Source organism: Callorhinchus milii, unplaced genomic scaffold (assembly GCF_018977255.1).
Source record: "Callorhinchus milii isolate IMCB2004 unplaced genomic scaffold, IMCB_Cmil_1.0 Scaffold14, whole genome shotgun sequence".
Classification (NCBI taxonomy): Eukaryota; Metazoa; Chordata; class Chondrichthyes; order Chimaeriformes; family Callorhinchidae; genus Callorhinchus; species Callorhinchus milii.
The window spans coordinates 15216678-15288766 of record NW_024704755.1 but is presented as its reverse complement, the minus strand read 5'-3'; the positions used below and the strand labels follow the sequence as shown (position 1 = coordinate 15288766).

General features: G+C 39.2%; 3 protein-coding genes across 3 annotated transcripts; all 3 read left to right on the top strand.

The window, feature by feature from the left end:
• Window positions 1–12204: 12204 nt before the first annotated feature.
• Window positions 12205–31510, top strand: LOC121850154 (tyrosine-protein phosphatase non-receptor type substrate 1-like). The gene is made up of 8 exons (XM_042340421.1): window positions 12205–12256; window positions 12420–12740; window positions 13345–13662; window positions 26000–26226; window positions 27450–27681; window positions 29642–29685; window positions 30484–30594; window positions 31331–31510. Exons 1-8 carry the CDS (start codon window positions 12205–12207, stop codon window positions 31493–31495), a joined length of 1470 nt encoding a protein of 489 aa, XP_042196355.1. The 3' UTR covers window positions 31496–31510.
• A 21628-nt stretch (window positions 31511–53138) lies between these two features.
• Window positions 53139–58944, top strand: LOC103185896. Its single transcript, XM_042340420.1, has 6 exons — window positions 53139–53190; window positions 53354–53674; window positions 55752–55865; window positions 56586–56629; window positions 57674–57784; window positions 58520–58944. The coding sequence occupies exons 1-6, from the start codon at window positions 53139–53141 to the stop codon at window positions 58682–58684; spliced, it is 807 nt and encodes a 268-aa protein (XP_042196354.1). The 3' UTR covers window positions 58685–58944.
• Window positions 58945–64138: 5194 nt separating this feature from the next.
• Window positions 64139–65942, top strand: LOC103185952 (tapasin-related protein-like). Its single transcript, XM_007904715.2, has 3 exons — window positions 64139–64193; window positions 64278–64592; window positions 65617–65942. Exons 1-3 carry the CDS (start codon window positions 64139–64141, stop codon window positions 65940–65942), a joined length of 696 nt encoding a protein of 231 aa, XP_007902906.2.
• Window positions 65943–72089: the final 6147 nt, after the last annotated feature.

Here is a 72089-nt window from a genome sequence, read left to right as displayed (position 1 = left end):
TGGATGTGCAGCGGGTGGGTTCGCAGTTAAAAAGTCAACTATTGTGAATTGAACTTTCATAGCGATGTTTCGTTGCTTTGATTCATTAAGTAAATCATCTGAAGCCATTTGAGACAACAATAACGAGTTAATAATAATAATAATCGTTGCTTCCGATCTACAAGTCGCTGTATAAAATGCAAAGATTATTATTATTATTCAGCTGAAGGAAGTTAGAGCTCATCAAGGACTTGATGCCTGACAGCAATCGGGTCGAAGGTGGAGATTGAGTGTGGAGGAAGATGGGAGAGTTGGGTTTCATGGTTGTACATTTGAACATGTAATACATGTCTACAGCGATGTCGCCAAGTGGGAGCATATATAGATAGTGAAGAGCAGAGGATCGAGGATAGAGGAACATCCTGAGGAATATCCATTTTTCGGCAGCAACTGTGACTTGAGGGATGGAACGTGACTGTAGTCCTGGGGAACCTCAGGGGATAGGAAGCGATACCAGAGTCAATAGGAGCCAAGGGTACGGTGAATGGTGGTGAGCGGGTTGTGCAGGGTGGTGATAAAATGCATTATACTGTTTGAATGTGAAACATTTGACGTGAATCACCAAACGTTTTGTTAAACCTAACCACTAGTATCCAGGTGGAAACATCCTAAACCCACATTATTTTCAAAAAATCTTCATTTTAGCACAATGTACTTGATCACAAAATGTCTTTCCATCCCCTCATGTTCCCTCCTTTTATTAATAGCAAGTGAGTATGTTTCATCACTGTGATCAGATGTCAATGGGTACAGCCGAGCTATTTTACAAATCATGGATTTTATTTAGTGGGGGTTTCTCTGAATATCAATTGTCCATTTTGATAACCCATGTGTCACCCTCGTCTGTGTATTAAAATCAAAAACAATCATTAAAATAAAGGTGATCAGTTGTCATTAGCTACACCTATCTTAAGATACAAAATATCAAAGTGTTTTCAGTTTTGATCACCTTGTGATTTTCATTCTGAATTCTATAAAAATACAGACTGAGAATAGATATAATATTTAAACTGGTTATTGTGCTTAATACTTACATTAAAACAGTATTCATCAATTATGCACATCAATGTCTAAAGTTAACAATGCTTTCAAACATGTATATCCCTCCATAGCGCCGTAACCAGAATGTTTATCTAATATTGTATTCTATCCTGAATGCATTAATTGTGATTATCCCAGGTCACTGACAATCCAATGCAATGCGAGGGGACCTGGTTACGGTTCCCGGGCAGGGCGAAACGCTTGGCATCTGTTTACTGAGCGGTAAATAGGAACCAGATGTTAGTCGATTCATGGATTGTTTTTCAAGGGTTAATAATAACTTCAAAACATTTTTTAAAAAATAATAATAATAATTTACTCACTCAATCCACGATTGTTTGTAGGACACTGCTGTGCGCAATTGTGGTGTGAACGGGGAGGTTCTGCTTATATCTCTAATTACAGTGAAATCTCCTGTCTTCTTCAGAACAATCTCCTGCTTGAGGGACGCTATATAAATGCAGGTTGTTGTTGCTCTGAAATGGTGGCAGAATTTCAAATACAATCTCTCCAACATTTTCCAAATCCCGTAAAGCTATTACCTATCTTGCTTTTAAATATCCGACTTAAATCTACATTTAAGGCTCTTTATTTGAGTGGATTCCAAAATTCCACGTGAAGAGAAAGGTTCCACATCACTTCTGAGAGGTTTAGCCACAATGTTCAGGTTATGTCTCACTGATCACAAACTGTTCATTGCCCTAAACTGAAAGCATTATTCCGAATCGAAGACGTGAACACATTGTGAGTGATATGGGTGGGTTGTACCCGGAGATATCAAACTCACTTGGAATAAAGATGGCAGTGAAGTTAAAACGGGGATAAATTGTAATAAAGAAAGAATTCAAAGGGACTTTATGAAGTTTCGAGCTCTGTAGCCACAGAGAAGAGATACCGCCGGGACAGCGCGGGGCTGGTTATTGCTGTCTGACATCTCACGGCACCTCCGGACTCCCGGAGTCGCAGCGACACAGTTTGTAAACCCGACACGGGATTGTATGGCAGGAAACATCTTGTCTTTCTGTCTTTTGTTGTTAAACACCTTGTTACTGGAATTGTATTTACATTTATTTACGCTGCAATTGATAGTCATACAAGTTTCTCGCTGTAAACTCCATGTGTGTATATATCTATATATACAACACAATCAACTATAGATATATAGTCTTTGAATCGAAAAATAGCTCAAACCTGGGGATGTTCTTGTTTTGTTATTATATACTACATATGTCTCCTACAAAATGTTATTTTTTGTCATTTACTAACTTCTAAAGTGCAATAGTGCTGCGGGTTCCACACGCAATTAGGTTTGAAATCAGAAATTGGACTTTTGGATTGATGAATGTTCACAAATAAAACACAAATAATATTCGTTCATTAATCCGTTCCATTTACTCGGGACATTTTGGAGCCAATCTTCTGCTGCTTTTCCTTTATAACAACAATTACTGCACTTAAAATAAAACTCGTTTAGTTGTTTTATAGAGTTTTCCACACAATAGTAGATGTCCAACGCGATGAGTTTGATGACGATGGTGTCCACCTCTCGATGGCTCGGGTCGGTACAGGTGTTAAATCTGGTACATTTGAAGCTGAGCAAACAGTCTCAGGGGAACAGATACCATAACATATATAACCGTACATCTTTAACATCACTAATAAAGTGTTTGCTCGATGACATTCACAACAATTCGCTGCTATTTTCCAATCAATTGAATGCACAGTTTATAATATTCGTCCGTCTCATTGTAGCTTCCAATATCAATTGATGAAGAATGTGTGGATTTTCCCAATACAGTCGTTATTCAGTAAATTGCACGTAAACATTTTACAGTCCGATATTTGTTTTCCAGATTCCAGTCCAATGTTCAACAATATGATGATTTTTCGGTTTATTTTATGTTTCTTGGTAGTGATAGTGTTGACAGTCTTCATTGTTGACCACATTAGAATCAAACCACTTGAACGGTAAGACATTCTTTGTTTCAAAATAATACTGTTTCATTTACAATTATTGTATTGATATCGTAATCCATGAAATTATCAATGAACAGGAAACTAGTTCATGTTGTTCGCTGGTAACCAGGACATAGAATGGTTTAGAAGGGGGAAATTACGTTTTGTTGTGTTGGAGGATTCCGAAGTAATCAATGGTTATATAAATATCTCCTCCAAATTTCCAGGTGTCTGGAATAATATTGAACAATATATTCATGCAATCGCTTCCATATCTGTTACTTGGTTATCATATTAACGTTAATATCGTCATTCATAAGCTCTGCTTCCCTGAGGCTGAATATTCTTGAAGATAAGTTGAAAATATATCCAGTGTTATAATAAATGGATATTGTCTTAGAGACAAATGATGTTAGACAGTCACATGGAATACTTTGACTTCCGTCTCCAGCTCCGGTGCCCAACAAACAGAGCCAAGCGCTTTCAGACGTCCTTCTAACGTGAAAGGCGATCTAACTGCAAATCGTGTTATCTGAATAAGTTTAACAACCGTTTAGAATAAAACTAAACATTTTATGTTTGCAGTCTCGTGGTAAACATTTCAGATTGAAGCATCAATTTGTTTGTGTGAAAATCAGCAATTATTACAATTTATCATAGAATCGAAGGATTGGTGATATTCACAGTTGCACTACTTGTTTTGTTATAGATGAAATAAGGAAGAAAAGATTAGAGGTGATTGAATTGTGCTGATGGAAATAGGAAGAAACAGAAGATTGTAAATTATGAACTGGTATACTGTATCAAACATATTTGAGTGCCTTTGATTTATACCATTAAGGTGTTGGCATATACCTAGAATATCGTCTCTTACTTGTTTTTCACACGTTAAATATTAGCAATTTCAGCTTGGTCGATTTGGCTCCAATTAAATGACAATTACTAATATATCAAACGCAACCAATATAATGTTTTTTAAATAATTGTGGGACATATCATCAAGTCAGTTGTACATCAATAGTAAGTCATGTTTTGATTTTTTTGACCGCTGCTGAAAATGATGTTGATGGTTTCAATAAATCTATGTATCAGAAGCCACAAAACCTTATCCACAAAAGGATCCAGAAAGCACCTGCACTTCGAGCTATATTCCCTTTGCGTGATTTCACTGTTCATTTCACTGTGAACACTTCATATTTTTCAGCATTTTAAAAATAAAATATTTGTCTCTCTTAGCTTAAAGCATCCCGGATTATTATGTTATTTGTTTCCAGATTGGCAAACTTTCAAATTTGGCACCAGAAAACTGAGTCAAGTTTTCATTCTACCCCAAATTTAAAGTTTTTGTTTTTACATTTCGCATTGCGTGTGTGAACGACAGAGACTTGATCGCCAAGTCTCATAAATAACATATTTTATTATGTTAAAATAAAGCTATTGGTGTTCAGCAAGCATGACAGCTATGACTTTGCAACAAATAAAGGTCTTATTGTACTTTTGTGGGATATTTCAAATATCACTCGCCTAAAATCACAAATGAAGTTCATTGTATCGTGTAGTATAATTGAACATAACAGCTTTGATTTCATCATTTTGAATTGCATTAAATAAAGTGTTCAATGAGGTTTAAAGTGGTAATTTAGTCAATCATCGGTTTTCCATGCCTCAGGGGAATGCAATGTCTAGGACAAGGGGATTTCTATTATATGCTTCCAATCTTTGCATTGAGAAATATTTTTAGGTATATTTTCCAATGTACCTTTAATATTGGCAACAACAATTTAAGAAGATAAGAAGTTGCAAGGCGAAAGAAGCCCAAGGTATATCTTCCTTCCACCACCCGAGCATTCCTTGGTATATGTGCCAAATTACAAACTACATATATCCTGAGGTGGTGTTTTCCTGCAGAAATCTATCTAATTTCTGCTTGAAACAAACTATGCTTTCTGCCCCCACTGTCTCCATTAGTAGCCTGTTCCATAAGTTTATCACTCGCTCATCACTTTATCACTTGCTGTACGTAATTGGCTGCCGCGTTTTGCCCACAAATATACGGTTATTCACTTTACAGCATATCCTGTGAAGCGCTTTGAGACATCGAGAAGACGTGAAAAGCGCTATATCAAATGCAAGGATTATTATTATTATTATTATCACTCGCTCAATGAAGTAGTGTTTCTATTGACTTGTTTTGAATTTACCCCCTCCCCACTTCAATCACAGGCTTAGTTCTCTCGTTCTACTGTTCACTATAAGATAAAACAGCTTATCATGGTCTGTATTATCTCGCCCCTTCAGAATCTTAAAGACCGTAATCATATTGCCCCCTCTCGTCTCCAGCGTGAACACACACAGTTTATCTAATTGTCGTCCAGTTCCTCCATCCCCTCAATTATTTTGGTTGCCCTCCTATGGGTCCTATCAATTGCTACAATACTCTTTTTATATTGTGGTGACCAGAACTGCATACAGTATTCCAAGTGCGGTTACACCAGTGACTTATAAAGTGGCAAAATTACCCCACTATTTTGGTTCAATATTGCTCTTTTAATACATTCTGGTTTGCCTTACTCATATTTACCAAACACTATTGTGCCTTACCAGCTTGCATTTATATTGTGACTCAGAGTGTTTGGTACTCCACTTATTTCATTCATTCGAGTTAGATTCGATGATATTGCATAAAGCTAATGTTAAGATGTTGAGAATGTAATTTATTAAACTACTAGTTAAGCTTTTATCTGAATTGAAGTGGCATCCGTTCAGTGACTATTTGTTATATTTGTAGCCATTCATTTTAAAAATACATCCAAATAGCTCAAGTGAGTGCGCTGAGGAGTGCGCTGAGGAATGCGAAGTGAACCATGTGTTGTGTATCAGACTGGCTCATTTGGTAGCACTCCCACCTCTGAGTCAGAAGTTTGTCAATTCAAGCCCAGTGTCGGGACTTAGAAATCATAATCTAAGACTGGGTGGTTCAACCTTTTGGCTGCTGAGCACTGGATAATAATAATAATCCTTGCATTTCATATAGCGCCTCATCACGTCACCAAGATGTCTCAATGCGCTTTGCAGAATACACTCGACACTACTGTCTGGGCACCTGAGCCGGAGGAGGGAACTAAGGGAGGAGGTGGGGAGAGGAAACGATGACCGAAAGCGTATCCAAGATCTCTTGATGTGCCTTGAAAGAGGGGAGGGACTCCGAAAATGGAGATCCTGAGAGCAGCGGCAAATGGCGATGTTGGGGCAGATGGGGTGGAAAGGGAGGGGGAGCTCTGCAAATAGAACAGCCTGGTCAGCAGGTTGAAGTGGTAGGATTGGAAGTGGGATGAAGAACCTAGAGGAGTTTCTCACTGGGGAAAGAGGTAACTTTCTGTGAGGGAACTGCACAGCACGTCATTTGGTGTCTGTCCTCGGTCCCTCCGCAGTGGCCGAGGGAGGCTCACACAATTTCTCTCTCTCTCTTTCAATCACTAATTTTCTTCCCTCTCTCTCCCCTCTTTCTCTCCAAAATCACTCTCTCTCTTTCCCCTCAATCACTCGCGCACACTCTCTCTCCATCACTATCTCTCTTTCCCCCGCTCCCTCCGCTCTCTCTCTCTTTCTTTCTCCTCAGTCACTCTTTCTCTTTCTCTCAATCATCCGCTCAACTCTTTTCATGACTGTTTGTGCATCATTGCTGTTTGCAAATTGGCTGCCATATTCGACGACAAAACACACAGTCACTACCCTTTACAATTTGTCTTGTGATTGAGATGTCCTCCCGACTTGAAAGGCACAATACCACATCTAGCGATTGTTGTTTTTACATTTAAATCATTATTTTATATTTTCTCTAGATCTTGTTAGAATATGATATATCTAATGAAGCACTATGAGGCAGAGCTGCATAAAATTGTAAACGTTAAGTTTTTAATCTTGTTGATATGAATCAAAATGGCAGATAACACGATTTTGTACTCAAACCATCACTCAACATCTGTTAATAACATAAACAAAACACAAAATATTGCAGATGCTGGAAATCTGACACAAAAACAGAGAGAGCTGGGAAAAGTTCGAAATATGACACGACAATCACAATATGGTGTAGCAAGGTTTATTCTGATCAGAGTGAACACAACATGCATTGACAAGTTACTACAAATGTCTAACAAATTATACCACCAGGCTTTGTAGACAGTCACAGAACGTCAGAGATCACCGTCCCTGTAATTCTGAAAGGGACCTCTCCACACTGGTCTCTCTCTCTCTCTGGCCTTCCTGTCTTTTTAACCGTTCTCACCTAGAGGTACAGTAGTTATACCCTTTCTCCAAGTGGCCTTCCTTGGGCCCCTCTAACTACTTCTGATACAGTCACGTACTCAGGTTAATCAATCATTTGGCTTGGTGCCAGCCTGACTGAGTCTCCACGAGGTCTTCCCTTTCTCCTGTCTAAGATAGGAGATTGTTCAGTTTAGGGCTGTATCTGGTGCTTGTTATTTTGATATGTGGGATCATTACTGTCTTCCTTTTAAGTGAATGGTTATTTCTTATCAGTATCCCGGGATGGTACCAAAGGCCTCCAGTTTGAACAACTTGCTCGTTAGTTCGTTATTCTTGAGGGTTGCCTTCTCTCGCTTGGTAGGCCCTGTCAGAATCTAGAGACTTATTGCTAAGCTGAGATACTGTGTCGACCTGTACCTTGGACTGTTACCTCTGTAGGTTTTGTTGTTATTTACTGATAAGTGGTGACCTCCTGCTCTTTCCCAAGGCTGTCTTCAGAAACAGAGAAAAACAGATGTGTCCTACCCCATGACTGTCACTATTTTCTCCATTCTACACTTGTTTAATATTTCATTATTACTAGACTATAACTTCTATATTCTAACATTATATTTGAATAAACTGAGTTAGCCACAAAACTTTATTGTCTGGTCTTTTGACTCGAACACTGGGAGTTGGGATACCAAAAATCTCCCTTCAGTATTTTCAACGTATTATATTGGGCTTTCCTTTAAATTTTCAATTGCATTCATTATGTTGTTACTGTGCAACTATATTCAAATGTACATAGAGACAGTGAGCATATTGTCTCCAGATAAAACAGAGAAACTACTTCTATGGCACTGAAGATTGAGAATTCACACCTACTGGAACAAACCTTTCATGGTTTCATTGTTTTAAAATTACCTTATGATTGGTATACATCTTCACTTCTAAGCCACAGTCTCTTCATTCTGGGATTTGCGTCCATTGTTGCTGGTTTTCCCCAATATCATGCCCAAAGTGGACCTTATTCTTTTGTAAGCACTGGCAATGAGTATCGACATCCTACTGGACTGCATAGGACATCACAAGGTATCTCCTCATCTGGCTGCCATTACCAATTTTTTTTGGTCAGTTAGCCATCATACACATGCAGAATCTCAATTGCATGCTTAGGATATCAAAACTAGACTTGGAGCTCCACCTACACATGGAAATCTCTGCCTGCAATAGAATGCACACTCTCCTCGGCGAGAGGCGTTCTGTTTACTCAGTTCCTGAGAATATTAGGTGCTTTAAGTGCTAGTATGCAAGACTTGTGGACCCCAGAGTGTGCATTTTGCGTTCACCACCTGGGATAGTGAGGGGATAATAAGTCAGGGTGCCTTCTCTTCATCATTACCCACTGACTCTTGCCAAAAAAACTGCATTTGTGTGGTCATCAGAGGCGAAAAATCCCATCAGGTCTCTAAGACCATTTTTATTGTCTCAGAGTGGGATTTGGAAGGTCAGTCTGGTGACAGGGATCCTTCCTATTCGACGACCATTTATTCCTACAAGAGAAAATCCCTAAGTGATAGGATGTTCCTCACTAAACAAACAATATGTAGCTTCCAAACAGCGTTTTCAATGGTACAGAACACAGTGTTAGTTGGTTAAAGTCCTTCATTGCCTCAAATGCATAACCCATGGCTCAGCTCTCATCAACGAGGAACACCATCTTATCTGAATTTAGTCAGTTAAGTCCTGTAGCTCAGTGGAGTCCTGTAGCTCAGTGGTTAAGCACTCGCTTTGCAAGCGAGAGACCTGAGTTCAGTTCCAGGCAGAGGGTGAGACCTTGGGCAAGTTTCCTTACTCCACACAGAGCCTAATAATAATCTCTCCAAAACCAAAAACAATAATAAATTGGTCATTTTCAATCTACGACTGTTTGTGGGACATTGCTGTGCGCAATTGGCTGCGCGTTCGCCCACAAATATACAGTCAATTCACTTTACAGTATATTCTGTGAAGCGCTTTGGGACGTCTTCCCGATGTGAAAAGCGCTATAACAAATGCAAGGATTATTAATATTATTATTAGTAGGCAGCTTATTTATTATTATTATTCTGTTGGTTTACTGCGTAAAACTGACTTACAAATGACGGCTAATTTTAAGAACTTTTCACAATTTTGCTTGATGTACATTAAAAATGTGTTTTCACTCTAATAATAGGTGGGATTTTAGGTCTTGGTCAGTACAGTATCCTGGACAATGCATGTTTATTTCTCTCCCGCACTCCCCCCGATGTTTTGCTGCATTTGTCTGTCAACTTGTATTGGGTTAAACTCGTCATAACTTCAAGGATCACATGTGCTTACAAACTGCCCTCAGACACAAACACAACTTCCTGAACCCTCAAAGACAGGAAGTCAAATGACACAGAAACGTTTTTTGCGGCAAAACATTTGTGCAGCCTTGTTGCAGATCAGCTTGTTACAGACCATCACGGTCAAAACTGCTCAGAATCATGAGAGGGGATGTTATGTTACTGTACCAATCTGTCTTTGTTTTTCTAATACTTATTAGTAATTTTTCGGTCAAAGTAACATTAATCCCAGAATGTGTGATTGCCATCAGAGAGACAAATATCACCTTCCTCTGCATCATTCTTTTTCTTCATCAAACATATTATTTGAGGACAGTTTATTTATACTCTTTGTATTCGGAAAACACCAAGAAGATAACCCCTTCTTCTTTTCTCCAATTGAACAATCCCAGTTTCTCACGCGCTCAAGTTTGATCAGCCTTAAATGCCAAGTAAGTGACCTGTTGCTCAACCCAGGGCTCCATGACTATGACCATTTCCGCTACTAATAGCAACATCAAGGTTGTGCACAATTCATGAAACATAGCCTGTTGAATATTTTGTGTGGAACTTCTAGGATTTAAAGTCTAATCCTCCAAAACATACATATATTTTGCTTTGCTGACCACCACCGAACACTATCCATGAGCATTATCCACAGATAGACTGAGGATGCTGTGCAATCAAAATTCCCATCAGATGATGTCTGGTGACATGTACAGTGAATCAAACTAGCAACTAGCTCATATCGACCAGTTTGACGCATTGTTTCTTCAGTACTAATGAAACAACACTTGGTACAGGCTAACTTAAAAGCAGGCCAACAAAGTGTGGTGCAATTCGTCCAACACAGTGCAAAAGTTGAAGCGTGGACGTCGAACTTTTCACGTAATGGCTAAAAATACACCTAACATGAAACAACTCAGTATAAAAACACCAATCGTTCTGCTGTATTTGTAAATGTCAAAGGATAATTCCATTACAAGAGTCTCGCTCACTCACATTATATATAGTGCATGGCTTATTAACATTTGCCATCAATTAGGCTGTGCATCTTGCAGTAAAGTGGTTGTACCTACACAATATATCATTATTTATGTAAAACAGATATGCATTCTTACTACATGAAGTGGTGTGTGTTTTGTGGGTGAATGTGTCTGTCTGGCAAATTGACCATAGGCACAGGCGAAGAGGAAAATCTTCAAATGTGATTTGAAGACACTTAAAAAGAAAGTGTGGTACAGGGATTGAGGCAGAAATAGCTTGAAGGGGCAGTAGAGGTATCAGGAATCCACAGAAATCCTGAGCGAGTCAAACAAAGGTACAACAGTGAACGAGGGAAACAAAAGGATAGATTATAGCTTTTCATATTATAAATATGATGTAGTCTGCATCGCCACCTGGCAAATCACCATTATGTCCCTACAATATATAATTTGCATAGATTTGTGTAAGAAAATGTCCTGCATTTATCAGATTATTTGTTACCTATGAACAACAACAATTCACATTTGTACAGCATCAATTCAATTCACTTAACAGTATATTCTGTGAAGCGTTTTGAGACGTTTTGAAGACGTAATAAGGCACAAGGATTAATATTACATCATGGCATCCTTCGCATAGCCTATAATCTTGGTGGGCTTCAAAGCATTTCGGTGGGACACTAAGTAAGGGAAAGGCAGCGGGGAGAGAGCTGGAGATAGATATGTTTCAAGAGGTAGGAATTGAGTCAGGACAAAGACGGATTGGGAAAGAGTGAGACAAATTGCGAGGTGGAGGGATTTGCAAAAGATAGGGTATAGGAATCTAATAATAATTACAGTACAATCCTTGATTGATATATCACCTTATTATGTTGTTGAGATGTTTCAAAAGAGTTTTGCAGGATATATTGTGAACTCGTATGATTGTGTTTATTTTGTGGACAAAGAACTGAAGGTTTAGCCACTGATGGTGATGCAGAGAGGGTGCAGCAAGCCATTGGAGACAGAAGATGTTGGCAGAAGACAAGGAGGATGGTTTCTAGACCGCGTGTAGAAAATGGTGGAAGCAAAGTTGAGTGGCCAGAACTTTGGCTACCAAGGGCAAGTTGGAGATGGGCCAATAATTGGAGAGTTTAGAGGGACTGGGGTACACCTTTTGATGGAGTGATTTTGAAGCAGAGCACTATGCCAGAAGAGAAGGAAAGGTTAATTTCTATAAAAGGGGACAGCTGGATAAAAGTACGAGAAGACATTTTTCGTCAGATTGGAATGTTTCTGACACAACTGGTTCCACGAGTTGATGCCCAAACCAACATTTACGATTGGACAAAGCACCATAATCTGTTAATGATGCTAAACAGAGCATTTTTTTAAAGTTTTGATACACTTAGCTTTTTTCTGCTCTTAACAGGATGGGTTATTATTTTCATAATTTTAATGCCAAACTGTGATTTCAAATTGCGTTCTCCACACCTGTTACATTTCGCGAACCCAAAGAAACAGGAAGTCAGTGTCACAGCGACCTACTCTGCATCAAATAATCCACGTTCACTTGTGACAGACCATCAGAGCCAGAGTCAGACATGGGGAGTGTTGTCTTCCTGTACCTGTCTGCCTTACACATTATTTCAACAGGTATATATGTTCATTCTATAGTTCGGTTATTCTATGAAATACTTGCAAACTTGTTTCCATGTGACATTTATCTTACATACTTACGTTTATTCCTCTTTTACTCATTTGTTTTCTCAATGGCTCACCACCTGAGAAGTCAGTGTTTGACTTTATTTTCTGACAGTTGATGGCGATTCTTCCGTGAAAGTGACTCAAATCCCCGACCATGTGGCTGCCATCAGAGGAACAAATGTTACCTTCCGCTGTATCTTCCCCTTCTCTCAAGACGGTTCAGAAGTGGAGGTGCAGTGGAATAAGAAGGGTGAGAGTGGCTATTTGGATACAAAGGAGGATAACAGGAAACTATTTGGTGTAAAAACTAAAGGAAGCAGCTTCTTCCAGTTCTTGAATGTGATTTCACAGGACTCTGGAGTCTATCGCTGTGTAGTGGTCCGTCAGGGATCAATAATCGGAACAGGATCTGGATCGCGATTAACTGTGTGCGGTGAGTGTGAATGAAGAGCGAAATTGGCATTTAGAAATTACATGAAAAGTAATAAATGCGGTGAATGCTATATCGTTATTTATATTGTTTGTACATTATAACTTTCACAATCTAGTTTTTAAAGTGCTTTGAGACATCTCGAAGATGTGATAAGGTGCTATTTTCAAATGCAATGATTATTTTATCACCACCGTTCGGCAGCGGTCAGCAGAAGCGAAATTCTATCTCAGAGCCGAAAGTACAACCAACTGAGCCACACTAACACAGTGTGCACACCTCTGCCAGGAATCCTCTATTGTTCGCGGGTTCAACCTATTGAACAGACATTTTTAAGTGATCATTTGCACCTGCCAATCATCAAAGTTAGTAATAATATGCAAGATAAAGATTATGAATAAATATTACTTGACAAAGCCACAATGTAGTTAAAGCAGGAGCAAGGCGATGCTGCTGTGAGAGGGATATTTGTGTATCTAAACAAACCTCCAATTGTACTCAGGAATCAGGAGTTTGCAAAGAAATGTATTGGATACAAATTAAAATAAAGTTTCTCCTGCTGATTGATCAAAATGAATACGATTCTCCTCCATTATCTTTTCTGCAGTTCCCCCAACTCCACTGAAGATTTTCTCTAGGAATTCACCTAAGCCTCAGACTCTTGTGTGTGAAACTGCTTTGTTTCACCCAAAGGAAATCACCTTCACTTGGTATAAAGATGGCACCGAAATTGTGCCAACACCAGAAATAAAGCTGGAAGAGTCAGGTTCCACTGAGAAGCAGAACTCAGAGGATCTCTATAAGGCCTCGAGCTCTATTGAAGTCACACAGTCTGGCCAGAATGGGTCTGTTTATACCTGTCTGGTGTCTCACGTCAGCCTCAAGACTTCAGCTATTGCCACCTTCGCTTTCCCAAAATCTAAAGGTAAGATGCTAAAAGATTTTTAAAAAGTCAACTGTTATTAATTGAATTTTCAGAGGGATGCTTTGTTGCATTGATTCATCAAGTAAATCATCTGAAGCGATTTGAGACAACAATAACGAGATAATAATAATATTAATCCTTGCATTCGATATATAAGTCGAAGTATAAAATGCATGGATTATTATTATTATTCAGCTGAAGAAAGTCAGAGCTGATCAATCACTTGATGTCTGACAGCAATCGGGTCGAAGTTGGAGGTCGAGTGTGGAGGAAGATGGGAGAGTTGGGTTTCATCATTGTACATGTGAATATGCAATACATGTCTACAGTGATGTCGCCAAGTGGGAGCATATAGATAGTGAAGAGCAGAGGACCGAGGATAGAGCCATGAGGAACATCCAATGTTCAGGAGCAAGAAACTGTGACTTGAGCGATGGAGTGTGACTGTTGTCCTGGGGAACCTGAGGGGATAGGAAGCGATGGCTGATATGATGAGAGACCAATGTGTTAAGAATGGTGATGAGGGAGTTGTGGATGATGGTCATAAAATATATTGTATCTTTTGGTGTGAAGGTTTTGCTAAACCTAACGCATATTATATACGTATAATAACTTAACATAATATAGCATCATAAAGCGGTCTAATTTTCAAACCCTTTTTAACACAAGGCGTTTGATCACAAAATGCAATTCTATTCCACAATGTTCCCTCGTTTTATTAATAACAAGTGAGCACGTTTCATTGCTTGTGATGAGGTGTCACTGGGTACCGCCGTCTTGCTCTACAATTTATGGTTTGTATTTTGTGGGGAAAATATAATTCATAACTGATATGCATAACATTTATTTTCTACTGCAATGACTGGAACTATAAATCGTTGTGCTGCACAATGTTTCACCTCAGTTTGCACTGTTTCTCCAGACAGTAAAAGTGTAACTCGATATTTATTGTGGGCTGGATGTGCAGCGGGTGGGTTCGCAGTTAAAAAGTCAACTATTGTGAATTGAACTTTCATAGCGATGTTTCGTTGCTTTGATTCATTAAGTAAATCATCTGAAGCCATTTGAGACAACAATAACGAGTTAATAATAATAATAATCGTTGCTTCCGATCTACAAGTCGCTGTATAAAATGCAAAGATTATTATTATTATTCAGCTGAAGGAAGTTAGAGCTCATCAAGGACTTGATGCCTGACAGCAATCGGGTCGAAGGTGGAGATTGAGTGTGGAGGAAGATGGGAGAGTTGGGTTTCATGGTTGTACATTTGAACATGTAATACATGTCTACAGTGATGTCGCCAAGTGGGAGCATATATAGATAGTGAAGAGCAGAGGATCGAGGATAGAGGAACATCCTGAGGAATATCCATTTTTCGGCAGCAACTGCTTGAGGGATGGAACGTGACTGTAGTCCTGGGGAACCTCAGGGGATAGGAAGCGATACCAGAGTCAATAGGAGCCAAGGGTACGGTGAATGGTGGTGAGCGGGTTGTGCAGGGTGGTGATAAAATGCATTATACTGTTTGAATGTGAAACATTTGACGTGAATCACCAAACGTTTTGTTAAACCTAACCACTAGTATCCAGGTGGAAACATCCTAAACCCACATTATTTTCAAAAAATCTTCATTTTAGCACAATGTACTTGATCACAAAATGTCTTTCCATCCCCTCATGTTCCCTCCTTTTATTAATAGCAAGTGAGTATGTTTCATCACTGTGATCAGATGTCAATGGGTACAGCCGAGCTATTTTACAAATCATGGATTTTATTTAGTGGGGGTTTCTCTGAATATCAATTGTCCATTTTGATAACCCATGTGTCACCCTCGTCTGTGTATTAAAATCAAAAACAATCATTAAAATAAAGGTGATCAGTTGTCATTAGCTACACCTATCTTAAGATACAAAATATCAAAGTGTTTTCAGTTTTGATCACCTTGTGATTTTCATTCTGAATTCTATAAAAATACAGACTGAGAATAGATATAATATTTAAACTGGTTATTGTGCTTAATACTTACATTAAAACAGTATTCATCAATTATGCACATCAATGTCTAAAGTTAACAATGCTTTCAAACATGTATATCCCTCCATAGCGCCGTAACCAGAATGTTTATCTAATATTGTATTCTATCCTGAATGCATTAATTGTGATTATCCCAGGTCACTGACAATCCAATGCAATGCGAGGGGACCTGGTTACGGTTCCCGGGCAGGGCGAGCGGTAAATTCGAACCAGATGTTAGTCGATTCATGGATTTTTTTCAAGGGTTAATAATAACTTCAAAACTTTTTTTTAAAAATAATAATAATAATTTACTCACTCAATCCACGATTGTTTGTAGGACACTGCTGTGCGCAATTGTGGTGTGAACGGGGAGGTTCTGCTTATATCTCTAATTACAGTGAAATCTCCTGTCTTCTTCAGAACAATCTCCTGCTTGAGGGACGCTATATAAATGCAGGTTGTTGTTGCTCTGAAATGGTGGCAGAATTTCAAATACAATCTCTCCAACATTTTCCAAATCCCGTAAAGCTATTACCTATCTTGCTTTTAAATATCCCACTTAAATCTACATTTCAGGCTCTTTATTTGAGTGGATTCCAAAATTCCACGTGAAGAGAAAGGTTCCACATCACTTCTGAGAGGTTTAGCCACAATGTTCAGGTTATGTCTCACTGATCACAAACTGTTCATTGCCCTAAACTGAACGAATTATTCCGAATAGAAGACGTGAACACTTTGTGAGTGATATGGGTGGGTTGTACCCGGAGATATCAAACTCACTTGGAATAAAGATGGCAGTGAAGTTAAAACGGGGATAAATTGTAATAAAGAAAGAATTCAAAGGGACTTTATGAAGTTTCGAGCTCTATAGCCACAGAGAAGAGATACCGCCGGGACAGCGCGGGGCTGGTTATTGCTGTCTGACATCTCACGGCAGCCTCCGGACTCCCGGAGTCGCAGCGACACAGTTTGTAAACCCGACACGGGATTGTATGGCAGGAAACATCTTGTCTTTCTGTCTTTTGTTGTTAAACACCTTGTTACTGGAAATTGTATTTACATTTATTTACGCTACAATTGATAATCATACAAGTTTCTCGCTGTAAACTCCATGTGTGTATATGTCTATATATAACACAATCAACTGGAGATATATAGTCTTTGAATCAAAGAATACCTCAAACCTGGGGATGTTCTTGTTTTGTTATTAAATTCTAAATATGTTTTCTACAAAATGTTATTTTTTGTCATTTACTAACTTCTAAAGTGCAATAGTGCTGCGGGTTCCACACGCAATCAGGAATCAACATGCGATTTCCACATGAAATCAGAAATTGGATTTTTAGCAGATGTCCTATGCAATAATTTTTGATTACGATGGTATCCGCTTCTCAATGGCTCGGGTTGGAACAGCGGTTATATTTGGTACATTTGAAGCTGAGCAAACAGTCTAAGGGGAACTTCTAACGCATAATATATAACTGTCTCTCTATAACTTCACTAAACACAGTGATGTTATAGTTCAGTGGTTAGAGCACTCGCCTTGCAAGCGAGACACCTGGGTTCAATTGCAGGCAGGGCGAAACCTTGCGCAACTTTCCCAACTTCACACACTTAATAATAATCCCTCTAAAACAAAACAATAATAAATTGGTCATTTTCAATCCACTTCTGTTTGTGGGACACTGCTGTGCGTAATTGGCTGCCGTGTTTCTCCCACAAATATACAGTCAATTCACTTTACAGCATATTCTGTGAAGCGTTTTGAGATGTCTAGAAGACGTGAAAAGCGCTGTATCAAATGCAAGGATTATTATTAATATTATTATATAAAAAAAACTGCCTGCTGATATTCACGACTGTTTGCTGTGGATCAATTGAATGCGCAGTTTATAATAATCGTCCACCTCATTGTAGCTTCCAATATCAATTATCTAAGAACATGTGCAGTTTCCCAATACAGTCTAATTATTCAGTAGATTTCATGTAAACATTTTACAGTGCGATATTTGTTTTCTAGGTTACCGTGGAATGTCCAACGATGTGATGGTTTTTCGGTTTGTATTATGTTTCTTCCTACTGATAGTGTTGACAATCTTCATTGTTGACTGCATTAGAGCCAAACCACTTGAATGGTAAGGCTTTCTTTGTTTCAAAATGACATTGTCTTTCGTTTACAATTATTGTGTTTATGTCGTAAGCCTTAACATTATCAATGAGAGGAAACAAGTTTATGTTGTTCGCTGACAAGCCGTCCGGCATGGAGGGCACTATATAAATCCAAGTTGTTGTTGTTGTTGGTAACCGGGACAATATTGTTCAAAATGTGGGAATTACGTTTTGCTGTGTTGGAGGATTCTCTGATAATCAGTGGTTATATAAATATCTCATCCAACTCTCCAGTTATCTGTAACAATATTGAACAGCATATTCATGTAATAACTTCCATATCTGTTACTTGGTTATCATATTAATGTTAATGTCGTCATTCATGAGATCTGCATCCCTCAGGCTGAATATTCTTGAAGATAAGTTGAAAATATATCCAGTGTTATAATAAATTGATATTGTCTTAGAGACAAATGATATCAGGCAGTCACATGTAATATTTCGGCTTCCGTCTCCAGCTCCGGTGCCCAACAAACTGAGCCAAGCAATTTAAGACATCCTTCCAACATGAAAGGTGCAATCTAACTGCAAATCATGTTATCTGAATAAGTTTAGCAACCGTGTAGAATGAAACTAAACATTTTATGTTTGCAGTCTCGTTGTAAACATTTCAGATTGAAACATCAATTTGTTTGGGTGAAAAGCAGTAATTATTACAATTAATCAAAGAATCAAAGGATTGGTGATATTCTCATTTGCACTGCTTGTTTTGTTATAGATGAAGTAAGGAAGAAACGATTAGAGGTGATTGAATTGTGCTGATGGAATTACACTGACTGGAAGAAACAGAAGATCATAAATTATGGACTGGTATTCTGTATCAAACATATTTGAGTGCATTTGATTTATACCATTTAGGAGTTGGAATGTATTTCAAATATCACCTCTTATTTGTTTTTCACCCGTTTATATGAGTAACTTCCCAAATTTTCTTCATAGACCCACGTCAAAATAAAATACATCAGCTTGGACAACTTGGCTCCAATAAACCAACACTTACTAACATAATAAAATAAACCAAACGCATCAAATATAATGTTTTTTAATTTCAGGACATACCCTGGAGTCCAGCTGTACATCAAATGTAGAACGTGTTTTGATTTTTCCAACTGCTGCTGAAAATGATGTTGGTGATGGTGTTAAGAAATCTATGTACCAGTAGCCACAGAGCCTTGTCCACAAAAGGATCCAGAAGGCGTCTACTCTTCGATCTATATTGCTTTTGTATTATTTCACTGGACCAGCCTAAACAATTCACATTTTTCAGCTCTTTAAAAATAAAAAGTATTTTAGCGTAATTCAAAAAACAATCCAATTTGTTGCTATTTGTTTCCAAGTTGGCAAACCTTTCAAATTTTGCACCAGGAAATTGAGTCAAGTTTTCATTCTCCTCCAAGGCTCAAATAAATTTTTACATTGCACACACTGTCATGTGTGAACTGCCGAGACTTGATCACCAAGTCTCATAAATTACATATTTTATTGTGTTAAAATAGAGCTATTTGTGTTTAGTAAGGATGACGGTGAGGATATTGCAAAGAATAAAGGTTTTATTGTATTTTTGTATGATATTTGAAATACCACTTGTCTAAAATCTCAAATGAAGTTCTTTGTATTGTGCATTATAATTGAACATAAAAGCTTTGATTTCATCATTTTGAGTTGCAATAAATAAAAAGTTCAATGAAGTTGAATGTGGTAATTGAGTCAATCGTTGATTGTCATTGCACCAGATGAAAGCAATGTCTAGGACAAGCGGAAATCTGTTAAATGCATCCAATCTTTGTGTTGAGCTGTATTTTAGATATATTATCCAATTTACCTTTAATACGCTTCAATAACAACTTAAGAAAATAAGAACATAAGAATTTGTTAGCCAAAAGAAGACTCATTGCCACCAAGCGCTATTGTGCCTTAAGAGCTTCCATTTTTATTGCCGCCCAGAGCGGTTGGTACTACACTTATTTTCTTCATTCGAGTTTGGTTCGATGATATGGCATCAAACTAATGTTATGGTGTAGAAAATGTGGCTTGTTTAATTATTATTTAAGCTTTTATCTGTATTGCAATGGCATCTGTTCAGTGAGCATTTGTTATGATATGTAGCCATTCGTTTTAAAAATACATCCAAGTACATCAGATGAGTGCGCTGTGGCTCATTTGGTCACACTTTCACTTCCCAGCCAGAGGTTTGTCGATTTAAGCCCCATGTCGGGACTTGGAACTCATTTCGCCCACAAATATACAGTCAATTCACTTTACAGCATATTCTTTAAAGTGCTTTAATATGTCTAGAAGATTTAAAAAGTGCTGCATCAAATGCAACCTTTTGGCTGCTGAGCAATGGATAATAATAATCTTTGCAAATGATATGGTGCCTTGTCATATCACCGATGTCTCAATGCGCTTCACAGAATACACTTGACACATTCATCTCAGCACCTCAGCCAGAGGAGGAAGCCAAGGGAAGGAATGGGGAGGGGAAACGATGACCAAAAGCCCTGTTCAAGAGTTCTTGATATGCCTTGGAAGAGGGGAGGGACTCCGGAAATAGAGATCCTGAGAGCCGGGACAAATGGCAATGTTGCGGCAGATGGAGTGGAAGGGATAGGGAGCACTGCAAACAGAAGCATCTGGTGGGTAGGCTGCAGAGGTAGGATTGGGGGGGGATGAAGAACATAGAGGAGTTTCTCACTGGGGAAAGAGGGAACTTTCTGTGAGGATAATGCCAGACACGTGGTTTGGTGTCTGTCCTTCTTCTCTACGCGATGGCCGACGGAGGCTCACATTCTCTCTCTTTCTCTCTCTCCTCAATCACTATCTCTCTTTCTCTCAATCACTCGCCCAACTATTTTCATGGCTGCTCATGCGTCATTGCTGTGTGAAAATTGGCTGCCATGTTTGATGGCAAAACACAGTTTTTGTTTCTAAATTATGTTTTATGATTGGCATACACCTTCACTCCTAGGCCACAGTCTCCTTATCCTGGGATTTTAGCCATTGTTGCTGGTTATCCCCAATATCACGTCCAAGAGGATCTTCAAATTGGACATCATTCTTCATGTGTGACCATAAATAGCCCTTCGTATTTATGGTCACACTAATTTGTGCAAAATACCTATATTCACTTGTTTTTACTGTGTAAAACTGACTTTCAAATTAAGGCTAACTTTAAGAACTTTTGACAATTTTGCTTGATGCACATTAAAAATGTGCTGGCACTCGAAGACTAGATGGGATTTTAGATCTTGATGAGCACAGTGTCCTGGACCATGCATGTTTATTTCTCTCCACACTCCCCTGCCCCCGAATGTTTTGCTACGTTTGTCTGTCAATATCCATTGGGTTACACTCATCATAGCTTTAGGGATCACGTGTGCTTACAAATTGCCCTTGCAACACACACTCAACTTCCTGAACCCTCAAAGACAGGAAGTCAAATGACACAGAAACATTTTTCGCAGCAAAACATTTATGCAGCCTTGTTGCAGATCAGCTCTTTACAGATGATCAGGGTCAAAACTGCTCAGAATCATGAGACGGGGATGTTATGTTACTGCCTCTATCTGGCCTTCTTTTTCTGATAGTTATTGATTATTTTTCGGTCAAAGTAACATTAACCCCAGAATATGTGATTGCCATCAGAGACAAACATCACCTTCCTCTGCATCATTCCTTTCCTTCATCAAACATATTATTTCAGGACAGTTTATTTATACTCTGTGTGATTCAGAAAACACCAAGAAAATAATCCCCTTCTTCTTTTCTCCAATTGAACAATCTTGGCTTCTCATGCACTCATTGTTGATCAGCCTTAAATGCCAAGTAGGTGGCCTATTGCTGAATCCAGGGCTCCATTACAATGATCATTTGCTTTTGCTGTCCGCTACCGAACACTATCCATGAGCATTATCCACAATTGAGACCGAGGATGCTGTGCAATCAAAATTCCCGTTGGATGATGCCTGATAACATGTACGGTGAATCAGATGGTTTGGGTTCAAGCCCAGGTTATAACTTTGAGCTCGTATTGACGAGGTTGACGCTCTGTCTCTTCAGTATTAATGAAACAACAATTGGTACAGTCTGCCTCTTGGACCTGGAATAAATAAAGTAGCCATGAATTAAATAATCAATTTGGGGGACTGTTGCCAAGCAAACCAGGCAAAATTTCCTTCTGTTTTTAAAGAGTGCCATGGGATCTTTAATGTCCACCTAAACAGTCAGGCGTGTCCTTGGTTCAGCTTCTCATCTGAAGGACAGTTTATCCAAAAATTCTACACCCTCCGGTACTACATTGGAGTGTCATTTTCATAACAGTGTAGTCTGTAAAATGCTTTGAGATATCTCAAAGATGTGATCTGGCGCTGTCCCAAATACAAGAATTATTATTATTTTTCTTTGTCTACATGCGTTCCATGTCCAGATATGGGGCTTGAAGTAAGGTGGAGTGTGTATCCATGGATGGTGATGCTGTCAGCACCTGAGGTGTGGAAGTGCTGACAGGAGCCAATCAGGAGAGCCTCAGTCTTGTTGATGTTCAACTAAAGAAAGTTAGCTCTCATCCCGCCATTCCCTTCATGAACACATCCAATCCGGTTTCCGTGATACCCACAGCACACAAACAACCCTGGTCAAAGTGACAAATGACATTCTGTCCATCTGGGAACAGGGTTCACTCTGCTTCCTTGTCCTTCTTGACCTCACTGCTGCCATCGACACCGTTGACCATTCTATCCTCATCCACCACCTGTCTTCTCACCTCAACCTTCATGGTTCTTTCCTTGAATGGTTCAGATCATACCTCTCACACCACCTACACTTCATCTCACCAACGGTTTCTCCTCTAGTTCTGCACCATCTCTTGCGACGTTCCTTAGAGTTCTGTCCTTTCTCCACTTCAACATCTATATGCTCCCTCTTGGTGAAATCATCCACAGACATGGGGTCAACTGCCATGGATGCAGATGGCTTGCTACTGAACGTCTCTGCATCCGCCCTTGACTCCAGGACCACTGCTGTCCTAACAGAATGTCTGTCACACTCCGGTCCTGGATGAGAGCTAACTTTCTTCAGTTGAATATCAACAAGACTAAAACCCTCCTGAAGGCTCCATTCAGTGCCTCCACACCTCAGCTGCTGACAGCATCATCATCCATTGATGCACACTGCATCGTACTAAGCCAGTCCAGAACCTTGACGTCTTCTTTGACCCTCAACTATCCTTTCTATCCCACATCCATACCACAACCCACTCTGCTTTCTCCCACCTCTGCAGTATCGCCCGGCTCCACCACTGTCTCACATCACAGGACGCCGAAACCCTCTTACATGCATTCATAACACCGAGGTTTGACTATGCAAACTCCTTGCTACTCAACCTCCCCAATCCTCCCTCCATAGGCTGCAGATCATCCAGAACTCTGCAGTTCATGTCCTCTCTCGCACCAGGCTCCGTGACCCTATCACCCCCATTGTCGCCCAACTCCACTGGCTTCCCATCATTCGGGATCCTGGAGTTCACCTTCAAAGCCCTCCATGTCCGCCCCTACCTCTGTGACTCCCTAAAACCCTACAATCCTGCCCGATTCCTCCGCTTAGGGGCTCCAGCCTGCTTCACGTTCTCCACCTTGCCCACAACCATTGGCGGGCGGGCCTTCCGCCACTCAGCCACTACCCTCTGGTGCTCCATCCCACAGTACCTCCACCTCACCCCCTGTCCCTTGCCTCCTTCAACACCCATCTCAAGACCCTTCTTAACAACCATGCTTTCAATCACCCTGCTTCCATACCCCTGCCCTACACACTCCCCAATCACGACCCCAGCTTGGGTCCAATACACGGACTATCCAATGCCTTGGGACATCCTACAGACGTGAAAGGTGCTGTACAAGCGTAGATGCTATACAAACACTGCGTCTTTCATGTGGTACTTTATCAAATGAGTAAGGAAGCACATGTTTGCAAGCTCTGATCTTTCACACTGGGACATTCCCAGTTTATGTTGGGTTGGTTGATGTCGCCCTTCAGTACTGCCTTCTTTTTCTCATATACACTTCTAATAATATCATTGCTTTGTTATAGCAGCGGCGTAAGTCACGGACCCCAAATAGTCTACAAGCTTTTTTCTTATTGAGCACATCTTGCCATCCAAACACATCAAGAGGATCTCATACTATGACTGATCCTGCAATGTTGGTTCATCTGCATTAAGTTCCAGGGTACTCCTTATACACATGGCTAACTTAAAAGCAGACACAATTCACCCAACGCAGTGAAAAAGTTGAAGCGTGGGCGTTGAACTATTCATGTAACTGCTACAAATATATCTAACATGAAACAACTAAGCATTAAAACACCAATCATTCTGCTGTATTTGTAAATGTCAAAGGATAATTCCATTGCAAGAGTCTCGCTCTCTGACATTATAAATAGACCGCAGGTTATTAACTTTTTCCATTATTTAGGCTGTGCCTAATGTTTTAAAGTGGCTGTACCTACACAGTATATCATTATTTACATAACAACAGATATGCATTCTTAGTACATGAAGTGGTGTGCATTTTGTGGGCAAAAATGCCTGTCTGGCAAATTGACCATAGGTACAGGCGAAGTGGAAAATCTTCAAGTGTGATTTGAAGACACTTAAAAAGTTTGTGGGGTACAGGGATTGAGGCAGGATTAGCTTGAAGGTGCCAAAGGCATCAGGTACACATAGAAATCCTGAGCCAGTCAAACAAAAGTGCAACAGACGAACGAGTGCAATAAAAGTGTAGATTACTGCTTTTCATAGCATAAATATGATGTAGTCTGCATCACCATTTGACAGACCTCCATAATGTCCCTACAATATATAATTTGCATATATTTGTGTAAGAAAAGTTCCTGCATTGCTCAGATTATTTGTTACCTATTAACAAGACCAATTCACATTTGTACAGCATCAATTCAATTCACTTTACAGTATATTCTGTGAAGTGCTTTGAGAGGTCTCGAAGACATAAAAAGGCACAAAGATTATTATTACATTGTGGCATCCTTCGCATAGCCTATAATCTTGGTGGGCTTCAAAGCGTTTGGGTTGGACACTGAGCAAGGGAAAGGCAGCGGGGAGAGAGATGGACATAGACATGTTTCAAGAGGGAGGAATTGAATCAGGACAAAGGCAGATTGGGAAAGAGTAATCTAATAATAATTACAGTACAATCGTTGATTGATATTTCAACTTATTATGTTGTTGAGATGTTTAAAAGGGTTTTGCAGGATATATTGGGAAATGGTGCGACTGTGTTTATTTTGTAGGCAAAGCAACCAAAGTTTCGGCCATTGATGGTGATGCAGAGAGGATGCAGCAAGCCATTGGAGAAAGAAAATGTTAGAAGGAGACAAGGAGGATGGTTTTCAGCAACGAGTGAAGAAAAAGGTGGAAGCAAATTTGAGTGGCCAGAACTTTGGTTACCAAGGGCAAGTTGGAGATGGACCAGTAATTGGAGAGTTTAGACGGATGGGAGTACACTCTTTGATGGAGTGGTTACTGTGGTTTTAAAGCGGAGAACTATGCCAGAAGAGAGGGAAAAGTTAATTTCTATCAATAGGGAACAGCTGGATAAAAGTAAAGAAGACATTTTTCATCAGTTCGGAATGTTTCTGACATAACTGGTTTCACAAGTTGATGCTCAAACCAACATTTACAGATGGAGAAAGCACCAAAATGTATTAATGGCACTAAACAATGTTTTGTTTTAAGTTTATAGATTCTTAGCTTTTTTCTGCTCTTGGTTATTACTTTCCCAATTTTAATGCAAAAGTGTGATTACAAATTGCGTCTACCACACCTTGTACATTTCACAAACCCAAAGAAACAGGAAGTCAGTGTCACACAACCCACTCTGTATAAAATAATACACGTTCACTTGTTGCAAGCCATCAGAGCCAGAGACAGACATGAGGAATGTGGTCTTTCTGTGCCTGTCTGCCTTATATATTATTTCAACAGGTGTGTATGTTCATTCTATAATTCAGTTCTTCTATGAAACATGTGCAAATTGTTTCCGTGTGCCATTTATCTTAAATAGTTACATTTATTCCTCTTTTACCCATTTGTTTTCTCCATAGCTTACCATCTAAGAACTCTGACTTTATTTTCTGACAGTTGCTGGCGATTCATCGTTGAAAGTGACTCAAATCCCCGACCATGTGGCTGTCATCAGAGGGACAAATGTCACCTTCCACTGTATCTTTCGCTTCCCTCAAGATGGTTCAGGAGTGAAGGTGCAGTGGCATAAGGAGGGTGAGAGCGGCTATTTGGATACAAAGGAGGATCGCAGGAAACTATTTGGTGTAAAAACTAAAGGAAGCGGCTTCTGCCAGTTCCTGAATGTGAGTTTACAGGACTCTGGAGTCTATCGCTGTCTAGTGGTCCGTCAGGGATCAATAATTGGAACAGGACCTGGATCACAATTAACTGTGCGCGGTGAGTGTGAATGAAGAGCAAAATTGGTGTTTAGAAATTACATAACAAGTAATAAATGCGGTGAATGCTATATCGTTATTTATACCGTTTGTCCATTAATAACTTTCACAATCTGGCTTTTAAAGTACTTTGAGCTGTCTCGAAGATGTGATAAGGCGCTATATTCAAATGCAATGATTATTTTATCACCATCATTCAGCAGTGGTCAGCAGAGCAAAATTCTAACGCAGAGGTGAAAATACAACCAACTGATCCACACTAACACAGTGTGCACACCTCTGCCAGGAATCCTCTATCACCTCTGTTCGACGCTTCAACATGTTGGTTAGGCATTTCTAAGTGATCATTTCTACCTGCCAATCATCAAAGTTAGTAATAATATGAAAGATAAAGGACATGAATATAATAATAATAATAATTCTTGCATTTGATATAGCGCTTTTCACGTCTTCCCGACGTCTCAAAGCACTTCACAGAATATACTGTAAAGTGAATTGACTGTGTATTTGTGGGTAAAATGCGGCAGCCAATTGCGCACAGTAGTGTCCCACAAACAGTCGTGGATTCAAGTGACCAATTTATTGTTGTTTTGTTTCTTGAGGGATTATTATTAGGCGTGTGGAGTGTGGAAGCAAAATTAAATTCAGATTTTGATTTATAAATGGTTTCAGATCTTGAATATTTCTGCAGTAAATTATAAAGGAAATATACCAGTGATATCACCTTATGTGGATGGTTTCTGAGCTCTGTAAGTTGAGGGAAAGTGAGTAGGTATATCAAAACTCCCAAATGAATTCCAATGTATTACAAACTTAACCATAAATATTAATTTAAAATATTAATTGATAAAAGCACAAAGTAATTAAAGCAGGAGTAAGGCCAACGCTGCTGTGAGAAGGGATATTTGTGTATCTTAGAAAACCTCTATTTGTACTCAGGCGTCAGGAGTTTGCAAAGAAATGTATCGGATATAAATCAAAATAAAGTTTGTCCCATCGGTTGATCAAAATTAACACGATTCTCCTCCATTATCTGTTCCACAGCTCCCCCAACTCCACTGAAGATTTTCTCTAGAAATTCACCTAAGCCTCAGACTCTTGTGTGTGAAACTGCCTTGTTTCACCCAAAGGAAATCACCCTCACTTGGTATAAAGATGGCACCAAAATTGTGCCAACACCAGAAATAAAGCTGGAAGAGTCAGGTTCCACTGAGAAGCAGAACTCAGAGGATCTCTGGAAGGCCTCGAGCTCTATCGAAGACACACAGCCTGGCCAGAATGGGTCTGTTTATACCTGTCTGGTGTCTCACGTCAGCCTCAAGACTTCAGCTTTTGCCACCTTCGCTTTCCCAAAATCTAAAGGTAAGATGCTAAAAGATTTTTAAAAAGTCAACTGTTATTAATTGAATTTTCAGAGGAATGCTTTGTTGCATTGATTCATAAAGTAAATCATCTGAAGTGATTTGAGACAACAATAACGAGATAATAATAATATTAATCCTTGCATTCGATATATAAGTCGAAGTATAAAATGCATGGATTTTTATTATTATTCAGCTGAAGAAAGTCAGAGCTGATCAATCACTTGATGTCTGACAGCAATCGGGTCGAAGTTGGAGGTCGAGTGTGGAGGAAGATGGGAGAGTTGGGTTTCATCACTGTACATGTGAATATGCAATACATGTCTACAGTGATGTCGCCAAGTGGGAGCATATAGATAGTGAAGAGCAGAGGACCGAGGATAGAGCCATGAGGAACATCCAATGTTCAGCAGCAAGAAACTGTGACTTGAGGGATGGAGTGTGACTGTTGTCCTGGGGAACCTGAGGGGATAGGAAGCGATGGCTGATATGATGAGAGACCAATGTGTTAAGAATGGTGATGAGGGAGTTGTGGATGATGGTCATAAAATATATTGTATCTTTTGATGTGAAGGTTTTGCTAAACCTAACAGATATTATATACATGGAAGCATCCTAAAACTGCTTAATTTTCAAATTCTTTTTAACACAAGGCATTTGATCACAAAATGTAATTCTATTCCATAATGTTCCCTCGTTTTATTAATAACAAGTGAGCACGTTTCATTGCTTGTGATGAGATGTCACTGGGTACAGCCGTCTTAAACTACAATTTATGGTTTGTACTTTGTGGGGATTCCTGTGAAAATCAGTGGTACGTTTTGGTGTCACCTCGCCTGTGTAATAAAATCAAGAGCATTAATAAAAATACGCGCGATCAGATGTCATTAATTATACTACAAAATATCAAACTCTTTTCGGTGATGCTCCTGTCATTTTTTTTCTTATTTCAATAAATGCACAGATTAAGATTAGTCATAATATTTAAACAACTTATTGGGCTTAATACTCAGTTTGAATCACTGCGAATATAATTCATTAATGATATGCATAACATTTGTATTCTACTGCGATGAGTGGAAGTCCAAATTGATGCGCTGCACAATGCTTCACCTCACTTTTCACAGTTTCTCTAGGTAGTAGCAAGGTAACCCATTATTTATTGTGGGCTGGATGTGCAGCGGGTGGTTTCGCATTTCTGGCGCTTGTGATCATATTTGGGAAGCGATGCCAATTAAAAAAGAAAAACGGTAAGAAAATTCTGATTTCATTGCAATTAATTGTAAATATTACACATTGATACAAAACTTTAGAAAGCACCACTGGGTTAGCAAATGGAAAAAAGTGTCTTGATTGTTACTTCAAATTCGAAGGTAGAAGCTACGGTTATACAATGCCAATTACTGGTAGTTATTGCAACAGATTAGGGACTGTAATCATTTCACATGGTGAACTTTAGTATCCCAGAATTTCTCATTTTACAACATCCAGTGTCTGAAATCTGCTCTAACCTATTGCAATCGGCTTCAAATACGATGAATTACATGCATTTGTAAGAAACTCTAGTGATGAATGGCATCAAATAAATGCAGGGACTCACAGCAGATGTACATCAGCAATAGAATTCAGTTAAATATTATATTGAAATTGTGACATAAAAAATATGTTTTTATTATGGAGAGTCCCAGGTGAGTGGCCTCGGCCAAGAGGAGAAATGAAAATGATTAAGGAATAGTGGATAGGCGTTGCCAAGTTTGAAATTTAAAATGTTCAAGGGAAAGAGTTCCACTGTTTTGAGGATTTCGGAAAGTATGAGTGAAGGGGAGATTCAGAGAGAAGGAAAAGGGTGCAGGCGAATATTTCTATTTCACTCATCCTGAAATGTAGAGCAATAATATTATTCTAGTGTTAATATTGAAACTGAGTAAATATTTCATTCAGTAAATTTAATTTATATTTAGGATCAAAGGGAAACCTGACTCAATTGGGCAATCCTGAAGATCAGGTAAGTCTATCACCAAATTATTTGGGTGACCAATGGACCAATTCAGTGATTATCATTGTGGCCGGTATCATTCCAAACATCTTAAAATGCTTCATGAACAATCGTTGTCTTTGTAGCGACTCTATTTGGTCGAACCAACTTACACACAATATGGTCCGATAAACTGTCATGAAGTGTTTCGCCAATTTATCATGATTACCATTCGCGAGGACACCGGACAAACCTCATTCTGTGTTAGAAGATTCTCAAATGATCTTTAAAGTAAACTTAACAAGAATACAGGAACTTGGTTTGACAACCAACCTCCAACAAGGTAGAGCTCATGTTCACTTGGACTGTGAACTGAAAGTTTCCCACCTTAACATCATTCCTTCAGAATTACAGACCTATTTATTTCCCTTTTCAGGATTAAGCTGTTACTTAAATAAATAAATAAATAAATAAAGTTTGCTGACAGTAATTTAATTTTCTAGTAATCCTTCAGAGTCAGCCATATGACTTGGAACACGAGGAGTCCAAGCATGTTTTAAGTGATAATATTTTAAGTGATAATTCTTGTTTGATCCATCTAATCAGATATGCAACATATTTTCACGGGCATAGATTGCAAAACATCAGTTGCAAAAATGAATTTCACTGCCTCCAGACAGAACTCGATCTTCTTAATGAAGATATGTCTTTAACTATTTCAACTTGACAGCAGTTTATTTCCCCTAAATCCTCCACTTATTCAATTCCATGGTCAAAGATGACAGACCAAGAAAGGCAACGGAACAACCACGTAACTTTGTTTTACAGGCGGGGGAGGCAGCAGCGGGTGACAACGTGGCTTATGTAACATTGGATTTGAGAAGTTCCAATAAAACTCCAAGAACTAAACATCAGGAAGACAGGACAGTATACGCCCAGGTACACAGCATGGAGAAACCTTGTATTGGACAGGTTTGGTAAATTGGGTTCATTGACTTTCATCGTTATTATTTTGTCCCCTCCTCCAATCTTCTACCTCGTTTTCGATGCTGCATTTAGTTGTGGAACATTTTCAGCTTTCCAGGATTCAACCAATATCATTTATTTATCTAAAGATAATGAAGATATGTAAAACGGATCAATTTTAGGGAGTGTTGGCGAAAAGGCGGGTAAATGGGAATCAATAGATAATTCTTTCAAACATACAGCACGTGTACGATGGGCCGTCTGGTCTTCTGAGCTATATAGTCCTTAGATTTTATCTTTATAAATGAGTCAACAATTCAGCAAATAAATTAACGAGGATCAGAGATATTACAATCCAGACGTCCTGAGATGTCAATGTCCCACAGAGCAATCAGGAATTGCAGCACTAACTGATCTTCGCCAACCCATGAAAGCAGTTGTCAGCTCATCGTTGAGATCTAAAACCCTTAAATCTGCAGCTACATATCGCAGTTTGCAATACATTTACCAATCGTCCATGGGGTGAAGCGTTTGGAATAATGTAACCTAAAACGTGTTGCATACATGAGGGGAAGAGATAAGAGAGTTATAGGAGCAAATAGGAAGGGATGGAGCTCGTGTGAAGTATAAACACCGGATGGTCAGTTCCTGTACCATTCTATGTACATCTCTCTGTGTAACAAAGACAAACCAAACATTGTTTTTGCAGACCAAGCGAGGAGCAGCCGCTAACAAGCTGACATACGCTGCTCTGGATTTGCCTCGCTCCAAAAATACAGGAAAAGCTAAACACAGCGACAAGAATTCAGAGTATTCCGAGGTAAAGACCAGAAACTACGAAGATGGCACTTTCATGGAGTCAGGAACCGCATAATGTCACAATAATAGACAATTATCGATGCAGATTCCTCACAGTTCCCTTCTAATGTAGACTAGTTACAGTGTGTACATCAATGTGGTGTGTTATTGTGTCACTGCTCTGACACTGCAGGAAGACATAATGTTTGATTAGTTTGTATTACCTATCATTTATCAAGTCAATGCAATTTCAACTTCAAATTTGTATAATACTAATCTGATAATGTCGCTGAGCTATAAACTATAATAGTTTATAAAAGCTAAGAAGCTATTGTATCACTGGAACAAAATATACCAATACAAATCTAGAACCAGTTTCTAATAGTTTGTAAGACTGTGAAGCGGTTTTGTCGACTTTCAATAAACAAAAGTTATGAAACGTAATGTGTTGGGATTGATTTGTTCAATCTATATCTTCGATAGAATCGGATAAAATTAAATAACTATAAAATGGAATTCTTAAGCGTTGTTTCAGATGGAGCTTAACCAAGTACTTACTGCTGGGCTTCAGACATAGATTATGATGATTCTTTAACGTTCAGTAATGTTTCTCTCTCTCTCTGGGAAATCCAAACATTTTATGTATTAGTCACTAATTGAATGATTGGCCGAAGAGCTGCCCCTTTAGTTGATTCCTGCTATCATCATTCCATTGACCGTGGAGCCAATTTCAACAACAAATATCCGGTTGAATACCCACAACATTTGTATGTAGATTTCATGATCAATTCTAAAACCATTTCTCAGTCGGTCACATTTAAAAGTTAGCAAGCCTCTGCTCAGGGTGGCTCCTTCATGGCTGAATCTGATAGATTGAATACCAGGTCCTCTGCATTACACACAGCGCCAAGTAAATATTCAGCAGCTCAGTGTGTGCTGTGAGGGTAATGTTTTGTTTCACTTATATTATGTTACCTCATCTGATGACAGTAATGTACAGAGTCTCAAATTAGAAGTAAAGTGATATAAATTACCTTAAAAACATTCTAAGAAAATGCGATGCAATTGATCCGCCACAATGAAAAGGTTATTGTGTGGGCGTTATGCAGTATGTGGAAAAACTCCAGTTAAAATGAGGCAACAATCTTTTTTTACCCATTTCTCTGCTGTAAAGGCAATAAATGAAGAACACGATTATCTCCCTTCACCGGTAATTCATGTAACACATCAGCTGATGGTGCGAGCGGTGGATGTTGTAGCAATTTCACAAGTAAGCGTACATATCTAAATATACATATGTGTACCACAGATACAATCTCACACCACAAAGCCTATTATTGGCCATCAGTAAAGCCTGTGTGTCTCATTTCATTTTTTCATCTGTTTCTATATTTTACACTGCATCGTTCCATCTTAAAACGTTTATAAGCGACGTGCTTATGTATCTACTCACTGTGTCAACTCTTGAATACTTAAGCAGGATCGCTGTGGTATTGCTTATTATGGACAATTGCCTAAAATGTTATCAAAATTGATTTGTGGAGTATGTTGCACATAACTTCCCAAGGCTGATCTCAAGGGACTCCAATTCAATGACACAAATGGTGAATGTTCTCCACAATCCAATGTCCCTTTTGTCAACAAAACACAAAATACTGCAGATGCCGGAAATCTGAAACTGCAACAGAAGTCGCTGGGGACACTCAGCAGGTCAGGCAGCATCTTTGGAGAGGGGAAAGAGAGTCAATGATTCGGGTCTGACAAAGGATTCTGACAAAGGATCGTGGACCCGAAACGTTGACTCACAGGACTCACTTTCTTTTCTCTATAGATGCTGCCTGACCTGCTGAGTGTTCCCAGCGACTTCTGTTTTTGTCCCCTTTGTAAATCTTTGTAAATCCCCAATCATGCTGCCGCTGACGGGGCTGTGCTGTCAACTCCGTGGCATCTGAAGATTATAGTTTTTCTCCTCCAGTTCCGTGGTTTATCATTAAATATGTATTAATCGGTGTGCATTGTTGTTCATTGGGGTTTAGTATTTGAACACAAGTGGACTATAATGCCCTGGCCTCCAAAACCTACCCAGCGATTGAAACAGCTTTGGATAAATCTCCCTCCCACTGTGAACCGTCTTCACTGAAATCCGAGGGGAGGTTGAATCCTCCAAATCTAAAGATAGATGAAAGTCATAGGATGGGTGACAGCACCCAAAGTATTCAGCAAGATAAACAAATACAGCCAGTGGTCATTACTTGGATTATGGTTACATGATTATACACTGGAACTGATTGATAGAGTATCTCAGATACCACTTCAGTTAAGGAAACGATTCACTGCGATTAGAGCAAGGAGCAGGTTTCATATTGGTCCCCAGGCACCTTAATATAGTTGGTGTGTGACAGACACTAACATCACTGACATTGTTTTTCACGTTTGGACCAACACGTATTCAGAGATGGTAAATGCGAAGCAACATTTGGTCCCTGTTTGATTCTGCAACCTACATACTAGCATGTCATTAAAAAAATAAATCATATCTTTCTATGGCTCTATCAACACATTATTGCAACGTATCTCTAATATTTATTCATTTTGTGTGTGAATGTACATAGGAAAACAACTGGAATAGAAGGTTGAGACTTACCTTTCTATGGATAGATAGAAAATTGCTCACTAAATCCATGAAGGTTTGTGGGAAACTGCTGTCTGCAATTGGCTGTCGCTTTTTGTACAGAAATACAGTGAATTCACTTTACAATATATTCTGTGAAGTGTTTTGAGACATCTCAAGGATGTGAAAAGGTACTATATCGTTATGATTATTACTAATATATGATCTATTTTTGTGTATGCCTCTTTCCAGTTCAAACCCACAAAGAGCATTAATGCATCCAGTCAACCTCTTTGTGAATACACTGGACCAGGCATTCTTTTCCCGTATTCATTTGGTCGAGAATATTCCTCCTGGGAGAAGGGATTCTTCCACTTAGTTCCTGTTAACTCAGCAAGTCAAAGCCCTACTGAGTAGGGTCGTCCTAGTTGGATAAGCAGTGGCAAGTTTGCCAGATTGTGCTATAAATGGAAAGCTATGCGCCTTCCACCACCTCCAGAACATCGCCAGACTACGGCACTACCTCAACCCTCACGCTGCTGAAACTCTGGTCCACGCTTTTATCACCTCAAGGCTGGACTACGGGAACTCTCTCCTCGTCGGCCTTCCCGGCACCTCCCTCCACAAGCTGCAGGTCATTCAGAACTCTGCAGCTCGTGTACTGTCCCGCACCAGGCATCGCGACCACATCACTCCCACCCTCACCCTCGCTCGCCTCCACTGGCTCCCCATCCCCCAGAGGATCGAACTCAAGATCCTCATCCTCACCTAGAAGGCCCTTTACGGCCTCCTACCTCTCCGACCTACTATCCCCTTACTTACCTGCCCGTACCCTCCCTTCCTCTGGTTCCAGTCTGCTCCACATCCCACGCCCTAACCACCCTTTCAGCCTCTCAGCCCCGAGGCTCTGGAACTCCATCCCCCAGTGCCTTCGCCGCTTCCTCCCTTTCCTCCTTCAAGGCCAGTCTCAAGACCTTTCTCTTCAACCGTGCCTTCAGCTCCCCTCTCGACTCTCTACTCCCTCCTCGCTCCCTCCCTTCCCTCCCCTCACCCTGACCATTGCCCCCCCTGCTCGTGTCCCGACCCAACAGTCCAGCGCCTTGGGACGTCCTCCCGATGTGAAAGGCGCTCTATAAATGCAATCTTGTTGTTGTTGTTTTAGCAGTTTAATCTCCAGCAGTAACCAACATTCATTCTGGTCCCCAAATCCTGGCTTCTGTCAACCTCTGCTAAAACCTCCATGGAATTAAGTAAACAGTGTAGGATCCTCAAGGGAGACAGCATACCTTCCTTTCCAGACACAGGAAAATTCCCATACTTAGGTGTGGTATAGATGTTGAAACCTCAGTCAGGTTTGGGTACACTTTAACATGGGGAGAAGATTTGGAGCTTGTCCATTTCTTTCTTTAAATATTACACATGTTACATTTGCCATGTTAGGCAATACATTATTTACAGCTTATATTATACCATATTTACAGCTCTCAGTGATGATTGTAATCTAGGACATATATTGTCTCCTAATTTTACAATCAACTATGTGGTTCTATCCAAGACACTGACTTCCCTATTGTAGTTTTTGGCATCAACTAATCCGCTAAATATATTGCCCCAATTGTACCAATGTAATCAGGGTTCAGTTGAAGTCAATAACTGGCATTTATCATTCTGTGTAAATCAAACCTGTTCAAGCAACCACCTCCATTCAGCAAACACCCCCAGTTAACAACTGCCCTGGAACAACCCGGTTCACTCAACAATGAACCCTAATTCAGAAGAAACCCTTATATTTAGGCCCCTGGGTGTTTGATGAAGATTGGTTTGACTGTATATAACACACTGTTTACCTACTGTTCCTTTCAAAAAATCACCTGAAGCGCGATGTTATGTTCTCATGATGTGAAAAATTTCAAATCAAAGGATAATTATTATGAAAGTTCAGGATTATGGAAGGCACTTGGGCAATGTGAGAATTATATGAGCAGCAGATTTACCTTACAATGTCTTTCTTCTGTGGGCTACGGTCAGTATAATAAACAGTACCATTACTAATCCCAATTGATTTGAAACAAGGAACTTCCGGTATGTGATTAGAGCTTCCAGAACATGTTTATTTGACTCTCTAACAAGTAAAAGAACACAATTATCCTGACTACTAAGCTGATTCAGCACCTTGGGACGTGAAAGGTGCTATAAAAATGTAATTTTGTTGTTGTTTGTTGTTGATTAAGGCAATACAGAGTTCCTGATAACAATGCTGTATTCTGTTCAACCTCCAGAGTATGCATCAGAATATACAGAACATTGGTCTCAAGCATTGGTTGTCCAGTGCCTTGGGACAATAAGGACATTGCCCAATAAGGACATCTACATCTGCGCATCTCACCCTCTTAAACTCATTCATCAGCTTCGCAGTTTTACTACTGTGATATCACATGTAATTGCGTTATGATTCGCATCCGATTAAACACAAACTGAGTTTTTCTAAACCCATCGGAGCTTCGAATTTATTTGGAGCAAGCGTCAACTGACATTGAGCAAATGATTTTGAAACATATTGTGTTTCTGTAGCTTGTAATTCTCACCATTCGCACAGGTATTTGATATTGTTTTCTCAATCCATATTTTCTATATTTTTGTTACATACACTTAACATAAGGATTGTATTCATCTTTGATAGTTGTTACCATTGCTCACCTCACAGTGACCGAACCCCTGAAAGCTCTACTGTGATCGTAGCTGCCAATGTTACCTTCAGATACTTTTTATCCCCTTCTGATAATTCTGGTGTGACTGTTGAATGGTGGAAACTGGGCGAGAATGAATTTCTCCAGCCGGGCTCAGACAGCAGGAAATGATACCTTACCCAGAGTGGGAAAGCTTTCTTGCAGTTCCTTAGTGTCAACCTCCAGGACTCAGGAGCCTATTACTGTGCAGTGACATATCGAAGAAGAGAAATTACAAATGGAACTGGATCATAACCACTTATCCATGGTAAGTAAGTGACGGCTCCTATTCTTCCACATATATCTCAACTTAAATAACCAGATGACAGGGGTCTTCAATCCTACTTTTTTTCAATACCGCAGCATAAATTAAATATCATAAGTATTTGCAGCCAATCTGCATTTATTATTGCACTATATCTTTTAGTGTTAATGTAAATGAAATTCCCTAAATAATAATAATAATATTTAATAATAATAATAATCTTTGCATTTGGTATATTGCCTAATCTCATCTTTGAGACGTCTGAAACTGCTTCACAGAATATACTGTCAAGTGAATTGACTGCATACTTTGTGAGTGAAATGAGGCAGCACAGCAGTGTTTACCCAGAGGATATCATTGCCACTTGGTATAAAGATGATAAAAATGATTTGTTTGTCAATACAAGCAAGCAACTTGGGAGAGATGGGAGAGTTTATAATGCTTCAAGCTCCTTGGAAGAGATACAACCTGTCTGGAGTAGGGCTGTTTACACCTGTCTGGTATCTCACATATGCCTCAAGACTCCAATATCGCGATTTACCCTGTATCTGATGCTAAACAAGGTATGATTGTTTTATTTCTCTAAGTATAGATGTCTATTGAACCTTTGGGCTAACAGCCTAGGCTCAATTCAGTGCAATACTGGGGTGAGCAGTGGCCTGGAATACTGAGAACCCGCCTGGATCAGGAACCGGACTAACGAGGCTTCCACCGAGGGCGGACACGATTCCGACATTCCACTGCCAGGCATGTCATATTGAGGCCAGTTCAGCTCCAAGGAGACCTCACTAAGTGGTGTGTTGCATTGCCATTGGAAGATGGTCAGGACACTGAGAGAAACTCCATTCTCTTTTCAAATATGCCACTAATCTTCAACAGCCAAATGAACAGGCAGATGGAAACTTGGTTTAACATCTCATCTGAAGAATGCCAACTCTAACAATGCAACACCTTCTAAACAGGGTATCCTTAGAGCTGAACTGACTCCAAGGTGATATTCCTGGCAATAGAATGTCATCTTAGATGGAAGAGCAGCGAGAAAGCTGGCCAGACAGCAATATCAATGGCAAGTTATGTGGTTTTAGTTGATTAGAATTCAGCATTTAACCCAATGCATACTCTGAGAGTGCACATTCCACTCCAACAATCAATCTCAGGGATTTCCGTGTGTTGGTAGGAAGCATGGAAATCTCAGCTTGGTTGAGATTCTCAAGCAACCTGGAGCTTGAACCCACAATGTTGTGACTCAGAGGCCAGAGTGCTAACACTGCAACAGGTAAACAATTACAAAGAAAGCAATCTGCCCAATGTGCATATTCTGTGGGATTAATTTAAACTAATTTAATAAATTCAAATTATGATGATTCATATTAGAAATCGCATTCCTCCTATCCCTCTTCCCCCGCATTGGATTCAAAATAAATCTCCTCATCCGATAAACAACTTGGTTTGACGCGTAGATTCATTGCTACCATTGTATATAAGAAAATAAAAGATGCTAGACGGAAAAAGACCAAGGTCCATCTGGTTCGCCTTCCACCTTCCTGGTGATCGCATGCACATATGTCCTGAACTACATATATGCGATGTCCCATAATGTTAAAGAAAAAAAAGAAAACTATCTAATCTGTGTTTGAAAGGATCAACATTTCCTGCTTCAACAGTCTCCCAAGGGAGCCTGTTCCACAGCCTGTCCTGATCTATATTGTCTTCCCCTTTAGACTGTTAAAGACACCAATCATATCACCTCTCAATCTTCTCTTACCCAGCATGAACATGTACAATTTACTTAGTCACTCCTCATAGTCAAGTCCCTCCATTCGCTCAATCATTTTTGTTGCCCTCTTCTGTCTCTTCTCGATTTCTCTAATATCTTTTTTGTACTGCGGTGACCCGAGCTGTACACAGTACGCTAAGTATGATCTCACCACTGATTTATACAGTGGCAGGATTTCCACTTCATATTGACCTTTTCATACATATCAACAACTGGTTTGCTTCACTCAATGCCACTGAGTATTGTTGGGAGAGCTTCAAGGTACTGTCAATCAGGAACCCCAGGTCCTTTCCATTTCCCTTACAGATTTTTTGTCCATCTGTGAAGTACTTTACATGTCTCCACATTGAAGTTCATCTGCCACCGATCCACCCAATTGCCAAGAATGTTCAAAACCTCCTGTGACCTACCTTATTCATCTTCACAATCTACCACCTTCATTACCTTGGTTTTGTCTGTAAATATAGCCACTGAACTTGCGAATCCAATTGCAGACTATTTTTACAAATATTAAAAGAGGCGTGGGGAGACACTTTTTGATGGAGTGATGACAGTGGTTTTAAAGGGGAGCACTGTGCCAGAAGAGAGGGAAAGGTTACTTTCCATCAATAGGGGACAGTTGGATAGAAGTACAAGAAGAGATTTTTCATCAGATTGGAATGTTTCTGACATAACTGATTCTCCGAGTTGATGCTCAAACCAACATTTAGGTTGGGAGAAAGCAGCATCAAATGATTAATGACGCTAATCAGTGTTTTTTTTAAGGTTATATATGATTAGCTTTTTTCTGCCCTCAATAAGATGGGTTATTATTTTCATAATTGTGATGCAAAAGTGTGATTTCGAATTGCATTCTCCACACCTGCTACATTTCACAAACCCAAAGAAACAGGACGTCAGTGTCACAGCAAACTACTCTGTATCAAATAATCCACGTTCATTTGTTACAGACCATCAGAGCCAGAGCCAGACATGGGGAGTGTTGTCTTCCTCTACCTGTCGGCCTTACATATTATTTCAACAGGTATATATGTTCATTCTATAATTCAGTTCTTCTATGAAATATGTGCAAACTTGTTTCCATGTGACATTTAACTTATACGTTTACGTTTTCTCCTCTTTTACTCATTTGTTTTCTCACTGGCTCATCATCTGAGAAATTAGTGTTTGACTTTATTTTCTGACAGTTGATGGCGATTCTTCGGTGAAAGTGACTCAAATCCCCGACCATGTGGCTGCCATCTCCAAAATGTGCCTTACCACATTTTGGAGATGTCTCAAATCATTCTAAAAACTGGAATGCAAAAGTTATTAATGAACAAACAATACAAATGACAATATAGCATTACATTCAAATGCAATGATTATTTTATCACCATCGTTCGGCAGCGGTCAGTAGAAGAGAAATTCTAACACAAAGGCCAGAATACAATCAACTGAGCTACACTAACACAGTGTGCACACCTCTGCCAGGAATCCTCTATCTCCTCTGTTTGACAGTTCAACATATTGAATAGGCATTTCTTAGTGATCATTTCCACCTGCCAATCATCAAAGTTAGTAATGAAATGCAAGATAAAGGCTATGAATAAATATTACTTGATAAAACCACAATGTATTTAAAGCAGGAGGAAGGCCAATGCTGCTGTGAAAGGGATATTTGTGTATGTAAACAAACCTCCATTTGCACTCAGAATTCAGGAGTTTGCAACGAAATGTGTCAGATACAAATCAAAATAAAGTCAAAATCAGGTTTGTCCTGCCCATTGACCAAAATTAATACGATTCTTCTCCATTATCTGTTCTGCAGTTCCCCCAACTCCACTGAAGATTTTCTCTAGGAATTCATCTATGTCTCAGTCTCTTTTTTGTGAAACTGCCTTGTTTCACCCAAGGGAAATCACCTTCACTTGGTATAAAGATGGCACCAAAATTGCGCCAACAACAGAAATAAAGCTGGAAAAGAGAGGTTCCAGTGAGAAGCAGAACTCAGAGGATCTCTATAAGGCCTCGAGCTCTATTGAAGATGCACAGATAGAGTCTGTTTACACCTGTCAAGTTTCTCGCGTCAGCCTCAAGACTTCAGCTATCACCATGTACACAATCCCAAAACCTAAAGCAGGTAAGGTACTGAAAGATTTTTAAAAAGTCAACTGTTGTCAACTGAATTCTCATCCGAATGTTCAGTTGCATTAATTCATATAATAAATTGTCTGAAGTGATCTGAGATGACAATAATGAGTTAATAATCATAATAATATTAATCCTTGAATTTGATATGTATGTCACTATATGAAATGCAAGGATAATTATTATTCAGCTGAAGAATGTCAGAGCTCATCAAGAACTTGACGCCTGAGACCAATCGGGTCGAAGGTGGAGGTCGAGTGTGGGGGAAGATGGGAGAGTTGGGTTTCATAATTATAAATGTCGACATTCTACGGATGGTATCAACAACTGGGAGCATATAGATAGTGAGGATCGAGATTAGAGCCCTGAGGAACATACAATGTTTAGCAGCAACTACCCATGACTTGAGGGATGGAATGTGACTGCGGGTCTGGGGGTACTGAGGGGAGAGGAAGCGGTGCGAGACTTGATGGGAGCCACGGGTACGGTGAATGGTGGTGAGTGGGCTGTGCATGGTGATGATCAACTGCATTATACTGTTTGAAAGTGAAACATTTGATGTGAATCACCAAACGTTTTGTTCAGCCTCACCGATATCATCTCAGTGGGAGCTCCTAAACCCGCATCATTTTCAAAACCCTTGGTGTTAGCACAATACACTTGATCACAAAATGACTTTCCATCCCATAATGTTCCCTCCTTTTATTAATAACAAGTGAGTATGATTCATCGCTGCAATCATATATCAATAGGTACAGCCGTCTTACTCTACAAATTATGGATTTTATTTTGTGGGTTTCCTCTGAATATCAGGTGTCCGTTTTGGTTTCCCGTGTGTCACCTTCGTCCGTGTATTAAAACCAACAGTAATCATAACAATAAATGTGATCAGATGTCATTAGCTACACCTATCTTAAGCTACAAAATATCAAAGTGTTTTCAGTTCTGATTTCCTCGTAATTTTCATTCTGATTTCAATAAATAAATACACAGCTTGAGATTAGATATAATATTTAAACCAGTTATTGTGCTTAATACGTACATTAAAATAGTATCAATCAAATGTATACATCAATGTCTAAAGTTAACAACGCTTTCAAACATTTATATCCCTCAATAGCGCCGTAACCAGAATGTTTACCCAAGATTTTATTCCATCCTGAATGCATTTATTGCGATTACCCCAATGTCACTGACAATCCAATGCAATGCGAGGGGACCTGGGTTCGATTCCCGGTCAGGGCGAAACGCTGGGCATCTGTTTACCGGCAGTAAGTAGGAACCCAGTTGTTAGTTGATTCTCGGATCGCTTTTCCAAGGTTAATAATTCCTTCAAACATCTTCTTTTTAAGGAATAATAATAATAATAATAATAAGGAATAATAATAGTAGTTTGGTCACTCGATCCACGACTGTTTGTGGGGCACCGCTGTGCGCAATTGTGGTGCGAATGGGGAGGTTCTGCTTATATCTTTACTTATAGTGAAATGTCCTGTCTTCTCCTGCTTGAGGGATGCTATATAAATGCAGGTTGTTGTTGATGGAGGATGGTGGCAGAATTTTCATTACCATTTCTGTGCTACTTTCTGTATCCCGTAAAGCTATTACCTAACTTGCTTTTAAATATCCCACTTGAATCTACATTTAAGGCTATTTATCTGAGTGGATTCCGAAATTCCACGTGAAGAGAAAGGTTCCACATCACTTCTGAGCGGTTTAGCCACAATGTTCAGATTATGTCTCACTGTTTGTAGCCCCCCCCCCCCCCCCCCCGGGGCTGGTATATCACAAACTGTTTATTGCCCTAAACTGAACGAATTATTCCGAATAGAAGACGTGAACACATTGTGAGTGATATGGGTGGGTTGTACCCGGAGATATCAAACTCACTTGGAATAAAGATGGCAGTGAAGTTAAATTGGGGATACGTTGTAATAAAGGAAAGAATTCAAAGGGACTTTATGAAGTTTCGAGCTCTGTAGCCACAGAGAAGAGATACCGCCGGGACAGCGCGGGGCTGGTTATTGCTGTCTGACATCTCACGGCACCTCCGGACTCCCGGAGTCGCAGCGACACAGTTTGTAAACCCGACACGGGATTGTATGGCAGGAAACATCTTGTCTTTCTGTCTTTTGTTGTTAAACACCTTGTTACTGGAATTATATTTACATTTATTGACGCTGCAATTGATAGTCATACAAGTTTCTCGCTGTAAACTCCATGTGTGTATATATCTATATATACAACACAATCAACTGGAGATATATAGTCTTTGAATCGAAAAATAGCTCAAACTGGGGATGTTCTTGTTTTGTTATTATATACTACATATGTCTCCTACAAAATGTTATTTTTTGTCATTTACTAACTTCTAAAGTGCAATAGTGCTGCGGGTTCCACACGCAATTAGGTTTGAAATCAGAAATTGGACTTTTGGATTGATGTATGTTCACAAATAAAACACAAATAATATTCGTTCATTAATCCGTTCCATTTACTCGGGACATTTTGGAGCCAATCTTCTGCTGCTTTTCCTTTATAACAACAATTACTGCACTTAAAATAAAACTCGTTTAGTTGTTTTATAGAGTTTTCCACACAATAGTAGATGTCCAACGCGATGAGTTTGATGACGATGGTGTCCACCTCTCGATGGCTCGGGTCGGTACAGGTGTTAAATCTGGTACATTTGAAGCTGAGCAAACAGTCTCAGGGGAACAGATACCATAACATATATAACCGTACATCTTTAACATCACTAATAAAGTGTTTGCTCGATGACATTCACAACAATTCGCTGCTATTTTCCAATCAATTGAATGCACAGTTTATAATATTCGTCCGTCTCATTGTAGCTTCCAATATCAATTGATGAAGAATGTGTGGATTTTCCCAATACAGTCGTTATTCAGTAAATTGCACGTAAACATTTTACAGTCCGATATTTGTTTTCCAGATTCCAGTCCAATGTTCAACAATATGATGATTTTTCGGTTTATTTTATGTTTCTTGGTAGTGATAGTGTTGACAGTCTTCATTGTTGACCACATTAGAATCAAACCACTTGAACGGTAAGACATTCTTTGTTTCAAAATAATACTGTTTCATTTACAATTATTGTATTGATATCGTAATCCATGAAATTATCAATGAACAGGAAACTAGTTCATGTTGTTCGCTGGTAACCAGGACATAGAATGGTTTAGAAGGGGGAAATTACGTTTTGTTGTGTTGGAGGATTCCGAAGTAATCAATGGTTATATAAATATCTCCTCCAAATTTCCAGGTGTCTGGAATAATATTGAACAATATATTCATGCAATCGCTTCCATATCTGTTACTTGGTTATCATATTAACGTTAATATCGTCATTCATAAGCTCTGCTTCCCTGAGGCTGAATATTCTTGAAGATAAGTTGAAAATATATCCAGTGTTATAATAAATGGATATTGTCTTAGAGACAAATGATGTTAGACAGTCACATGGAATACTTTGACTTCCGTCTCCAGCTCCGGTGCCCAACAAACAGAGCCAAGCGCTTTCAGACGTCCTTCTAACGTGAAAGGCGATCTAACTGCAAATCGTGTTATCTGAATAAGTTTAACAACCGTTTAGAATAAAACTAAACATTTTATGTTTGCAGTCTCGTGGTAAACATTTCAGATTGAAGCATCAATTTGTTTGTGTGAAAATCAGCAATTATTACAATTTATCATAGAATCGAAGGATTGGTGATATTCACAGTTGCACTACTTGTTTTGTTATAGATGAAATAAGGAAGAAAAGATTAGAGGTGATTGAATTGTGCTGATGGAAATAGGAAGAAACAGAAGATTGTAAATTATGAACTGGTATACTGTATCAAACATATTTGAGTGCCTTTGATTTATACCATTAAGGTGTTGGCATATACCTAGAATATCGTCTCTTACTTGTTTTTCACACGTTAAATATTAGCAATTTCAGCTTGGTCGATTTGGCTCCAATTAAATGACAATTACTAATATATCAAACGCAACCAATATAATGTTTTTTAAATAATTGTGGGACATATCATCAAGTCAGTTGTACATCAATAGTAAGTCATGTTTTGATTTTTTTGACCGCTGCTGAAAATGATGTTGATGGTTTCAATAAATCTATGTATCAGAAGCCACAAAACCTTATCCACAAAAGGATCCAGAAAGCACCTGCACTTCGAGCTATATTCCCTTTGCGTGATTTCACTGTTCATTTCACTGTGAACACTTCATATTTTTCAGCATTTTAAAAATAAAATATTTGTCTCTCTTAGCTTAAAGCATCCCGGATTATTATGTTATTTGTTTCCAGATTGGCAAACTTTCAAATTTGGCACCAGAAAACTGAGTCAAGTTTTCATTCTACCCCAAATTTAAAGTTTTTGTTTTTACATTTCGCATTGCGTGTGTGAACGACAGAGACTTGATCGCCAAGTCTCATAAATAACATATTTTATTATGTTAAAATAAAGCTATTGGTGTTCAGCAAGCATGACAGCTATGACTTTGCAACAAATAAAGGTCTTATTGTACTTTTGTGGGATATTTCAAATATCACTCGCCTAAAATCACAAATGAAGTTCATTGTATCGTGTAGTATAATTGAACATAACAGCTTTGATTTCATCATTTTGAATTGCATTAAATAAAGTGTTCAATGAGGTTTAAAGTGGTAATTTAGTCAATCATCGGTTTTCCATGCCTCAGGGGAATGCAATGTCTAGGACAAGGGGATTTCTATTATATGCTTCCAATCTTTGCATTGAGAAATATTTTTAGGTATATTTTCCAATGTACCTTTAATATTGGCAACAACAATTTAAGAAGATAAGAAGTTGCAAGGCGAAAGAAGCCCAAGGTATATCTTCCTTCCACCACCCGAGCATTCCTTGGTATATGTGCCAAATTATAAACTACATATATCCTGAGGTGGTGTTTTCCTGCAGAAATCTATCTAATTTCTGCTTGAAACAAACTATGCTTTCTGCCCCCACTGTCTCCATTAGTAGCCTGTTCCATAAGTTTATCACTCGCTCATCACTTTATCACTTGCTGTACGTAATTGGCTGCCGCGTTTTGCCCACAAATATACGGTTATTCACTTTACAGCATATCCTGTGAAGCGCTTTGAGACATCGAGAAGACGTGAAAAGCGCTATATCAAATGCAAGGATTATTATTATTATTATTATCACTCGCTCAATGAAGTAGTGTTTCTATTGACTTGTTTTGAATTTACCCCCTCCCCACTTCAATCACAGGCTTAGTTCTCTCGTTCTACTGTTCACTATAAGATATAACAGCTTATCATGGTCTGTATTATCTCGCCCCTTCAGAATCTTAAAGACCGTAATCATATTGCCCCCTCTCGTCTCCAGCGTGAACACACACAGTTTATCTAATTGTCGTCCAGGTCCTCCATCCCCTCAATTATTTTGGTTGCCCTCCTATGGGTCCTATCAATTGCTACAATACTCTTTTTATATTGTGGTGACCAGAACTGCATACAGTATTCCAAGTGCGGTTACACCAGTGACTTATAAAGTGGCAAAATTACCCCACTATTTTGGTTCAATATTGCTCTTTTAATACATTCTGGTTTGCCTTACTCATATTTACCAAACACTATTGTGCCTTACCAGCTTGCATTTATATTGTGACTCAGAGTGTTTGGTACTCCACTTATTTCATTCATTCGAGTTAGATTCGATGATATTGCATAAAGCTAATGTTAAGATGTTGAGAATGTAATTTATTAAACTACTAGTTAAGCTTTTATCTGAATTGAAGTGGCATCCGTTCAGTGACTATTTGTTATATTTGTAGCCATTCATTTTAAAAATACATCCAAATAGCTCAAGTGAGTGCGCTGAGGAGTGCGAAGTGAACCATATGTTGTGTATCAGACTGGCTCATTTGGTAGCACTCCCACCTCTGAGTCAGAAGTTTGTCAATTCAAGCCCAGTGTCGGGACTTAGAAATCATAATCTAAGACTGGGTGGTTCAACCTTTTGGCTGCTGAGCACTGGATAATAATAATAATCCTTGCATTTCATATAGCGCCTCATCACGTCACCAAGATGTCTCAATGCGCTTTGCAGAATACACTCGACACTACTGTCTGGGCACCTGAGCCGGAGGAGGGAACTAAGGGAGGAGGTGGGGAGAGGAAACGATGACCGAAAGCGTATCCAAGATCTCTTGATGTGCCTTGAAAGAGGGGAGGGACTCCGAAAATGGAGATCCTGAGAGCAGCGGCAAATGGCGATGTTGGGGCAGATGGGGTGGAAAGGGAGGGGGAGCTCTGCAAATAGAACAGCCTGGTCAGCAGGTTGAAGTGGTAGGATTGGAAGTGGGATGAAGAACCTAGAGGAGTTTCTCACTGGGGAAAGAGGTAACTTTCTGTGAGGGAACTGCACAGCACGTCATTTGGTGTCTGTCCTCGGTCCCTCCGCAGTGGCCGAGGGAGGCTCACACAATTTCTCTCTCTCTCTTTCAATCACTAATTTTCTTCCCTCTCTCTCCCCTCTTTCTCTCCAAAATCACTCTCTCTCTTTCCCCTCAATCACTCGCGCACACTCTCTCTCCATCACTATCTCTCTTTCCCCCGCTCCCTCCGCTCTCTCTCTCTTTCTCTCTCCTCAGTCACTCTTTCTCTTTCTCTCAATCATCCGCTCAACTCTTTTCATGACTGTTTGTGCATCATTGCTGTTTGCAAATTGGCTGCCATATTCGACGACAAAACACACAGTCACTACCCTTTACAATTTGTCTTGTGATTGAGATGTCCTCCCGACTTGAAAGGCACAATACCACATCTAGCGATTGTTGTTTTTACATTTAAATCATTATTTTATATTTTCTCTAGATCTTGTTAGAATATGATATATGTAATGAAACACTATGAGGCAGAGCTGCATAAAATTGTAAACGTTAAGTTTTTAATCTTGTTGATATGAATCAAAATGGCAGATAACACGATTTTGTACTCAAACCATCACTCAACATCTGTTAATAACATAAACAAAACACAAAATATTGCAGATGCTGGAAATCTGAGACAAAAACAGAGAGAGCTGGGAAAAGTTCGAAATATGACACGACAATCACAATATGGTGTAGCAAGGTTTATTCTGATCAGAGTGAACACAACATGCATTGACAAGTTACTACAAATGTCTAACAAATTATACCACCAGGCTTTGTAGACAGTCACAGAACGTCAGAGATCACCGTCCCTGTAATTCTGAAAGGGACCTCTCCACACTGGTCTCTCTCTCTCTCTGGCCTTCCTGTCTTTTTAACCGTTCTCACCTAGAGGTACAGTAGTTATACCCTTTCTCCAAGTGGCCTTCCTTGGGCCCCTCTAACTACTTCTGATACAGTCACGTACTCAGGTTAATCAATCATTTGGCTTGGTGCCAGCCTGACTGAGTCTCCACGAGGTCTTCCCTTTCTCCTGTCTAAGATAGGAGATTGTTCAGTTTAGGGCTGTATCTGGTGCTTGTTATTTTGATATGTGGGATCATTACTGTCTTCCTTTTAAGTGAATGGTTATTTCTTATCAGTATCCCGGGATGGTACCAAAGGCCTCCAGTTTGAACAACTTGCTCGTTAGTTCGTTATTCTTGAGGGTTGCCTTCTCTCGCTTGGTAGGCCCTGTCAGAATCTAGAGACTTATTGCTAAGCTGAGATACTGTGTCGACCTGTACCTTGGACTGTTACCTCTGTAGGTTTTGTTGTTATTTACTGATAAGTGGTGACCTCCTGCTCTTTCCCAAGGCTGTCTTCAGAAACAGAGTAAAACAGATGTGTCCTACCCCATGACTGTCACTATTTTCTCCATTCTACACTTGTTTAATATTTCATTATTACTAGACTATAACTTCTATATTCTAACATTATATTTGAATAAACTGAGTTAGCCACAAAACTTTATTGTCTGGTCTTTTGACTCGAACACTGGGAGTTGGGATACCAAAAATCTCCCTTCAGTATTTTCAACGTATTATATTGGGCTTTCCTTTAAATTTTCAATTGCATTCATTATGTTGTTACTGTGCAACTATATTCAAATGTACATAGAGACAGTGAGCATATTGTCTCCAGATAAAACAGAGAAACTACTTCTATGGCACTGAAGATTGAGAATTCACACCTACTGGAACAAACCTTTCATGGTTTCATTGTTTTAAAATTACCTTATGATTGGTATACATCTTCACTTCTAAGCCACGGTCTCTTCATTCTGGGATTTGCGTCCATTGTTGCTGGTTTTCCCCAATATCATGCCCAAAGTGGAACTTATTCTTTTGTAAGCACTGGCAATGAGTATCGACATCCTACTGGACTGCATAGGACATCACAAGGTATCTCCTCATCTGGCTGCCATTACCAATTTTTTTTGGTCAGTTAGCCATCATACACATGCAGAATCTCAATTGCATGCTTAGGATATCAAAACTAGACTTGGAGCTCCACCTACACATGGAAATCTCTGCCTGCAATAGAATGCACACTCTCCTCGGCGAGAGGCGTTCTGTTTACTCAGTTCCTGAGAATATTAGGTGCTTTAAGTGCTAGTATGCAAGACTTGTGGACCCCAGAGTGTGCATTTTGCGTTCACCACCTGGGATAGTGAGGGGATAATAAGTCAGGGTGCCTTCTCTTCATCATTACCCACTGACTCTTGCCAAAAAAACTGCATTTGTGTGGTCATCAGAGGCGAAAAATCCCATCAGGTCTCTAAGACCATTTTTATTGTCTCAGAGTGGGATTTGGAAGGTCAGTCTGGTGACAGGGATCCTTCCTATTCGACGACCATTTATTCCTACAAGAGAAAATCCCTAAGTGATAGGATGTTCCTCACTAAACAAACAATATGTAGCTTCCAAACAGCGTTTTCAATGGTACAGAACACAGTGTTAGCTGGTTAAAGTCCTTCATTGCCTCAAATGCATAACCCATGGCTCAGCTCTCATCAACGAGGAACACCATCTTATCTGAATTTAGTCAGTTAAGTCCTGTAGCTCAGTGGAGTCCTGTAGCTCAGTGGTTAAGCACTCGCTTTGCAAGCGAGAGACCTGAGTTCAGTTCCAGGCAGAGGGTGAGACCTTGGGCAAGTTTCCTTACTCCACACAGAGCCTAATAATAATCTCTCCAAAACCAAAAACAATAATAAATTGGTCATTTTCAATCTACGACTGTTTGTGGGACATTGCTGTGCGCAATTGGCTGCGCGTTCGCCCACAAATATACAGTCAATTCACTTTACAGTATATTCTGTGAAGCGCTTTGGGACGTCTTCCCGATGTGAAAAGCGCTATAACAAATGCAAGGATTATTAATATTATTATTAGTAGGCAGCTTATTTATTATTATTATTCTGTTGGTTTACTGCGTAAAACTGACTTACAAATGACGGCTAATTTTAAGAACTTTTCACAATTTTGCTTGATGTACATTAAAAATGTGTTTTCACTCTAATAATAGGTGGGATTTTAGGTCTTGGTCAGTACAGTATCCTGGACAATGCATGTTTATTTCTCTCCCGCACTCCCCCCGATGTTTTGCTGCATTTGTCTGTCAACTTGTATTGGGTTAAACTCGTCATAACTTCAAGGATCACATGTGCTTACAAACTGCCCTCAGACACAAACACAACTTCCTGAACCCTCAAAGACAGGAAGTCAAATGACACAGAAACGTTTTTTGCGGCAAAACATTTGTGCAGCCTTGTTGCAGATCAGCTTGTTACAGACCATCACGGTCAAAACTGCTCAGAATCATGAGAGGGGATGTTATGTTACTGTACCAATCTGTCTTTGTTTTTCTAATACTTATTAGTAATTTTTCGGTCAAAGTAACATTAATCCCAGAATGTGTGATTGCCATCAGAGAGACAAATATCACCTTCCTCTGCATCATTCTTTTTCTTCATCAAACATATTATTTGAGGACAGTTTATTTATACTCTTTGTATTCGGAAAACACCAAGAAGATAACCCCTTCTTCTTTTCTCCAATTGAACAATCCCAGTTTCTCACGCGCTCAAGTTTGATCAGCCTTAAATGCCAAGTAAGTGACCTGTTGCTCAACCCAGGGCTCCATGACTATGACCATTTCCGCTACTAATAGCAACATCAAGGTTGTGCACAATTCATGAAACATAGCCTGTTGAATATTTTGTGTGGAACTTCTAGGATTTAAAGTCTAATCCTCCAAAACATACATATATTTTGCTTTGCTGACCACCACCGAACACTATCCATGAGCATTATCCACAGATAGACTGAGGATGCTGTGCAATCAAAATTCCCATCAGGTGATGTCTGGTGACATGTACAGTGAATCAAACTAGCAACTAGCTCATATCGACCAGTTTGACGCATTGTTTCTTCAGTACTAATGAAACAACACTTGGTACAGGCTAACTTAAAAGCAGGCCAACAAAGTGTGGCGCAATTCGTCCAACACAGTGCAAAAGTTGAAGCGTGGGCGTCGAACTTTTCACGTAATGGCTAAAAATACACCTAACATGAAACAACTCAGTATAAAAACACCAATCGTTCTGCTGTATTTGTAAATGTCAAAGGATAATTCCATTACAAGAGTCTCGCTCACTCACATTATATATAGTGCATGGCTTATTAACATTTGCCATCAATTAGGCTGTGCATCTTGCAGTAAAGTGGTTGTACCTACACAATATATCATTATTTATGTAAAACAGATATGCATTCTTACTACATGAAGTGGTGTGTGTTTTGTGGGTGAATGTGTCTGTCTGGCAAATTGACCATAGGCACAGGCGAAGAGGAAAATCTTCAAATGTGATTTGAAGACACTTAAAAAGAAAGTGTGGTACAGGGATTGAGGCAGAAATAGCTTGAAGGGGCAGTAGAGGTATCAGGAATCCACAGAAATCCTGAGCGAGTCAAACAAAGGTACAACAGTGAACGAGGGAAACAAAAGGATAGATTATAGCTTTTCATATTATAAATATGATGTAGTCTGCATCGCCACCTGGCAAATCACCATTATGTCCCTACAATATATAATTTGCATAGATTTGTGTAAGAAAATGTCCTGCATTTATCAGATTACTTGTTACCTATGAACAACAACAATTCACATTTATGCAGCATCAATTCAATTCACTTAACAGTATATTCTGTGAAGCGTTTTGAGACGTTTTGAAGACGTAATAAGGCACAAGGATTAATATTACATCATGGCATCCTTCGCATAGCCTATAATCTTGGTGGGCTTCAAAGCATTTCGGTGGGACACTAAGTAAGGGAAAGGCAGCGGGGAGAGAGCTGGAGATAGATATGTTTCAAGAGGTAGGAATTGAGTCAGGACAAAGACGGATTGGGAAAGAGTGAGACAAATTGCGAGGTGGAGGGATTTGCAAAAGATAGGGTATAGGAATCTAATAATAATTACAGTACAATCCTTGATTGATATATCACCTTATTATGTTGTTGAGATGTTTCAAAAGAGTTTTGCAGGATATATTGTGAACTCGTATGATTGTGTTTATTTTGTGGACAAAGAACTGAAGGTTTAGCCACTGATGGTGATGCAGAGAGGGTGCAGCAAGCCATTGGAGACAGAAGATGTTGGCAGAAGACAAGGAGGATGGTTTCCAGACCGCGTGTAGAAAATGGTGGAAGCAAAGTTGAGTGGCCAGAACTTTGGCTACCAAGGGCAAGTTGGAGATGGGCCAATAATTGGAGAGTTTAGAGGGACTGGGGTACACCTTTTGATGGAGTGATTTTGAAGCAGAGCACTATGCCAGAAGAGAAGGAAAGGTTAATTTCTATAAAAGGGGACAGCTGGATAAAAGTAGAAGACATTTTTCGTCAGATTTGAATGTTTCTGACACAACTGGTTCCACGAGTTGATGCCCAAACCAACATTTACGATTGGACAAAGCACCACAATCTATTTATGATGCTAAACAGAGCATTTTTTTAAAGTTTTGATACACTAAGCTTTTTTCTGCTCTTAACAGGGTGGGTTAGTATTTTCATAATTTTAATGCCAAACTGATTTCAAATTGCGTTCTCCACACCTGTTACATTTCGCGAACCCAAAGAAACAGGAAGTCAGTGTCACAGCGACCTACTCTGCATCAAATAATCCACGTTCACTTGTGACAGACCATCAGAGCCAGAGTCAGACATGGGGAGTGTTGTCTTCCTGTACCTGTCTGCCTTACACATTATTTCAACAGGTATATATGTTCATTCTATAGTTCGGTTATTCTATGAAATACTTGCAAACTTGTTTCCATGTGACATTTATCTTACATACTTACGTTTATTCCTCTTTTACTCATTTGTTTTCTCAATGGCTCACCACCTGAGAAGTCAGTGTTTGACTTTATTTTCTGACAGTTGATGGCGATTCTTCCGTGAAAGTGACTCAAATCCCCGACCATGTGGCTGCCATCAGAGGAACAAATGTTACCTTCCGCTGTATCTTCCCCTTCTCTCAAGACGGTTCAGAAGTGGAGGTGCAGTGGAATAAGAAGGGTGAGAGTGGCTATTTGGATACAAAGGAGGATAACAGGAAACTATTTGGTGTAAAAACTAAAGGAAGCAGCTTCTTCCAGTTCTTGAATGTGATTTCACAGGACTCTGGAGTCTATCGCTGTGTAGTGGTCCGTCAGGGATCAATAATCGGAACAGGATCTGGATCGCGATTAACTGTGTGCGGTGAGTGTGAATGAAGAGCGAAATTGGCATTTAGAAATTACATGAAAAGTAATAAATGCGGTGAATGCTATATCGTTATTTATATTGTTTGTACATTATAACTTTCACAATCTAGTTTTTAAAGTGCTTTGAGACATCTCGAAGATGTGATAAGGTGCTATTTTCAAATGCAATGATTATTTTATCACCACCGTTCGGCAGCGGTCAGCAGAAGCGAAATTCTATCTCAGAGCCGAAAGTACAACCAACTGAGCCACACTAACACAGTGTGCACACCTCTGCCAGGAATCCTCTATTGTTCGCGGGTTCAACCTATTGAACAGACATTTTTAAGTGATCATTTGCACCTGCCAATCATCAAAGTTAGTAATAATATGCAAGATAAAGATTATGAATAAATATTACTTGACAAAGCCACAATGTAGTTAAAGCAGGAGGAAGGCGATGCTGCTGTGAGAGGGATATTTGTGTATCTAAACAAACCTCCAATTGTACTCAGGAATCAGGAGTTTGCAAAGAAATGTATTGGATACAAATTAAAATAAAGTTTCTCCTGCTGATTGATCAAAATGAATACAATTCTCCTCCATTATCTTTTCTGCAGTTCCCCCAACTCCACTGAAGATTTTCTCTAGGAATTCACCTAAGCCTCAGACTCTTGTGTGTGAAACTGCTTTGTTTCACCCAAAGGAAATCACCTTCACTTGGTATAAAGATGGCACCGAAATTGTGCCAACACCAGAAATAAAGCTGGAAGAGTCAGGTTCCACTGAGAAGCAGAACTCAGAGGATCTCTATAAGGCCTCGAGCTCTATCGAAGTCACACAGTCTGGCCAGAATGGATCTGTTTATAACTGTCTGGTGTCTCACATCAGCCTCAAGACTTCAGCTATTGCCACCTTCGCTTTCCCAAAATCTAAAGCAGGTAAGATGCTAAAAGATTATTAAAAAGTCAACTGTTGTTAATTGAATTTTCATAGGGATGTTCAGTTGCATTGATTCATTAAGTAAATTGTCTGAAGCAATTTGAGACAACAATTATGTGATAATAATAATAATATTAATCCTTGCATTCGATATATCAGTCGCAGTATAAAATGCATGGATTATTATTAATGTTCAGCGGAAGAACGTCGGATCTCATCACTTGATGTCTGACAGCAATCGGGTCGAAGTTGGAGGTCGAGTGTGGAGGAAGATGGGAGAGTTGGGTTTCATCACTGTACATGTGAACATGCAATACATGTCTACAGTGATGTCGCCAAGTGGGATAGATAGTGAAGAGCAGAGGACCGAGGATAGAGCCAGGAGGAACATCCAATGTTCAGCAGCACCTACCTGTGTCTTGAGGGATGGAGTGTGACTGTTGTCCTGGGGAACCTGAGGGGATAGGAAGCGATGGCTGATATGATGGGAGACCAAAGTGTTGAGAATGGTGGTGAGGGAGTTGTGGATGATGGTCATATAATACATTGTATCTTTTGGTGTGAAGGTTTTGCTAAACCTAACGCATATTATATACGTATAATAACTTAACATAATATAGCATCATAAAGCGGTCTAATTTTCAAACTCTTTTTAACACAAGGCGTTTGATCACAAAATGTAATTTTATTCCATAATGTTCCCTCATTTTATTAATAACAAGTGAGCACGTTTCATTGCTTGTGATGAGATGTCACTGGGTACAGCCGTCTTACTCTACAATTTATGGTTTGTATTTTGTGAAAATCAATGGTACGTTTTGGTGTCTGTGTGTTCTGCGCGTCACCTCGCCTGTGTAATAAAATCAAGAGCATTAATAAAAATACACGCGATCAGATGTCATTAGTTACACTACAAAATAACAAACTGTTTTCAATGATGCTCTTATCATTTTTATTCTTATTTCAATAAATACAAAGATTAAGATTAGATTTGTAATATTTAAACCGCTCATTTTGCTTAATATTTGTCTAAATCACTACCAATATAATTCATAACTGATATGCATAAAATTTATATTCCACTTCAATGACTGGAACTATAAATCGTTGCGCTGCACAATGTTTCACCTCAGTTTACACTGTTTCTCCAGACAGTAAAAATGTAATCCGATATTTATTGTGGGCTGGATGTGCAGCGGGTGGTTTCGCATTTCTGGCGCTTGTGATCATTATTGGGAAGCGATGCCAATTAAAAAAGAAAAACGGTAAGAAAATTCTGATTTCATTGCAATTAATTGTAAATATTACACATTGATACAAAACTACAGAAAGCACCACTGGGTTAGAAAAATGGGGATAAAAGCATCTTGATTGTTACTTCAAATTTGAAGGTTGAGTTCTGTAATGCCACGGTTATACAATACCAAATGCTAGTAGTTATTGCAACAGATTCAGCACTGTAATCATTTCACATGGTGAACTTTAGTATTGCAGAATTTGACTTTTTACAACATCCAATGTCTGGTCTAACATATTGCAATCCGCTTTAAATATGACGAATTACGTGCATTTATTTGCAAGTCATCGTGATGAATGGCGTCAAATAAATGCAAGAATTCACAGTAGATGTATGTTTACTAGCAATAGAATTCACTTAAACATTATATTCAAATGGTGTCATCAACAATATGTTTTTATTATGGAGAGTCCCAGGTGAGTGGCCTCGGCCAAGAGAAAAAACAAAAAGGATTGAGGAATAGTGGATAGGCGTCGCCAAGTTTGAAATTGAAAATGTTCAAGGGAAACAGTTCCTCCGTTTTGAGGATTTCAGAAAGTATGAGTGAAGGGGAGATTCAGAGAGAAGGAAAAGGGTGCAGGCGAATATTTCTATTTCACTCATCCTGAAATGTAGAACAATAATATTATTCTAGTGTTAATACTGAAATTGAGTAAATATTTAATTCAGTAAATTTAATTCATTTTAGGATCAAAGGGAAACCTGACTCAATTGGGCAAACTTGAAGATCAGGTAAGTTTGTCACCAAATTATTTGGGTGACCAATGGACCAACTCAGTGATTATCATTGTGGCCGGTATCATTCCAAACATCTTAAAATGCTTCATGAACAATCGTTGTCTTTGTAGCGACTCTATTTGGTCGAACCAACTTACACACAATATAGTCCGATAAACCTTCATGAAGTGTTCTGCCAATTTATCATGATTACCATTCGCGAGGACACCGGACAAGCCTTATTCTGTGTTAGAGTATTCTCCAATAATCTTAAACGTAAACCGAAATAAGAGTACAGGAACTTGGTTTACCAACCCACCTCCAACAAGATAGAGCTCATGTTGACTCGGACTATGAGCTGAAAGTTTCCAACCTTAACATCATTCCTCCAGAATTACAGACCTATTTATTTCCCGTTTCAGGATTAAGTTGTTACGTAAATAAACACGGTTTGCTGGCAATAATTTAACTTTCTGGTAATCCTTCCGAGTCTGGCATATGTCAAGGAACACGAGGAGTCCCAGCATATTTTAAATGATAATATTTTAAGTGATAATTGTTGTTTGATCCATCTAATCAGATATGCAACATTTTTTCACGGGGTGGATTTAAAAACATCAATTGGAAAAATGAATTTCACTGCCTCTTGACAGAACTCTTGGGCAAGTTTCCTTACTCCACACGCCTAATAATAATCCCTCCAAAAAACAAAACAATAATAAATTGGTCATTTTCAATCCACGACTGTTTGTGGGACATTGCTGTGCGCAATTGGCTGCCACGTTCGCCCACAAAAATATACAGTCAATTCACTTTACAGTGTTTTCTGTGAAGCACTTTGGGACGTCCTCCCGACATGAAAAGCGCTATATCAAATGCAAGGATTATTATTATTATTATTATTAACTCGATCTACATACTGAATGTTATATTTCTTTAGCTATTTGAACTTCATAGCAGACACTTTTTTTTCCTTAAACCCACTACTTATTCAATACCATGGTCAAAGATGACAGACCAAGAAAGGCAACGGAACAACCACGTACCTTTGTTTTACAGGCGGGGGAGGCAGCAGCGGGTGACAACGTGGCTTATGTAACATTGGATTTGAGAAGTTCCAATAAAACTCCAAGAAATAAACATCAGGAAGACAGGACAGTATACGCCCAGGTACACAGCATAGAGAAATCTTGTATTGAACAGGTTTGGTAAATTGGGTTCATTGATTTTCATCGTTATTATTTTGTCCCCTCCTCCAATCTTCTACCTCGTTTTCGATGCTGCATTTGGTTGTGGAACATTTTCAGCTTTCCAAGATTCAACCAATATCATTTCTTTTTCTAAAGATAATGAAGATATGTAAAACGGATCAATTTTAAAGAGTATTGGGGAAAAGGCGGGTAAATGGGACTCAATAGATTATTCTTTCAAACAGACAGCACGTGTACGATGGGCCGTCTGGTCTTCTGGGCAATATAGTTCTAGTACTTTATCTTTATAATCGAATCAACAATTCAGCAAATAAATTAACAAGGATCAGATATATTCCGATCCAGACATCCTGAGATGTCAATGTCCCACAGAGCAATCAGGAATTGCATCATTAACTGATCTTCGCCAACCCATGAAAGCAGTTGTCAGCTCATCGTTGAGATCTACAGCCCTTAAATCTGCAGCTACATATCGCAGTTTGCAATATCAATCGTCCTTGGGGTGAAGGGTTTGGAATAATGTAATGTAAAATGTGTTGCATACATGAGGGGAAGAGATAAGAGAGTTATAGAGAAAATAGGAAGGGATGGAGCTCGTGTGAAGTATAAACACCGGATGGTCAGTTCCTGTACCATTCTATGTACATCTCTCTGTGGAACGAGCACAAAGACAAACCAAACGTTGTTTTTTCAGACCAAGCGAGGAGCAGCCGCTAACAAGCTGACATACGCTGCTCTGGATTTGCCTCGCTCCAAAAATACAGGAAAAGCTAAACACAGCGACAAGAATTCAGAGTATTCCGAGGTAAAGATCAGAAACTACGAAGATGGCACTTTCATGGAGTCAGGAACCGCATAATGTCACAATAATAGACAATTATTGATGCAGATTCCTCACAGTTCCCTTCTAATGTAGACTAGTTACAGTGTGTACATCAATGTGGTGTGTTATTGTGTCACTGCTCTGACACTGCAGGAAGACATAATGTTTGATTAGTTTGTATTACCTATCATTTATCAAGTCAATGCAATTTCAACTTCAAATTTTTTTAATACTAATCTGATAATGTCTCTGCGCTATAAACTATAATAATTTATAAAATCTAAGAAGCTATTATATCACTGGAACAAAATATACCAATACAAATCTAGAACCAGTTTCTAATAGTTTGTAAGACTGTGAAACGTTTTTGTCGACTTTCAATAAACAAAAGTTATGAAACGTAATGTGTTGGGTTTGATTTGTTCAATCTATATCTTCGATAGAATCCGATAAAATTAAATCAAAAACTATAAAATGGAATTCTTAAGCGTTGTTTCAGATGGAGCTTAGCCAAGTACTTACTGCTGGGCTTCAGACATAGATTATGATGATTCTTTAACGTTCAGTAATGTTTCTCTCTCTCTCTGGGAAATCCAAACATTTTATGTATTAGTCACTAATTGAATGATTGCCCGAAGAGCTGCCCCTTTAGTTGATCCCTGCTATCATCATTCCATTGACCGTGGAGCCAATTTCAACAACAAATATCCGGTTGAATACCCACAACATTTGTATGTAGATTTCATGATCAATTCTAAAACCATTTCTCAGTCGGTCACATTTAAAAGTTAGCAAGCCTCTGCTCAGGGTGGCTCCTTCATGGCTGAATCTGATAGATTGAATACCAGGTCCTCTGCATTACACACAGCGCCAAGTAAATATTCAGCAGCTCAGTGTGTGCTGTGAGGGTAATGTTTTGTTTCATTTATATTTTGTTACCTCATCTGATGACAGTAACGCACAGAGTCTCAAATTAGAAGTAAAGTGACATAAATTACCTTAGAAACATTCTAAGAAAATGGGATGCAATTGATCTGCCGCAATGAAAAGGTTATTGTGTGGGCGTTATGCAGTATGTGCAAAAACTCCAGCTAAAATGAAGCAACAATCTTTTTTTACCCATGTCTCTGCTGTACCGGCAATAAATGAAGAACACGATTATCTCCCTTCACTGGTAATTCATGCAATACATCAGCTGATGGTGCGAGCGGTGGATATTTGTTGCAATTTCACACATATATATCTAAATATACATATGTATATAACGGAAACACTCTCATACCACAAAGCTTCCTGTTGGCCATCAGTAAAGTCTGTGTGCCTCATTTAATTTTTTCATCTGTTTCTATATTTCACTGTGGAGTCCTGTAGCTCAGTGGTTAGAGCACTCGCTTTGCAAGCGAGACAACTGGTTCAATTCCAGACAGGGCGAAACCTTGGGCAAGTTTCCTTACTCCACACGCTTAATAATAATCCCTCCAAAACAAAACAATAATAAATTGGTCATTTTCAATCCACGACTGTTTGTGGGACACTGCTGTGTGCAATTGGCTGCTGCATTTCGCCCACAAATATATGGTCAATTCACTTTTCAGTGAAGTGCTTTGAGATGTCGAGAAGATGTGAAAAGCTCTTTATCAAATGCAAGGATTATTATTATTATTATTACAAAGCAACATTCCATTTGATAGAATCAATGCAAATCTTGTTTTTTTCTTAAAAAAACAGATATTATAAGAGACGTGTTTATGTACCTATTCACTGTGTTAAATTAAATTGAATTTCTTGAAGACTTAAGCAGGATCGCTGTGGTATTGTTTATAGGGGCATGCATTATGGACAGTTGCATAAAATGGTATCAAAATTGATTTGTGGAGTATCTTGCACACAACTTCCCAAGGCTGATCTTAAGGGACTCCCATTCAATGACACGAATGGTGAATGTTCTCCACAATCCAATGTCCCTTTTATAAACAAAACGCAAAATACTGTAGATATTGGCAATCTGAAACTACAACAGAAGTCATTGGGAACACTCAGCAGGTCAGGCAGCATCTGACAAAGGGTATTGGATCCAAAACGTTGACTCATTTTCCTTTTTCCTAGTTGCTGCCTGACCTGCTGAGTGTTCCCAGTGACTTCTGTTTTTGTCCCCTTTGTAAGTCTTTGTAAATCCCCAATCATGTTGCCACTGTCGGGGCTGTGCTGTCAAATCCATGGCATCTGAGTATTAGAGTTTTTCTCCTCCATATCCATGGTTTATCATTAAATATGTATTAATCGGTGTGCCTTGATGTTCATTAGGGTTTAGTATTTTAACATAAGAGGACTATAATGCCCTGGCCTCCAAATCGTACCCAGCAATTAATGGTATAAAGCTTGTTGAAACAGCTTTGGATGAATCCCCATCCCATTGTGAAACATCTTCACTGAAATCCAAGTGGAGGTTGAATCCTCCAAATCTAAAGATAGATGAAAGTCACAGGATGGGCGACAGCACCCAAAGTATTCAGTAAGATAAACAAATACAGCCAGTGGTCAAAAGGTGGAATCAATCCATGAAACAGCACAAGTGTCTTTGATTTTGATGCCCAGCAGGTACTTAGATTATGGTTACATGATTGTATACTGGCGCTGATTGATAGAATATCTCAGATGCCACCTCAGCTCAGGAAACGATTCACTGCAATTAAAGCAATGAGCAAGGATTCATATTGGTCCCCGAGGCACCATAATATAGTTGTTGTGTGACAGACACTCACATCACTGACTTTGTTTTTCACGTTTGGACCAGCACGTATTCAGAGATGGTAAATGTGAAGCAACATTTTGTCCCTGTTTGATTGTGCAAGCTACAAACTAACAGTCATTAAAAAAATTAATTATACCTTTGTATGGCTCTAACAATATATTATTGCAATGTATCTGTAATACTTGTTCATTTTGTATGTGAATTGTACATAGGGAAATAGCTGGACTAATAGATAGATAGATATAAAATTGCTCGCTCAATCCAAGACTGTTTAAGAAACTGCTTAGGGTAATTTGCTGTCTCGTTTTGTCCACAAATACCCAGTGAATTCCCTTTACAATATATTCTGTAAGATGCTTTGAGACATCTCAATTATGTGAAAAGGTGCTATATCATTATGATTACTATTATATGATCTATTTTTGTGTATGTCTCTTTCCCGGTCCAACCCACAAAGAGTGTTGTTGCATCCAGTCACCTTCTGCGTGAATTCACTGGATCAGGCATTCATTTCCCATATTCATTTGGTCAAGAATATTCCTCCTGGGAGTAGGGATTCTTCCACTCAGTTTCTGTTAACCCAGCAAGTCAAAGCTCTACCGAGTAGGTGGTCCTAGCTGGATAAGCAGTGGCAAGTTTGCCAGACTGTGCACTAAATGGCAAGCTATGCGATTTTTAGCAGGTTAAACTCCAGCAGTAACCCACCTTCACTCTGAGGTCCCCAAATCTTGGCTTCTGTCAACCCCTGCATAAACCTCCCCAGAATTAGTTAACCAGTGTCAGATCCTCAAGGGAGATAGTATGCCTTCCTTTCCAAACACAAGAAAAATCCCATATTTAGGTGTGGTGTATATGTTGAACCCTCAGTCTAGTTTGGATACACTTAAACATGGTGATGGGTTTCCACATGTGTCAGACACCAGGCTGCTCTAAAGAAAAGAATATTTCTAAATATTGCCAGTTCCAAATAAAATGTTATAACATCAAAGATAATATGAGTACGGTTCCTCCAATCTATATATCAACTTCACATCCATTAAAGATGTGGATTTTGTTGCATTCTTACTTGTAAACTATGCTGCCTCCATTTTGCAATCCTTTGGGGTTTGTTTAGGTGCTTGTCCATTTCATTCTTTAAACAGTACACATGCCACCTTTTCCACATTAGGTCATACATTGTAAAATATTTACAGCTCTCAGTTATAATTGTAATCTGGGACATATATTGTCTCCTAATTTTACAATGAAGCATCTGGTTCTACACAAGACGCTGATGCCAATAACTACTATTGTAGTTGTTGGCATCAACTGATCTGCCGAATATTATGCCACAATTCTACCAATATCATCAGGGTTTCAGTTGAAGTCAATAACTGGCATTTATCATTCTGTATGAATCAAACCTGAACAAACAATCACCTCCATTCAGCAATCGCCCCCAGTTAACATCCTTCCTGAAACAGCCCGGTTTGCACACCAAAGAACCCTAACTCACCCTTATATTTTGTCGCCTGGGTGTTTGATGAAGATTTGTTTGACTGTATATAACACACTGTTTACCAACTGTTGCTTTCAAAAAATCACTTGAAACACTATGATATATCCTCCTGATGTGAAAAATTTGAAATGAAAGGATAATTATTATAAAAGATCAGGAGGACAGAAGGAACTAGGGCAACATGAGAATTATATAAGCAGCAGATTTACCTTACAATGTCTTTCTTCTGCAGGCTTCAGTTAGTCTAATAAACGTTACCATTACTAATCCCAATTTATTTGAACCAAGGAACTACCAGTATGTGATTAGAGTTTCTGGGACATGTTGTTTGACTCTCTAACAAGTAATAGAACACAATTATCCTGACTATTAAGCTGAATAAGGCAATACAGAATTCCTCATCACAATGCTGTTCTGTTCAACCTCCAGAGTATCCATGCAGAATATGCAGAAAATTGGTCCAAAACACTGATTATCCAGTGTATTGGGACATTCTCCTGAAGTGAAAGGCTCTTTGAAAATTTTATTTTGTTTTTTTGGTTATCACGGTTTCGAAGTGTCTGAAAGCACTTCACAGAATATACTGTAAAGTGAGTTGATTGTATATTTTGTGGGAGAAATACACCACAAAAACTAGTTGAACCCAGATATGGATCAATTTCCTGTTTAAAAGAAGCTGAAGTTATTTAGTTGGGGTGAGGCACCACAATTGAACTCATAGTGTTCTTGTAGCTAGAATTATTGACACGTGGTTGTTTCTAGAAAGAAGGTTGGCGACACCTGCGCACACAAAATCATAATAAGTAATATATTTTCCAAATATTTGGTTGGCTACGTAAAAGTGTGAAGGGGCATTGTGAAATATATTTCTACTATAGGTAATCGTGGTTGCCAATGGATCGCAGTTACCCAATTAATTCATTTGATCAAAGGCGTCAAAAACAAAATATTTCCGCCCGATCAACTTGCTTTTAGATATTTTCCATCAGGTATACCAAATACAGCAGGGATCAGAGTGAATGGATTTCAAACTTTTGAGATTACGTTGTAGCCCAATAAGGACATTTACATCTGCACATCTCACCCTCTTAAGCTCGTTCATCAGTTTCGCGGTTTTCCTACTGTGATATCATATATCACTGCATCTCGATTTGCATCTGATTAAACGCAAACTGAGTTTTTCCAAACCCATCAGAGCTTCGAATTTATTTGGAGCCAGCGTCATCTGACATTGAGCAAAATGATTTTGAAACAGATTGTGTTTCTGTACCTAGTAATTCTCACTATTGGCACAGGTATTTGATATTATTCTCTCGATCGATATCTTCTATATTTTTTGTCACATGCGTTTACATAACATTTGTATTCATCTTTGACAGTTGCCGCCAATGCTCGCCTCACAGTGACCCAAACCCTTGAAAGCCCTATTGCGATCGTAGCTGCCAACGTTACCTTCAGATGCATTTTCTCCCCTTCTGATAATTCTGCTGTGACTGTTGAGTGGTGGAAACTGGGCGAGAATGAGTTTCTCCAGCCGGGCTCAGACAGCAGGAAACGGTTCCTTACCCAGAGTGGGGAAGCTTCCCTTCAGCTCCTGAGTGTCAACCTCCAGGACTCAGCAGCCTATTACTGTGGAGTGAGATATCGAGGAAGAGGAATGACAAATGGAACTGGATCATCACTGGTTGTTCATGGTAAGTAAGTGGTCGCTGCTATTGTTCTAAATATATCTCAATGTAAATAACCAGAGGACAGGGTTTTTGATTACCTCTTTTTTTCAATATCACAGCACAAATTAAATACCATAAATATGTGAAGCCAATTTATATTTAGTATTGCACTTTACCTTTTAGTGTTAAACTAAATGAAATTCCCTAAATAACAATAATAATAATCCTTGCATTTGATATATCGCCTAGTCATGTCTTCGAGGTGTCTCAAAGAGTATACTGTAAAGTGAATTGACTGTATATTTTGTGGGTGAAAACGCGGCAGCCAATTGCGCACAGCAGCGTCCCACAAATAGCCATGGATTGAAGTGACCAATTTATTGTTATTATTTTTTTGGAAATAATTATTATCCCCAGTAAAGCAATCCACCAATCGACTAACAACCAGGTTCCTACTTACTGCTCGGAAAACAGAAGTGTGTGAAGTAAGGAAACTTGCCCAACAATTCGCCCTACCGGGAATCAAACCCAGGTCTCGTGCGAGGAGAGTGCTCTAAATATACAAATTACAAATATAAAATAATGCACATTGAACCTCGGCGTGTTTTTGAGAACAAAATCCAATTTATATTTACTGCATATTGCATCTTTCATATGGGGAGGATGTCTCATCATTTAATCAACCTTACCAACCTCGCAATTTCATTCAAGCATGTAGCCTCGTAATGTAGTCCTGTAATAGAATACATCGATTAACAGTCATGAAACTCTATTTCCCAGTTGACCATTCTGTCATGACTGTTAGTGCATGACTGCCTCTTATAGCTGTCTCATTAAATGTTGCAAAATAGTAAAATTATTTCCATAAATGTTAGTATTAGCAATTTAAATTCAAGATATTCCTGAAGGAAATGTCAACAGTTCCCATAAATATTACAGCCTAAATCATTATACTGCACTGGAAGGATGGAATATGACAGAGAATAGATGTTCCAGTTTCAGAAATTATATGATTTGCACGTTTTTTCTCTAATCTGTTTTTTCACAGCTCCCCCGATGCAACCTAACATCGTGTCTGATGGGAACTCGACCACTTCTCTGACTCTAGTTTGTGAAACGGATGGGTTTTACCCAGAGGATATCAGTGTCACTTGGTATAAAGATGATAAGAATGTTTTCACTGTAAATAAAAGAAAGCAGCTTGGGAGAGATGGGAGAGGTTATCAAGTTTCGAGCTCCTTGGAAGAGACACAGCCCGTGAGGAGTGGGGCTGTTTACATCTGTGTGGTATCTCACCTAAGCCTCAAGTCTCCAATCATCGCTATTTACTCTGTTCCTGTTTCTAAACAAGGTACGATTGTTTTATTTCTCTAAACATAGACGTCTATTGTATCATTGGTTTTATAGCCTAGGCTAACTTCAGTGCGTTGCTGGGGTGAGCAGTGCCCTGGAATACTGAGAGCCCGCCTGGATCAGGAACCAGACTACCGAGACTGCCACCGAGGGCTGACTCGATTCTGACAATCCACTGCCAGGCATGTCATATTGGAGTCAGTTCAGCTCCAAGGAGACTTCACTAAGTGTTGTGTTGTATTGTCAGGGGTGCCATCCTTCAGATGAGATGTTAAACCGAGGTTCCATCGGCCTGTACAGGTGGATGTTAAAAGATTTTGTGGTAATATTCAAAAAGAGAAGGGAGTTTCTCTCAGTGTCTCTCTGAATTCTGCATTGTTGGAGGGTAAAAGCTTGAACTGAGGACGTCCCCTCTGCTTGTTGAGGTTGATGTTAAAGATCCCATGACATCATTGGATAAGAGAAGAGACTTTATCCAGGTGCACGTAAACATCCCTCAGATATTCACTTATTCACTTATATTCACTGCGCACAGCAGTGTTCCACAAACAGCCATGGAGTGAGTGAGCAATTTTACTTGGAAGATGGCCAGGACACTGAGAGAAGCTCCATTCTCTTTTGAAGTATGCCATTGGATCTTTAACAGCCACCCGAACAGGCAGTTGGAAACTCGGTTTAAAATCTCATCTGAAGAACGCCGCCTCTGACAATGCAACACATTACTAAACAGGGTATCCTTGGAGCTGAATTAGCTAAGCAGGATGCATCCCTCCATGGAGAGAGTACGCATTCCATTCCAACAATCTACCGTGTGTTGGTAGGAAGCATGAAAATCTCAGCTTGGTTGAGATTCTCAAGCAACCTGGGGCTTGAACCCGCAAAGTTGTGATTCAGAGGCCAGAGTGCTAACACTGCACCAGGCAAACAATTATAAAGAAAACAATCTGCCTAATGTGCATATTCTGTGAGATTAATTTTAATTAATTTAATGAATTCAAATTATGATATTTCATATTGCAAGTCATATTCCTACTATTCCTCTTCCCCCCACTCTTCAGCCCATCAAAATTAGTCCTTTTCCAGTCAAGCATTTTCACCCTTGACTGTACTTTGTCCCTGTTCATGAGTAATCTAAATCTAATAATATTAATATGTACATGTACATAAGTCCCAAACTACTTATGTATTATATCCCATAATGTTATTTTCTAAAAGAAAACTATCTACTGTGTGTTTGAAAGAATCAACACTTTAAGCTTCAACCATCTCCTTAGGGATCCTGTTCCAAAGGTTCACTATTCGCTCACTGAAAGAGAGTTTGCATAGATTCATTCTGAATTTAGACCCCCACCCGCCCCCCACTTCCACCCCACCCACTTCAATCACAAGCCTTGTCCTCTGGTTTTACTATTCTGGACAAGTTGAAAGAGCCTGTCCTGATCTACAACAACAACAAATTACAGTTATAGAGCACCTTTCACGTTGGGAGGACGTCCCAAGGCGCTGAATCTATATTGTCTTGCCCCTTTAAAATCTTAAAGATAGCAATCATGTCACCTCTCTTACCCAGCGTGAACATGCCTAATTTATTTAGTCGCTCTTCGTAGTCCAGTCCCTCCATTCCCTCAATCATTTTGGTTGCCCTCCTCTGTCTCTGCTCGATTTCTCCAAGATCTGATTGCTACATGTGAAAAATTGAAAGGAGATATCTTAGATCCTAATAACAATATAATAATAATCCTTGCATTTGATATAGCGCTTTTCACGTCGGGAGGACATCCCAAAGCGCTTCACAGAACACACTGTAAAGTGAATTGACTGTATATTTGTGGGCGAACGCGGCAGCCAATTGTGCACATTAATGTCCCACAAACAGTCGTAGATTGGAAATGACCAATTTATTATTGTTTTTGGTTTTGGAGGGATTATCATGTGCTGCTGCAATGCTGCATTGTTTAATGATGAATTCTAATTTAAGAGCCAAAGTCGTGGTGCAGGCCACTATTGAGGTTAAAAAAATGTTATATTTCATATTTGGTTTTATAGCCAGTGAGGATATTCCCCTTTGCTTGTGGATTTCTGGATGTGGAGGTGCTGGGTTTGCATTTCTTGTCCTACTCTTCATCATTTGGAAACAATGTCAATTCAACAACTGTAGAGGTAAGTTATTAATAATCCTTGCATTTCGTGCCTTTCACATCGCAGTGATGTCTTAAAGCACTTCACATATTTTTACTATAAAGTGTAGTTATTGTGTAATTAGTAGGCAAACATGGCATCCCATCTGCCTACAATGTTGTCCAACAAACAGCCACAAAGTGAATGATAAACTATGTTTGGTTGATTGCTGGCCAGGAAACCAGAAGAAACTTCCTCCTCTTTTGGAGTAGTGGCATGGGATCCTTATCATCCATCTGAAGAGATGGGTGGGAATTCAATTTAATATCTCACACGAAGGACAGCACCTCCAACAACGCAACCCCCCATTCTAGGCTATATGAGTTCAACCATCAATTTGGTCTTGCGAGACTCTACCGGCTTCCTGTTGACAGCCAGACTCTATTGGCACCCTGGTGAGAATGGATCGATTTCAAGGTCCTCACTCTCACTTTCAAATCACTGTACACCCTATCACCTCTCTCCATCTCCAATCTGCTCACACTCCTCTCCACTACACTCTGCTTCACCCACAAAATATACAGTCAATTTGCTTTATAATATATTCTGTGAAGCACTTTGAGATATCTAAAAGATATGAAAAGTGCTATATCAAATGCAAGGATATTTTATTATTTTTACCCACTGCCCTGCCCTCACTCAGCTGGCTTGAGTCATATGGATATCACTCATCCCCGCTGTTCCACTATTGGTGGCCATACTTTACACACTATGCTCCGAATGTCTGCCTCAATCACTCCATTTTGTCCCCTCTTTGCTAATCTTGAAATCACACCAGAAGATTGTCCCCTCCAACTGTCCTTTCATTTACCTCCCCTCACTTTCCAGCTCAGCTTCAAACCAGACCAGTTTTAAGCACGCCAGGATGCTACCCGCATGAAGCGTGCTATGTAAATGCAAGTTGTTGTCATTAAACCCACAACCTTTTGACTCAGAGACAAGCATGCTATCAACTAATCCAAACTGTAATGAGAAGGAATAGATTATTGAAAGATCCTTCGAGAGAATGGAAAGTTGTGGTTTCCAATGTGTTGACAGTAAGATTTTGATGCCATGAGAAATTTGATAGTTATCAATTAGTACAATGGGTTTGCAGTTCTTCAAGTCAAGAGACTCATAGAATGAAGTTGAAAATTAATGGACATTTCTAAAAGAATTTCACCATTGTGCTCATTATCATTAAAGTAACAGATTTGGATTAATAACTATCCAGCGATTATTGATTGCAAAGCATTGAAGAAATTATAATGCAGTATTGAAAGGAATTAGTGAGATTCCCTGGAATTGTGCCCTGGGAAGGCATGTTAGATGCTATTCTGAGTAGGAGTTGGCTTAGTTTGTGACTTACTTCCAGAGACAATGATTTATTGTAAATATGTTCATGTTGTGATTTCTAGGAAAAGAGAAAAAAAGGCAATCTCAGCATTGCGAAGATCCGGTATGTTTGTATCATTCATCTCTGTAGCTGTGTCAAATGTGTCATAGTAATGTGATCAATGTATCTTTGCAAATCTATTTTCTGTAAAATATTCTACAATTTACTCTAAGATGTGTTGCTTTTACATTATGTCTACAGGTCCTATCTGCCTGTTTAGGTGGATTTTAAGATCCCATGGCAATATTCGAAAAGAGAAGGGGGTTTCTCCCAGTGTCCTGGCCAACAATCACCTAAATAAAAAATTGGTCACTCACTCCTTTGCTTTTGTAGGATCTTGCTGTATGCAACTGGCTGCACCATTTCGCTGACAAAATGCACGGTCAATCCACTTTACAGTATATCCTATGAAGCACTTTGAGCCATCTTAATGATGTGATAAGGCACTATATGAAATGCAAGGATGGTTATTATTATCTGTGAGGAGAATGGGCTATAGGCAGATTCTCCATGGAGCTGACCCTGTTCCAAGATTATATGCTTGGCATCAGAATATTGGAATTCAGCCAATTCTCTATGGCAATCTCAGCAGTTCTGTTCCTGAGATACGTTTGTCCACATTTCCTGAGATATGTTTGTCCACTGATGAAGAACAGCCAACCTGGCTGGTCAACAAGACTTAGAGAGGCAACGATTTGTCTCATTCAGCTCTTATTAACTCAGCAAGCAAAAGCCCAGTTGGGTAGGGTGGTACTAGTTGGCCAAGCAGTGGGAAGTATTCTAGTAGCAAACTAAGCAGTATTATCTGGATAAGCTCCAGCATTCCTGTACCACAAACCTCCAAAAAGAGCAAAAAGGCTCTATATATTTAGAGACACTATATATATATACTATAAGCCAATAAGCTGAGTCAATAAGCCAAAAAGAAATGGGGTGCAATTTTTAATAACTGCATTATGATAACTTTTAAAAATGCTGCCAATGATAATTTTGTTTTGCCAAATGGTGAAGACAATAAACTAACTGCATAACTCATTACCTTCCAGATCATGCAGTGAACAATTAAGAAGAAGTTGATGTACGTTAGACCTGACCGGTTCTTGAGAAAATGGAAACATACCTAATGAAAACAATGTACGATGTACACTGATATAATGATGAATAGGGAGCCACGGGCTGTCTGCATAGATGGAAGAGTACAATTATATTAGATATTGATGCAGTTGCTTTTTACTGATGTACTGATGTGTGCTTAATGTAATACCATAGTTAGCATAGGTCAGAAACACATTCATCTCTGTCAAGAATGCCACTTTAGGAGGTTTGCTTTAGAAATCTTTATTCAAAGTTAATGTTTGATTCTTTCTTAGTACTATATTATTTGAAGATTATGTTTTGTTTAAAAACTCAGTATGCCACAAATATAAAAATAATTATTGGAGAATTCCCAGTAATCACTGGTGTAATTTCTCAAATCCCAGCGATTCAATATTGTGGACTTACCTTCCAATTTCATTACAATTTGTCCTAGCTTTTGTAACTAGTTTTATGCTGTGTGCTTATTAATCAAATCATTTTGTGTGGCATGCTTTATTGGGGGCTTTAATCTCATCATTTTAGACTGGATTCAAATTAAGGACGCAAAAAGCTTTGCTATTTAATTTTACTAGACAAAAATTCCAACTGACCTATTTGATTCACAAATACACTGCTACAATGCTCATTATTCAAATAAGTTGTAAATTAGGGGATGGGGGGGGGGAAGTTCAGTTTACAAATATTACTGAAATTATTAAAACATTTGAGGGGGTAGGATGAATTTTGAAACATGGTTTCATTCTATGTTCTCCCTCCAGCATGTTTAAGCGCCCTGGGACGCTACCCTGCGTGAGGTGCGATTTATAAATGAAAGTTGTTGTATCTGTTATTGGATGCTGCCCTCTATTCCCTCCATAGCATGGTCAAAGGCCATTCTTCACTGGCGAGATAGACAGCGTGTGTTGTGTGTGTACGTGTGCAGGCTAATTCACTATCAACAGCATCATAACAAAAGGCATAACTGGACATCCACACCTCGCAGTGGTCAGCATATAACTGAAATAAGCGGAATCAATGATTGTTTTTTCCCTTCCTTCATCTCTGAGGGCAATGAAGTCAACCAGGTTTACATGGTTGCGATCAGGGTCTTCAGCACATAGTGGGATGTGGGAGCTTCCTGGTGTGTGTGGCTCGCTTTCACACTGGGTTCCCGAAATCTGACCCACCTGGGAACCACCGCAATACTTATATACTTTGCGGTGGATTCCAGTAGTAATTTGATCTTATTGCTGACGCTTTTTACGTAGTGCAGATAATTACCAAATTATTTTTGAAAACAGTGAAAATCGCGATTGCAGTGTTTTCACTGTGAAATAAATGTAAGAAACCTGAAGCAAAGATTGAATACATCACTTGAGTGCCCTCCAGCGGTTGATGAAGTCCATGTCCTATCACAGATCATTCTCTGTTCATTGCAATTTCATGATGCACCAGATTATCTGGAAGTTGTGTTTCTTTATCTGTACCTTTATTTGATTAGAATATAAAGTTTCTAAATGTCACTCTGTGCTTAAAGA

Excerpts from the sequence above, each read along its gene's own strand:
- LOC121850154 (XM_042340421.1), top strand. The coding sequence starts at position 12,205 with ATGGGGAGTGTTGTCTTCCTGTACCTGTCTGCCTTACACATTATTTCA. Across the intron at positions 12,741-13,344 it reads ATCGCGATTAACTGTGTGCG|TTCCCCCAACTCCACTGAAG; the intron begins GTGAGTGTGAAT and ends TCTTTTCTGCAG. Across the intron at positions 13,663-25,999 it reads CGCTTTCCCAAAATCTAAAG|TTGCTGGCGATTCATCGTTG; the intron begins GTAAGATGCTAA and ends ATTTTCTGACAG.
- LOC103185896 (XM_042340420.1), top strand. The coding sequence starts at position 53,139 with ATGGGGAGTGTTGTCTTCCTGTACCTGTCTGCCTTACACATTATTTCA. Across the intron at positions 56,630-57,673 it reads TGGGCAAACTTGAAGATCAG|GCGGGGGAGGCAGCAGCGGG; the intron begins GTAAGTTTGTCA and ends TTTGTTTTACAG. Across the intron at positions 57,785-58,519 it reads ACAGGACAGTATACGCCCAG|ACCAAGCGAGGAGCAGCCGC; the intron begins GTACACAGCATA and ends TTGTTTTTTCAG.
- LOC103185952 (XM_007904715.2), top strand. The coding sequence starts at position 64,139 with ATGATTTTGAAACAGATTGTGTTTCTGTACCTAGTAATTCTCACTATT. Across the intron at positions 64,194-64,277 it reads AATTCTCACTATTGGCACAG|TTGCCGCCAATGCTCGCCTC; the intron begins GTATTTGATATT and ends CATCTTTGACAG. Across the intron at positions 64,593-65,616 it reads ATCATCACTGGTTGTTCATG|CTCCCCCGATGCAACCTAAC; the intron begins GTAAGTAAGTGG and ends GTTTTTTCACAG.